General features: G+C 45.6%; 1 protein-coding gene across 1 annotated transcript; it reads left to right on the top strand.

Moving 5' to 3' along the window:
* Nucleotides 1-51,238: 51,238 nt before the first annotated feature.
* On the top strand, nt 51,239-53,157 carry LOC123150063 (3-ketoacyl-CoA synthase 6-like). The gene has a single exon (XM_044569851.1). The coding sequence runs from the start codon at nt 51,459-51,461 to the stop codon at nt 52,923-52,925; it is 1,467 nt and encodes a 488-aa protein (XP_044425786.1). The 5' UTR covers nt 51,239-51,458; the 3' UTR covers nt 52,926-53,157.
* Nucleotides 53,158-72,089: the final 18,932 nt, after the last annotated feature.

Below are 72,089 nucleotides of genomic sequence, written 5' to 3'. Positions count from 1 at the left end.
AAAATCTAGAGTGAAAACAAGGTCTTCAGAGCAGGCAATGGTACCTGTTGAAGCATATATCTCGATGGTTATAGGGAGCTCCTCAGAGGAGGATTCAGAGACAGATGACCAGTCCTATATACCACCTGAGGTGTATGCTCTAAGTTGCAATGTTTATATTTCTCATATGATGCATACGGTGTCTTGCATTGCTTAGTTTAGACATCATATGCACAATATTGAATTCTATCTGCTTAGTTTAGAGATCATACATGCGAGTCCCAGTTGCTTAGTATATGAATCAATTATATCATGCCATCCTGTATACTTAGACAACATGTATGTGAACTATTTCATCCCAACCTATTTTAGAAAGACATCATATAGTTTTGTCATGTCATCATGTTTAGGTACTCATCATATGTTGAATTATGCCATTATATCCTATTAAGTTATCCATCATACATCTGAAACGGTGTCATGCTATCCTGTTTAGTTAGGCATCATATATGTGAAATTGTGTCATGCTGTCCTGTTTGGTTAGACAACATATATGTGAATTACCACATCTGTCTATCATACAATGTCTGTACGTTCAATTTCTTTTCTTGTTTATCAGCCATTTGAATTGGAGGGGGTGATGGCAGTATCCAAGGGAGCAAAAACCCGTTCTTCACAAAAGACAGTGCTACCCGTCGATGCAGATAGAACCATGGTTGTACTGGCCCACAAACTAGCCCCACCACACATAATCGAGACTCTTCCAGATTGCACACTTACACCGTTGGGCAGAGAACCAGCTACAACCCATCTAACCGCAACCCCAGCGGATAGTAACTCACTTATAGTTGACAAAGCACCATGTCCACCACAGAGTACCCCCACACGAGCAGTTTGTAAAGCTCCTGCAGTGCCCAAAGCACGAAGACCACCACAGCTAACCCAAACTCCATGTTTAAAGCAGAAGAGCAACTGTTCTCAAGTCAGATTCCGTAGCTATGGTCCATACTCCTTTGTTGTTGCATCACTGTATTTACTCATACCAACTACTTTCGAATTTGAAGGATCCAATTGAAACTCCAATGGTGCAATAGGTATGTTTTAAACATATTTCTTTAACTGGATTGTTGTTCTAACTTCTTGCTCTATGTTTATTTCAGTTTAAGTTGTATAAACAGTTATGTTCTCATGTGATGCACATTACAAGTGCTGCCAATGCTGTGTAGTTTCTCACACTTATATTCTGTCTATGCTGTTGTGTCTTAAAAATATATGAGTTGAACTGTGTCTCTATCTTGATTAGGGAACATAAACTAGAATGATATGGACAATACAGTGACCATAGTACATAGATATATGTTTGTTTCATGATGTTATCTTGTCCACCTTACTATTGAACCGGTTTACCAAAATGAGTTTCATATACTACAAGCTAAACCTGTGATGTGTCTGCTTGTTTCTCCTGTAGTATGCAAACATAATATTGGAGAAGAGCACCCCACTATGCAATGGTAGAGAAAGTAATGCAGATAAGGTTCAAGATAGTGAGACAACCCTGTTGGTCTCCAAGAAAGGTGATAAAAACAATCTTGTAGAAAGTGAGAAAACCCCACAGTCCTGCGTTGATGTAGTGTTCGAGTTACTGGCCAGTACCACTGGCACAAGCTCTTCGACCTCGCTGCCTGAATCACTTCGGCTTCTTCAGTCTCAGCTACAAGCTGAAAGGCATCAGTCAACTGTGTTGTGGCAAGAAGCCGAAGGACTGAGGAAGTCCCTGCAGAATTCAGATGCGTACTTTCTTGTGCAACAGGAAGCGCTGGAGGATTTAAGCGCCAAACAAGAGAAAGTTAATAAGCTTGCTAAGCATCTTGCCAGCATTATGGTACCCAGGATATTGTTTCTCGAACTCTTCTGAAGTGGTTTCAGTTCTGGACTTGTTTTGCTGTGGCGTTTATATGCTACTTTGTTCCCTATATTTGCACTGGTGGCGAACTTTGATGCCAAGTGGATGTAATATGTGTAATAGCCGTGATAGCCTAGCATAAGTTGCTTGCTTATTTATTTCCTTGTAGTCTTGTTTATTTGTTTGCTTGTAGTCAGTGCAGTTCTTTTTCCGCGGTTTTCTAGTGGTTGCAATAACCTATTTTTTAAAACTAGGCCACAATAACCATGGGCTAATATTTACTGTAGTGACACTGGGCCTCCTACGGGCCGTAGAAACAGTGGGCCTTCTACGGGCCGTAGAAACAGTAGGCCTTCTATGGGTCGTAGAAACAATGGGCCTTCTACGGGCCGTATCATCAATGGGCCTTATACGGGCCATATGATCGATTGGCCAAACATGGGCCAATATCAGGCCACATTATGGCCGTAAACGGGCTAGAGTTGGAATCGTCCGTTCATGGGCCGACCATAACGGGCCATCGTTAATAGGCCGTATTTGATAACGCTATGAAAACGGCCCAACGTATTAACGGACCACAAATGGGCCGACTGTAACCACGGGCTGAATTTGGCCCACAAGCAGAAAATGACAGTAGCGGGCCATAAGTAAACAAATGCTGGAAATGAGCCAAGAATAAATGGGCTCTGAGAAGGCCGAAAGATAACATGGGCTGGAAATGGCCCAATGGAATAATGGGCCGTTAATGGGTATAAAGTGATACACTGTTCATTACGGGCCAGTTTCACCATGGGCCGTTAATGGGTGTAAAGTGATACACTATTCATTACGGGCCAGTTTCACCACGGGACGTTAATAGGCCAAGAGTTACATAGGGCCTCATATGGGCCGAAAGACGTCATGGGCCATACATGGGCCAGAAGTGAAAACGGGCTGGAATCATATTGGATGGCCCAGATGATGCTACTGGGCCTAATTCGGATAGGGCGTAATGGGCCTTGGGTTAGTGGGCTGTAAATGGGTTATATGCGAACATGCCGTTAACAGGCTTTCCATGGGCTAGCCCGCCACCTTTTGACCAAGTCAAACGGGCCGGCCTTTTCACAGGAATGGGCCTCTGTTGGGCCGTGCCATGTGTCAACGTATCATAGGCGCCTTCTGTCCAATGAGTGGATGACATCTGTCCCAACGATGAGCCGACACGTGTTTCCTCCAGCCAATGATGGTTTTACACGTGGAAAATCCCCATTGGTCAGGGCTGTTAACGGGTTATCGGATCCAAAACCCGACCCGATAGCTTAGCAGCGTGCGGTTACGATGGATGCCACGTGTCGGTCACCCTTGACGAAAGCACTTCTGTGATGCGTGATTTATCGTCATGGAAGTGCACACTTCCGTGATGATAATTTTGGTAATGTCATGGAAGACTTCTACGACAGCACAGGTATGACTATCTTGATTCTGTCATAAAATTGTCATGGATGTACATGCATGACAAAAAACGCGACCTACTATGACAAACACGTATCATCACGGAAGTGTATTTTTTTGTAGTGGCTCCACCCACGAAGGGTCCACGAAGAAGCAACCTTGTCTATCCCACCATGGCCATCGGCCACGAAGGACTTGCCTCACTAGGGTAGATCTTCACGAAGTAGGCAATCTCCTTGCCCGTACAAACTCCTTGGTTCAACTCCACAATCTTGACGGAGGCTCTCAAGTGATACCTAACCAATCTATGAGACACCACTCTCCAAGAGGTAACAAATGGTGTGTTGATGATGAACTCCTTGCTCTTGTGCTTCAAATGATAGTCTCCCCAACACTCAACTCTCTCTCATAGGATAGGATTTGGTGGAAAGATGGTTTGAGTGGAAAGCAACTTGGGGAAGGCTAGAGATCAAGATTTATGTGGTTGGAATGAAGTATCTTGACCTCAACACAAGTGTAGGTGGTTCTCTCTCAGAAAATGTATGTTGGAAGTGTAGGCATGTTCTGATGGCTCTCTCCCATCTCGATCAGACCGAGATCCCTATCGGTGGGACCGAAAAGACTAGGGTTTGTGGCAGTGGCTATGTCAAGTGAACTCGGTGGCGCCGGATAGATCAAATCGGTGGGGCCGAGTTTGACTTTTGGTTTGGGAAATATTTGGATATGAGAAAGTGGTTGAGGGTTGTGGAGCATATCACTAAGCACTTTGAGCAAGAACCTCATTAAGGAACACCTCACCCCCTCTTAATAGTATTGGCTTTTCCTATGGACTCAATGTGATCTTGGATCACTAAAAATGAAATGTAGAGTCTCGTGCTTTGAGATTGAGCCAATCCCTTTTTCCTTAGCATTTTGAGGGGTCCACTTTCTAATCCATGCCATGCCAATCATTGAGCTTTTCCTGAAATATTTATCTTCGAGTAGCATTAGCTCAATGAGCTATATGTTGTTAGGAATTACCAAAACAACCCAGGGATAGTTGCACTTTCACGTATCAACTCCCCCAAGCTTAAACCTTTGCTTGTACTCAAGCAATTTAGTTGATAAACTGAGAGTGATAAAGAAAAACTTTTACAAACTCTGTTTGCTCTTGTTGTGGTAAATATGTAAAGCCAGCATTCAAGTTTTCAACAAAGATTATGAACTAACCATATTCACAATAACATTTAGGTTTCATGTTTACTCATATCAATGGCATAATCAACTAGCGAGCAATAATAATAAATCTTGGATGACAACACTTTCTCAAAACAGTCATAATATGATATAACAAGATGGCATCTCGCTAGCCCTTTCTAAGACCGCAAAACATAAATGCAGATCACCTTTAAAGATCAAGGACTGACTAGACATTGTAATTCATGGTAAAAGAGATCCAGTCAAGTCATACTCAAAGTAAACTAATGATAATACATGCAAATGACGGCGGTGCTCTCCAACTGGTGCTTTTTAATAAGAGGATGATGACTCAACCTAAAAGTAAATGGATAGGCCCTTCGCAGAGGGAGGCAGGGATTTGTAGAGGTGCCAGAGCTCGATTTGGAAATAGAGATGAATAATATTTTGAGCAGTATACTTTCATTGTCAAGACAACAACCGATAGATCTCGATATCTTCCATGCTACACACATTATAGGAGGTTCCCAAGTAGAATGGTAAAGTTTATACTCCCCCACCACCAACAAGCATCAATCCAAGGCTTGCCCGAAACAACGGGTGCCTCCAACTAACAACAATCCTGGGGGAGTTTTGTTTGCAATTATTTTGATTTGATTTGAGCATGGGACTGGGCATCCCGGTGACCAGCCATTTTCTCGTGAGTGAGGAGCGGAGTCCACTCCTCTTGAGAATAACCCGCCTAGCATGGAGGATACAGACAACCCTAGTTGATACATGAGCTATTCGAGCATACAAAACCGAATGTTTATTTGAAGGTTTAGAGTTTGGCACATACAAATTTACTTGGAACACAAGGTAGATACCGTATATAGGAAGGTATGGTGGACTCATATGAAATAACTTTGGGGTTTATGGAGTTGGATGCACAAGCAGTATTCCCGCTTAGTACAAGTTAAGGCTAGAAAGAGACTGGGAAGCGACCAGCTAGAGAGCGACAACAGTCATGAACATGCATTAAACTTAATCAACACCGAATGCAAGCATGAGTAGGATATAATTCACCATGAACAAAAATATCATAGAGGCTATGTTGATTTTGTTTCAACTACATGCGTGAACATGTGCCAAGTCAAGCCACTCGAATCGTTCAAAGGAGGATACCACCCTATCATACCACATCACAACCATTTTAATAGCATGTTGGCACGCAAGGTAAACCATTATAAAATCCTAGCAAATTAAGCATGGCATAAGCAACTATAATCTCTAATTGTCATTGCAAACATGTTTCATTCATAATAGGCTGAATCAGGAACGATGGACTAATCATATTTACAAAAACAAGAGAGGTCGAGTTCATACCAGCTTTCCTCATCTCAATCAGTTCATCATATATCGCCATTATTGCCTTTCACTTCCACGACCGAATAGTGTGGATAATAATAATAGTGCACGTGCATTGGACTAAGCTAGAATCTGCAAGCATTCAATTCAAGGGAGAAGACAAGGTAATATGGGCTCTTTATTAGGTCAACAATAATACATATAAGAGACACTCAACATTTTCATCGTGGTCTTCTCCTCTCGACCCCCCAAAGAAAAGAGAGGAACAAAACTATTTACACGGGAAAGCTCCCAACAAGCAGAAGAAGAACGAGAAATCTTTTTGGGTTTTCTTTTTAATTACTACTACTACATGCATGAAAAGTAAACTAGCTAAAAGCTACAACTATTTTTTGGTTTTTATTAAGGTTTTTCAAATGCACAAGAAGAAAGCTTAAAAAGAAAATAAATTAGCATGGATGATACAATGAAAAAGTATGAGCACTGACAATTGGCATGAGTGTGTGAACATGAATGTAATGTCGGTGAGAGATACGTACTCCCCCAAGCTTAGGCCTTTGGCCTAAGTTGGTCTATGCCCATGGATGGCCTGGTGGATATCCGAAGTTGAAGCTGGGGTCGTACTGAGATGCATCAGCTACTGCCTCAAGAGCTGCAGCTTGGAGGCGAGCTTCCTTCGTCCTCCTCTCATACTCGTTTGCTTCCTCCCTGGTTATAACATATCTCCTTTTTGCCTAAAAGTCAAAGAAAGTAGGAGCAGGGAGAGCGACGTGATAGGTGCGTCGTCTGTCAAAGATTAGTCGGTACTGGAGGGACTGATCGTTCCTCTCAACAAACTGATGACGAACCATAGCATTATAATCTAAATAAGCAGGACGCAACTCAATATCATCTCCGCGTATGGGTATCTCGAGAAAATCAGCTAAACAGGTTGCATAAATTCCACCGAAGAAATCTCCATCAATACTATTATTATGCAACCTACGTGCAAAAATGGCACCGAAGTTATATTGTCTATCTCCTAATACAGCACTCTTGAGAACACTTAGGTTGGGAACACACATGCGACATGCTTCATCCTTACCATTAATGCATCTACCTATAAAGAGAGCAAAATAATGTATCGCAGGAAAATGAATGCTCCCTATGGTATCTTGTGTTATTTCTCTAGATTCCCCCACAGTGATACTAGCAAGAAAATCTTTATATTTAGATTTGCGAGGTTCACTAACATTACCCCACTGTGGGAGTTTACAAGCAATATTAAAATCTTCTAAGTCCATGGTATAAGATTTATCATAAAGATCAAACAGGACGGTTTGAGAATCGCGTGATGATGTAAATTTAAATTTTCTCACAAAGGAATCAGTGAGGTAGTAGTACTGAGGGCACTTATCTGCCACGAAGCCCTCAAGTTCAGAGTTACGCACATACGCTTCAAATTCCTCCTTAATTCCTGCCTGAACCATGAAATTTTCTGACGGCCACTCACAAGGCCGCACTTGAGCTTCTCTTGGTAGTTCATGGTCCGGCTCGCGTATCGCGGGTCTGGGTGCTCGCTTCCTTGAGGAACCACCTTGGTACATTTCCCTAAACATATTTCTTCCTTTGAAAAATTTCTGAAATTTTTAGTAACTTAAAATAAAAGTGAACCAAACTCAACAAGATTGATAGCAACTACTCCTACAAGTATCTAGAGGCTATATCATGCATTAAAACTACTTTTGACCACATAAATCTGACATGCAAGCTCAAGAATAGGGTCACCTAAGTAGTAGAAATTTGAAATAAGTAAAGCACTAGAACAAAAACTAATTGGACCATTGGAGGAGTTACATACCCAGGAACAATCCCCCAAAAGAAGTTTTGTGAATGGACCTTTGAGCAAGGAGATCGAAAATGGCAGCAAGATGAGCAAGAACTTGGGTTTGAGCTGGTGGATGATTTTTTCTGGAGCAAGACGAAGTGTGTGGGTGCAAGAATAAGTGGAGGAGACCCACGTGGGGTCCACAAGGCAGGGGACGCGCCCAGGGGGGTGGGCGCGCCCAGGGGGGTGGGCGCGCCCTCCACCCTCGTGGGCACATGGTGGGTCCCCTGGTGTGTTCTCAGTGCCAATAGTTGTTATATTCTGGAAAAAATCATATTAAATTTTTAGGACATTTGGAGAACTTTTTTTCGGGGTATTTTTTATTGCAAGGATAATTCAGAAAAACAGACAGAAAATACTATTTTTACTTTATTTAATTTAAATAACAGAAAGTAAAAGGAGGGTACAGAAAGTTGTGCTTTTTAACTTCATCCATCTCATGCTCATCAAAAGGAATCCACTAACAAGGTTGATCAAGTCTTGTTAACAAACTCATTCTGAATCACATGAAACTGGAGAAATTTCGAATAACACTAGGTTACCTCAATGGGGATATGCACATCCCCAACAATAAGAATATCATATTTCTTCTTGACAGTAGGAAGAGGAAATTCAAAACCTCCAATAGTGATTGTTGAAATTTTTCCAATAGAATTAATACTGTGAACTTGAGGTTGTTTCCTCGGAAAGTGTACCGTATGCTCATTACCATTAACATGAAAAGTGACATTGCCTTTGTTGCAATCAATATCGCTCGCCTGCAATATTCAAGAAGGGTCTTCCAAGGATAATCGACATACTATCATCCTCGGGAATATCAAGAATAACAAAGTTCGTTAAAATAGTAATGTTTGCAACCACAACACGCACATCCTCACAAATACCGACAAGTATAGCAGTTGATTTATCGGCAATTTGCAAATATATTTCAGTAGGTGTCAACTTATTCAAATCAAGTCTACGATATAAAGAGAGAGGCATAACACTAACACCAGCTCCAAGATCACATAAAGCGGTTTTAACATAGTTTCTTTTAATAGAGCATGGTATAGTTGGTACTCCGGGATCTCCTAGTTTCTTTGGTATTCCACCCTTAAAAGTGTAATTAGCAAGCATGGTGGAAATTTCAGCTTCCGGTATCTTTCTTTTATTTGTAACAATATCTTTCATGTATTTAGCATAAGGGTTCATTTTAAGCATATCAGTCAAACGCATACGCAAAAAGATATGTCTAATCATTTCAGCAAAGCGCTCAAAATCCTCCTCATCCTTTTTCTTGGATGGTTTAGGAGGAAAAGGCATGGGTTTCTGAACCCATGGTTCTCTTTCCTTACTGTGCTTCCTAGCAACAAAGTCTCTCTTATCATAACGTTGATTCTTTGATTGTGGGTTATCAAGATCAACAGCAGGTTCAATCTCTACATCATTATCATTTCTAGGTTGAGCATCAACATGAACATCATCATTAACATTATCACTAGGTTCATGTTCATTACCAGATTGTGTTTCAGCATCAAAAATAGAAATATCATTGGGACTCTCAGGTGTGTCAACAATAGGTTCACTAGAAGTATGCAAAGTCCTATCATTTTTCTTTTTCTTCCTTTTAGAAGGACTAGGTGCATCAACATTAGTTCCCTGAGAATCTTGCTCAATTCTCTTAGGGTGGCCCTCAGGATACAAAGGTTCCTGAGTCATTCTACCCCCTCTAGTCATAACTCTAACAGCATTATCATTTTTCTTATTATTTAGTACATTGAGCAAATCATTCTGAGCCTTAAGTACTTGTTCTACTTGAGTGGTAACAATAGAAGCATGTTTACTAATAAGTTTAAGTTAACCTTTAACTCTAGACATATAATCACTCAAGTGTTCAAGCATATGAGCATTGTGTTTCAATTGTCTACCAACATAAGCATTGATGTTTTCTTGTTTAACAATAAAATTATCAAACTCATCTAAGCATTGGCTAGCAGACATATAATGAGGAATATCACCCTCATCAAATCTATAGAGATAATTTACCTTTACTACATGTGTCGGGTTATCAAGACCATGTATTTCTTCAATAGGTGGTAAATTCTTAACATCGTCAGCTTTAATACCTTTTTCTTTCATAGATTTCTTTGCCTCTTGCATATCTTCAGGACTGAGAAATAGAATACCCCTTTTCTTCGGAGTTGGCTTAGGAGTTGGTTTAGGAAGTGTCCAATCATTTTCATTACTCAACATATTATTCAATAGCAATTTAGCTTGATCAACAATTCTTTCCTTGAAAACACAACCAGCACAACTATCCAGGTAATCTCTGGAAGCATCGGTTAGTCCATTATAAAAGATATCAAGTATTTAATTTTTCTTGAGAGGATGATCAAGCAAAGCAATAAGTAATTGGAGAAGCCTCCCCCAAGCTTGTGGGAGACTCTCTTCTTCAATTTGCACAAAATTATATATTTCCCTTAAGGCAGCTTGTTTCTTATGAGCGGGGAAATATTTAGCAGAGAAGTAATAAATCATATCCTAGGGACTACGCACACAACCAGGATCAAGAGAATTAAACCATGTTTTAGCATCACCCTTTAATGAGAACAGAAACAACTTAAGGATAAAGTAATAGCGAGTTTTCTCATCATGAGTAAACAGGGTGGCTATGTCATTTAATTTAGTAAGATGTACCATAACAGTTTTAGATTCATAGCCATAAAAAGGATCGGATTCAACCAAAGTAATTAACTCGGATCGACAGAGAAATCATAATCCTTATTAGTAATAAAGATAGGTGAAGTAGCAAAAGCAGGTTCCTATTTCATTCTAGTATTCAAAGATTTTTCTTCAAGCTTAGCTAATAATTTCTTAAGATCAGATCTATCATTGCAAGCAAGAAAGCCTCTAGCAGTTTCTTCATCCATAACATAACCCTCAGGCACAACAGGAAATTCATATCTAGGGAGAATCTTCATCATCACTTTCATCAATATTATCAGTTTCAATAATTTCATTCTCTCTAGCCCTAGCCAGTTGTTCATCAACAAATTCACCTAGTGGCACAGTATTATCAAGCATAGAAGTAGTTTCATCATAAGTATCATGCAAAGAAGAAGTGGCATCATCAATAACGTGCGACATATCAGAATGAATAGCATGTGTAGGTGTCACAAGTTTACTCAAAACAGAAGGTGAATCAAGTGCAGAGCTAGATGGCAGTTCCTTACCTCCCCTCGTAGTTGAGGGAAAAATCTTGGTTCTTTGATCTTTCAAGTTCTTCATAGTGACTAGCAGATATAAATCCCAAGTGACTCAAAGAATAGAGCTATGCTCCCCGGCAACGACGCCAGAAAATGGTCTTGATAACCCACAAGTATAGGGGATTGCAACAGTTTTCGAGGGTAGAGTATTCAACCCAAATTTATTGATTCGACACAAGGGGAGCCGAAGAATATTCTCAAGTATTAGCAGCTGGGTTGTCAATTCAACCACACATGGAAACTTAATATCTGCAGCAAAGTGTTTAGTAGCAAAGTAATATGATAGTAGTGGTAATGGTAGCAAAAGTAATATTTTTTTTGTTTTATAGTGATTGTAATAGTAGCAATGGAAACGTAAATAAGCGAAGAACAATATATGAAAAGATCATAGGCTATGGATCAGTGATGGATAATTATGTCGGATGCGATCAATCATGCAATAGTTATAACATAGGGTGACACAGAACTAGCTACAGTTCATCAATGTAATGTAGGCATGTATTCCGAAAATAGTCATACGTGCCTATGGAAAACAACTTGCATGACATATTTTGTCCTACCCTCCCGTGGCAGCGGGGTCCTATTGGAAACTAACGGATATTAAGGCCTCCTTTTAATAGAGTACCGGCCCAAAGCATTAACACATAGTGAATACATGAACTCCTCAAACTACGGTCATCACCGGGAGTGGACCCGATTATTGTCACTTCGGGGTTGCCGAATCATAACACATAGTAGGTGACTATAGACTTGCAATATAGCATCAAGAACTCAAATATATTCATGAAAACATAATAGGTTCAGGTCTGAAATCATGGCACTCGGGCCCTAGTGACAAGCATTAATCATAGCAAAGTTATAGCAACATCAATCTCAGAACATAGTGGATACTAGGGATCAAACCCTAACAAAACTAACTCGACTACAAGATAAATCTCATCCAACCTATCACCATCCAGCAAGCCTATGATGGAATTATTCACGCACGGTGGTGAGCATCATGAAATTGGTGATGGAGGAAGGTTGATGATGACGATGGCGACAGATTCCTCTCTCTGGAGCCCCGAACGGACTCCAGATCAGCCCTCCTGAGAGAGATTAGGGCTTGGTGGCGGCTTTGTATCGTAAAATGCGATGAATCCTTCTCTTTGATTTTTTTCTCCCCGAACACGAATATATAGAGTTGGAGTTGAGGTCGAAGGAGCACCAGGGGGCCCACGAGGTAGGGGGCGCGCCCAGTGGGTAGGCGCGCCCCCACCCTCGTGGACAGGGTGTGGGCCCCCTGTCCTTGATTCTTTCGCCACTATTTTTTATATATTCCAAAAATAATCTCCGTTGATTTCCAGGTCATTCCAAGAAATTTTATTTGTGCACAAAAATAACACCATGACAATTCTGCTGAGACCAGTGTCAGTCCGGATTTGTTCCATCCAAATCATGCAAGTTAGAGTCCAAAACAAGGGCAAAAGTGTTCGAGAAAGTAGATACGTTGGAGACATATCAGTAAGCCGCCAGGGCCCTTGTGTTTTTCTTTATGTGCAGGATCAAAATAATTTACATCTGCATAAGTCAAAGATTATCATAGAGAGAGTGGTCCTTTAAACCGGTGGATCAACAATGTTATGGAAAACAGAAAACATGCACGATGGCATGGCCGATTCAAGTTTTAACTACTCTGTTACATGGCTCCATGAGCCAACATAAGGTCAAGTGTTTTATCACAACTTAAAGTCTTTCAACCGCCTGGCGGTTCACTCTTCTTGATCTTGCTGACGGGAGGCCTCCGGATCATCCCTTGCCGGTTCTTCCTCCTCCTCCACCGTCTAGAAGTTTGGTTTGGACCAGTCAAAGCCACGCAAGGGGAAGAATTCAGCCTCGTCATCAATCAGATTGGACGGGTCAATATCAGGGGCGAAAGTGTGCTTACGAATCGGCGGAATTAAGTCCATCAATTTATATGCAGGCGTCTGCATCTTCTGATTATCCTCATCGTAAGCCGGCTGATATTTGGAAAGATTGGTTTCTTCAGCGATGACTGTTGCATGAGGACGAATCTCTTTGACACAGGCGGCAAAGTCTTGCTCATCGAAGGAGGTTCCATCTTCCTTTAAGCTAGGATACCCACTAGCTACATCTGTCGGGTCTAATTCTGGTACACATGCTTTGGCACGGCTCAAGGCTGTTACAGCTCCGGCTCTAGCACAAGACCGTTTGATTTCTTGAAGTCTGGTGGGCAAGATGGACAATTTCTTCAAAACATCATTTAACAGGTTTGGTCCTTGATTCGATGGGGCGACAGTAGCGAGAGTCCTCTGAGCTCCAGTATATAATTGCTCCACGAGAGTATAAACCGCCTTGAGCTTCACCAGTGTGTCTTGGCTAAGGTTGCTGCTCTTGGGACCTGAGTAAGTTATAGATTGGTTAAATGGCGGTTTACATTATGACGACAAATTCTCACTTTGGTTGAGTAACAAGGCGACTCACCGAAAATAGAAGAAACCATCTGAGACACACGGTGTTTTAAACTGGAGAGCTCAGTGGCCACCTCCTGACGAGCGGCTTCTGCCTTCTCAGCGCGCTGTATCAAGGAAGACTTTTCTTCATCCCAAGCCTTTTTATCCTCAGTAAAATTGGTCTTCAATTTTTCTGACTCAGACACACTAAACTGGAATTTTGACTCAGCTTTCCGGGTCTCATTTTCTTGAGCCGCCAGCCGGGTCTTGGCATCGTTCAGTTGAGACTCTATTTCAGCAGTAGCAGCCTGCATACAGCACAAATTTGTCAAACATATTTCATGGTGGATTACAACAATATAAGTCCCAAGTCCTTTGCAAGCAACAACACTTGGCACTTGGGGGCTAATGTCTATCAATGCAATTTTTCAACGGAAACAGCTTTATAACTAAAAGTCCCAAGCGCTTTGCAAGCAACAACACTTGGCACTTGGGGGCTAATGCATATTGCTTGTCTCTTCCTAAGGATGAGCCGGGCGTGCTATCAACAGTCTCAGCCGACTCATGGGGGCTATACAGTTAAATTCTGCTCTTTTACATAGTGATCAATAGGACCGGCTCATTCATACTGATTAAACCGGCCCTTGGGGACTACAAATGCAAAATTATGCTATTATCAGCATCCGGTTTAGTTTTAAATCAAACATGGAGGGAGTCTAGGACAAAAGCTTGTAAGTTTTTAAAGTCTACAGATTATTCAATCTTATCATAATCAAAAGACTTGGGGGCTGGCAGGATATATAACTTATGTAAGCCGGATGACATACCTCATACTTCTGGTGCATCTGTTTAACCATTTCAATTTCTAAGTCACAGCTGGAGTGTACTTAATTGAGATAACCAGATAATACTTCACTATTACTCAATTGAGCATAGTGGGAGACATCAAACCTCACTTTCTGTCTCTCCATAACCTCTTGTTTGGCAGAATGTCTAGCTAATACAGTTGGATTCCTCAGTTCAGTAAAGCCAGTGCTAGTGTTCTGAATGTCATCATCATGAGTCTCTGTCGCGTTAAGTGACCTTGACGGTTCAGTAGTTGACGGGTCAATGTTGGTTTCATCAATAGACAACTCAGGCATCTCAGTTTGAGTATTGGAAGCAGGATCTTCTGGTGCAGAGGCTCGTTGATCCGGTTCAACAACTTTAGGATCTTCGGCCGTTTTTGTCATCTTCGCCTTCTTGTTGGGTTTTGCTTGGCTGCTGAAAAGAATTTTGACAAGTCAGCATAATGGTGAAGATATAAAGGTATAGTAGAAAGATAATTAATTCTGACCCAGGGGCAGTCTTGAAAGCCGACAGCTGAGTCTGGGATGAATCACCAGAGGAAGAACGGGAAATCTCCTGCAAAATTGAATCAAAGGAATTGAATAGTTAACGAAAGAAACCCGCCAGTAAATAAAAAAGTTAAGGCCAAAAAGAACCTCATTTTGGCGTTTCCGAGGAGTGTTTGGTAAACTTGAGGATAAATCTTCACCTCTACTGGTCTGGGTCTGGCGGCGGCTCTCGTGTTGCTATCGTTTCAAAAGAAAGTGAGGATCTAAATAAGCGAAGGGGTGTGAAAACCTTACTTTCCGGGTTACTCGCCGAGGTTTCTGCCTTGGTAAAGGTTATGAGTCAGAGGAAATAATAGTTACCTCTTCTTCAACTGCTTGGCTGGCTCCCGTGTCATCCTAGCAATAGTCAGTGTCAATAAGGTGGTTGAAAAACAAGCCAAGAGAGTCAAGGGCTACCTCCAACTCAGAGGTATCGTCTAGCTTAAGCAGATTAGAGGCGCTTGATTTCTTCCTAGGTCTCTTGCTGGTCTTTTTGGTGGCTTTCGCGGTAGCCCTAGCCTTTTTGGTAGCCTCGTGGTCGTATTTTGCCTTCCATAAGTCAGATTTAGCGTGTGGAAGAGTAACATATTTGAGTTCATGTAATGTTTGGGTGATGAAGTAAAGTAAGGGAAATCAAGAGACTTAAGTCTGGCGGCGGATTAAGCTTGTAGAAAGGATTCATACCCACTTTGCTGCAGTCTTTGAATTTTCTATTTACAAGTGTTGTTGCCATTTCAATAATGCCTTATTCAGTCAGACGCACAGAGCTATGGCATAATGGATCGTCTGTTCCTCTGGTATAAGTACACATCAAGCCAGATCGGCGGCTTAAGGGTATGATCCGCCATGAGACCCAGCAGCGGATTAAATCGACTCCGGTTAAACCGTTTCCTAGCCAGGCTTGGACTTTTCTGATTGTAGGGACGAGTTTCTTGCGTTCGGCGGTGGTAAGTTTCTCAGGGAGTTGATAACTTGAGTCAAGACGTTCCACATGATAACCCGGCAATGGATTTTCATCAGACGGCGAGATATCTTTGCAGTAGAACCATGTTTGATTCCAGTCTTTGGGGTGACTCGGTAGAGCTCCTTGAGGGAAGATGTCATGTCTTCTGCGTTGAATTGAAATTCCACCAAGTTCCAATCTGGGCCCGTTTGTGAACTCATTTTGCCGGTTCAGATAGAAGTATTCCGTGAAAAGCTCAACACCAGGCTCTTCTTGAAGGTATAGTTCACAGAAAACTTGAAAGTTATAGATGTTTGACACGGAGTTGGGTCCAATGTCTTGCGGATGGAGTTTGAAGAAGTGCAGAACATCCCTAAAGAACTTAGAGCCGAGCGGCGAGAAGCCCTGGTTCATATGATCAGTGAATACAATGACTTCACCGTCCTTTGGTTGAGGTCTCTCTTCGCCCGGGTCAGGAGCACAGTAATGCATGACACTTTTCTATGGCAAATATCCAACCATGACAAAATCTTTTAAAGTACCCTCAGTGACGATGGGGGGACCCAGTTACATGTAGTAACTGTCCTTGGCGGCATGGTGAAAGGACAACCTAAAGAAAGGGAATAATTTGCAGGCTCAAATTAGTTGGTGATATCACAAGTTAACAATTGCAATGTATGATCAGAATGGCAGTTTAAGCAAGGGCTAATGATATATGAAATAACGATAAGCCGGCAAAGTAAACCGCCATGACTAAAGATATTCAAGATCTACCAAGAGCGAAATTTGCTAAGTATGGGGACGAACAGGTTCTACAGGTTAAAGCTATAAATTTGGATCTACAGCTGTTCAGAAAAAGTTAATAAATTCTAAATCTACAGAGGCGGCAGAAGAAAAGTGGAGGTGCCCCAGAAGAGATATATCGCAACGAGGATATGTTCTAATATCAAAAGCGGGTGCTAAGACTGCTACCGCACAGGACCTACATTATTTTTGGATAAAAGCTATGCGATCTAGCAAGAAGAAGGAGGAGCAGTGATGAACACCGACGAAAACCGAAACCCTAAAGAACAGATCCATGAAAAGGAAAAGGGAAGACTTATTAATGCTAGTTGACAGCGGAGAAGTGTCGCGGTGTTTCTGGACTGTTCAGGGCAATGCAGCGGCCGGAGTTGATGAAGGGGACAGAGGTCGACGGTGGTGGAGCTCGTGAGGGCTGGTGCATTGCGAGGAAGAAGAAGACGAGAAGGAGAAGAGAGGAGAATGAGAAAGGGGTGGTTTGACCCTAATTATAAGGAAAAGAGTAACAGGCAGGCGCGAAAAATGAGGAGGCCAAATGATGATTATCCAGCTAATTGAACGCCTCGATTCTCGGAAGGTCATTAAGGATAAAAGATCCGTTTAAGATGACATCGTGGTGGGTCTCCAAAATTTCCGAAGATGACGTCATGGAGGGTTACAATGCTTCACAACAGAGGAAGAAGGATTTTTTCTAAGTGTTGAAGATTGACCTGAATAAGTTCAAATCAACTTGGGGCCTAATGTTGGGGATATGACTATAAGGTATGACCCGCCCAGGAGGGGTCGGTCCAACCACAATGACAGTTCATCCTAGAAGGCCAAGAGAGTATACCCGACGGCGGTTCATAGATAGGCCGGTAAGAGGCCCAAGTCCAGAGACGTCTTAAGGCCCGTATGTAAACCGCCATGTATGAGTAGACTTCTAATATAAGGCATGTAAGATACGTCACCGAGCCGGACACGTTGTATGAGCCGGCCGGGACTCTGTAGGCCGTAGGGCGTCAACACATGTATATAAGGGAACGACCCGGCAATAGCTTAGGGCAAGAAACATCAAATCGAGAGCCAGGCAAAGCGTATTTGCTCCCGGGTAATCGAAACCCTAGCAATACCACCTCAACTGGAGTATGCCTTTACCTTCACCGCAAGGGGCCAAACCAGTATAAACTCTCTGTGTCCCTTGTCCCATTTAACCCCTTTAAGCTAACCTCGTCGCAATGGCTCCACAACTAAGTCCTTCCATGAGGACATCTGCCGTGACACTTCCACGACACTACGGGTTCAAGAACTATCTAGACATGACCGAGACACTTCTCCGGTCAATAACCAACAGCGGAACCTGGATGTTCATATTGGTTCCTACATATTCTACGAAGATCTTTGTCGGTCAAACCGTAATGACAACATATGTTATTCCTTTTGTCATTGGTATGTTACTTGCCCGAGATTCGATCGTAGGTATCTTCATACCTAGTGCAATATCGTTATCAGCAAGTCTCTTTACTCGTTCCGTAATGCATCATCCCGCAACTAACTCATTAGTCACATTGCTTGAAAGGCTTATTATGATGTGCATTACCGAGAGGGCCCAGAGATACCTCTCCGATACTCAAAGTGACAAATCGTAATCTCGATCTATGCCAACCCAACAACCACCTTCAGAGATATCTGTAGAGCATCTTTATAATCACCCAGTTATGTTGTGATGTTTGATAGCACACAAGGTATTCCTCCGGTATCCAGGAGTTGCATAATCTTATAGTCAAAGGAATATGTATATGGCATGAGGAATGCTATAGCAATAAAACAGAAGGATCAACATGCTAAGCTAATGGATGGGTCTTTTCCATCACATCATTCTCCTAATGATGTGATTACGTTCATCAAATGACAACACATGTCTATGGTTAGGAAACTTAACCATCTTTGATTAACGAGCTAGTCTAGTAGAGGCTTACTAGGGACACGGTGTTTTGTCTATGTATCCACACATGTATCAAGTTTCCGGTTAATAAAATTCTAGCATGAATAATAAACATTTATCATGATATAAGGAAATATAAAATAACAACTTTATTATTGCCTCTAGGGCATATTTCCTTCATACTTTTCTCGTCGAGCCACTTTGTCTGTCGACCTGGATCATAGCAAACTTGATGGCCCAGTTACAATTTTCGGCCAATATGATGAGAGGAAGCCTATGTCACTCTCGAGAGTAGCGGCCCAGAGACGTTGGCCCGGTCATGAGTGGCAAACGAAAACGGCCTTGGGGATGCAACAAGTGACCAGCAGATCTGGTGCGTTGTAGGCTTGATCCAACTGCCAGCGAACCAAAGCGCTGTGGTGGCTCGTAGCTCGGCCCGTTATACTGTTTCTTAATGGCTTTCAATGATGTGGGTGTTTGCCAGGTAGTGTCTTCATTGGGTGGCAGCCGCGGTAGCAATGTTGGGCATATAACCCCACGGTATGACCCGCCTAGTTGGGCCAGGTTATTCAATGGTGACTGATGAGTAAGACTCAAGATGGGCTGTGGCGTTCAAGACCTCAAGGCTTGCAGGGCGACTCATAGAATGGGCCAACTCGGGGCCCAGTACTTGAAGGTGGCGGGGTCGAGGGCTCCAGTTTGAAAGCTCCTCCCCACGAGTTGTGGCGGAGTGATAGCCCCCTCATGGCCCTATAGGGGTTTGTCCTCGTACGAGTCAGTTGCGTGTCGGCCTTTGGCCGCTACTGTGGTAGGGTGACACTGGATCTGGCCATTTCGGTCAGCCCCAGCTCACTGGCACGTGCTAATGGCAAGGTTTGTGAATTTGGGGTGGAGATGGCGCCGTTACCAAGCAGCAGATGTGCACGCTATCGAGTTGGTGGCATCTGGGTCACTATCTGCGTGGTGTGGAGGGGCGGGTTGCTTCGGGGGAGCACCTACCTGGATTTCTCAACACCAACTATGAGGCACTTGCAAATGTCACTTTCCTCGCTGGGTTTTCGTCCTGGAGCTCATTTTCTTCATCTACCCCAAGGTCATGTCTTTTAGGCGAAAGCCTAAGACACATGTCTTGGTCGAGCAGCGGCGGCTTCTCCTAGTCGCTGCCTCCTTTAGGGTGTGGCCTTGAAGGTCATCAATCTCGTTCATGCATTCCCGGAGCAACATGGTTTGGTAGACGACTTTCTGACATGTCCACATGTCTTTGGACTTTGTTCATTGCTTTGGAGTCGAAGTTGTTGTGGCTGGGTCCAGGCGGCGGAGATGAAGAGCGATGGGTGTCTAGTTGCGAGGATCCTTTCCAGTGTAACCCTTGCATACATTCCCTTTGTCCCTCGCATTCAGAATCAGAGTTGTCTTGCTGATGGGGCGTGTTGTCAGTTGTTTGGCATAGGCCGACGTGGACTTTGGGCGGTTGCTCTGGTGTCGACCTCGTAGATTGTTTGATGCAGCAGAGTTGGAGTCGGTTGTTCAGGAGAAGCGATGACAATGACTATTGCAGGCAACCACAACGGTGGTCATCCTCTCGGTAGTGTGTGGTGTGCATATGGGTAGCGAGAATGGCCGATGGTGCCTAGTATTTTGGGGCATGATTTATCTATTTTTGGTCTATTTTTTTGCTAATTAACCAAACAATTATTTTCTTCTCCGAATGAAAACCCATGCTCGTCTGTTCAGACTTAATGGTGGCGGCACTTTGCGCCGTTCCCCTACTGGGGGCATCGTCGTGGAGCTCAGGTGCATTCAATCGTGGCGTACCGTCGTCTTCGTGCTCTCCCGTGGTCATGCTCGGTAGCAAGGTCATGGAGTGCACTTGTGTGTTTCTTCTAGTGCGATTTCTGTTGTTTGATTTTCTTTGATCTACTACTAGTAAATGTGCACGTGCAACGCACGTTAATATTTAGGCAATATATTATTTACACGCGGATATTAGGTATGATATTATTTGTGTGTTAATTTCTATGATTATGTGATTAGTCAATGTGTACGTGCAACACAAATTAATTTAGAAGTATATTAAGTGTATGCGGATATTAAATAGGATATTATTTGTGTGTTATTATGTGATTAGCATTATATTTGGTATGAAATTAACTGCACACTAAACGTGCTGAGCGCTCGACATTGAAACAGTCTAGATCGTTGAATTGACGTTATTTGATGACCGAGATTAATTGGATCTGCCCCTTTGAATTTTTTATATATTAATATAGATATAAATGTAAAAGGGCTCTCTCATTATCTTATATCATTTGGCAGTGTGACTTTATCTAAAAAGCGGAAGAAAGCCTATTTCTTTTCTCATAGCAGTTTGGCAACCGTCTGGCTACCTTATACTCCCTCCTTCCATTTATATAGGGTCTAATGCGTTTTTCGAGGCTAACTTTGATCAAATACTAGAGCAATAATATATGACATGCAACTTACACAAAGCATATCTTTAAATTCGTGTGTGAAAGGAGCTTTCAATGATATAATTTTCAAATTATACATGTCATGTATTATTAATCTTGTCAATAGTCAAAAGCGGTCTTAAAAAACTCATTAGACTCTATATAGATGGAAGAAGGGAGTAGCAGTCATTGCCGCCAAACTCCGTGATCCACTGTCCGTACCGTCTGGCTACCCACGCTCTATGTGCCAGGGGCCCAGGGCGATCATGCACCGTCCTACCCATGAACAAATAGCCTCTGTCAACTTGGTACTGTTCGAGCCACATGCAGACAATTGCGGAGATTGTGAGGCCAGTCCGGACCCCGTAGGTGCGGCCATTACGCGATGGACATGAAGAGCATTCAAGCGCGTGGTAATGGCAGCGTCCTTTTCTGCTCGACCGTGCCCCGGACGTACGGTACTCTCTTTTAAGGCTTTCTTTCTTTATTTATTTTTTAAGATGTTATGGGTTTTTTTAAATAGTACAGACGCAAGCGCTCATATATACACACACACTCACCCCTATAAACATACACACCCTACTCATATGAGTATCTTCGAGAGATCGAGTCAGCGTATCATTTTCGAATTTACGAAGTCACAGTAGATGCTTCGTCGTGGTCGGAAATTCTAAAATAAATCCAGAAATAATGCGAGCACCAGAACTTGTGGGCTGGGGATACCACCGTCCCTCTAATCATCCAACCACAGATTGGTTCGCTGAGATGTTATGTCTCTCTTATTGTCTTTTCGTGCAAGGCGTGTCCTGTTTGTGTGCATAAGGGGGTTTTCACGGGGGCGTTGATAGGTGGGCTTGTTTTGTCAAGATGCCTCAGTACACCGAACCAATCTATGGTTGGATTGTTAGGTAACTAATGGTATCCTAGTCTACCAAGGTTCGAGTCTTGATATTTGTTTTTTTTTCTGAATTTATTTTAGTATTTTTGGTGATGTGTGTTTAGTGGGAGAAAACGTTTCTGTCGACTACGAGCAGCCTATGGTGACGTAAAATCTCAAGATGGTATATAGGCTTAGTCCCTCGAAGATGCTTATAGAAGTTGTGTGTGCGTATGTATTTATAGGGATTAATGTATATGCGTATATATAAGCGTTTGTGTCTATATTATGTAAAAAAAAGCCTCAGTACAATTAGTTCTTTTTCTTTTTTGAGTGGGGTCAGTGCAGTTAGGTAATAGTGGGCTAGTAATACGAAGAAATTGTTGACATAGTAGCAACAGTCACGTGCTTGAAAAGGAAAAAGTAGACATGGTACTTACGTCGCGTCAATATTTCACGGCGCACTAAAATGAAGAAGCAACAAACCACCATAGATCAGCTAGCTTTGGAGATTAAGCGCGCGTTTGGTTACCTGTTCTTTTTTGCCTCTTTGCATACATGTTCTAGTTGGATATGCATGATTGTGCAAATTCTGCATGTTAAATTGTTGATTTGTTGCTTGCATTCCTTTTAGTCCGCGGGCTTTTTTCAACATAAACACAACTTTGATTGTTTGGTTAAATCAAGGACAATTGTGTGGTAATCTTCTCTCCAATGTGGTGAGGTTATCATAGACACACATGAATAGTTAACAACAAAACTAGAGCAAACTAACTTAGGCATACATAAGTCTTAACCACGCATAGAAGTTTAACATAGTACGATAATTTTTAAACGAAGGCATCGTAATAATATAGTCTTAAACCAACAACCAACAAGGAACGGGCAACAAGAGCTTTCTAGGCAGTCACGTCGAAGGCGTCGTCGTGCTTCTTGAACTCTCCACGTTGTTGTCCTTGAAGACGATCAACTTCATGGTGTCGGGGGTCAGCAACTTGAAGGTCACCATGTATCTGATCATGATCTAGTGAACGGCAGCGAAGATGGCCCAACCCTGATCAAGGGTGACCCTGCCGCCGAGCACCCTGACCATGACCTGTTGTGTTCTATGGTAGAGTGCGTTGACTACAAATTAAAATTTTCCTACGCGTAGAACAATAGGAACATCCTACAGGAGATGGATCACATATCATTACCACTAGACGCGCAGTGCCGTGCAGCGGAAGAAGAGTTGGGGCAACGCGTCCGCGTGGATCGTCTCCTCCTCGTCCGATCTCCCTCGTACAGCCGGTCGTCGGTTCCCACATACAGGTTTGCCGGAGCGGCGCAAGTGCACTGCCTCTTACGATATCCGCGCGTGCAGGAGGAACTCGTGCGGCGGACTGCTAGGTCCGATCACATAACCGGCGGCGAGTGGAGGTGTCTATTTGCAACACATGCAAACCCTAGTGGCAGCGCCGAAGCGATCAACTGCATGAGTGTGCCGCACCCCCACTTCATATAGGCGTCCGTCGCGGGCTCAACACTTGGGCCTCGCACGGACCCTAAGGCCCATAAATCTACTCAGCCAGAATCCGAACATAGCTCGGATCACATCTGACCAGTGTCCTCGGATCCGACCTCGTAGGTTCCTTCCCTTAAGCGCGCAACCCCTTAGGTTCAAGCCGGCTTGGTTGCAGTTCGGGTCACCTCCGAACTGCACGGTTGGTAGCGGCCCCTAGCAAGGCATGCTGAACACCAAGTAGACTATGAAGCTGGTTAGGCGAACCAGTACATCATACTTCCATTCCTCTTACCACACGATATATGTTGTCGGGCTCAAGGCTAGTTTGTCATCCTTGTGCTAGCCCGGCCTCTTTTCTCGTTCTAGTGATGCCGACCACAAACCAGATTATCTCATAATCATTGTCGCATGGCCATGCTTATGATTTGAATTCGGATCGTATGCATATTAAGATCTCACATTAAACTTACGATCCGATCCACATTGTTCTACGGTAGGGTGCCTTGACTGCAAATTAAAATTTTCCTACGCGCAGAACAACAAGAACATGCTACGGGAGATGGATCACGGATCATTACCACTAGACGCGCAGTGCCGTGCAGCGGAAGAAGAGTTGGGGCAGCGCGTCCGCGTGGATCGTCTCCTCCTCGTCCGATCTCCCTCGTACAGCCGGTCGTTGGTTCCCATGTACAGGTTTTCTGGAGCGGCGCAAGTGCACCGCCTCTAACGGTATCCGCGTGTGCAGGAGGAACGTCATGCGGCGGACTGCTAGGTCAGATCACACAACCGGCAGCGAGTGGAGGTGTCTATTCACAACACATGCAAACCCTAGTAACAGCGCCGAAGCGATCAACCGCATGAGTGTGCCGCACCCCCAATTTATATAGGCGTCCATCGCGGGCTCAATACTTGGGCCTCGCAAGGACCCTAAAGCCCATAAGTCCACTTAGCCAGAATCCGAACACAGCTCGGATCACATCCGATCAGTGTCCTCGGATCCGACCTCGTAGGTTCCTTCCCTTAAGCGTGCGACCCCTTAGGTTCAAGCCGACTTGGTTGCAGTTCGGATCACCTCCGAACTGCACGGTTGGTAGCGGCTCCTATCAAGGCATGTCGAACACCAAGCAGACTATCAAGCTGGTTAGGCGAACCTGTGCATCATACTTCCATTCTTTTTGCCACATGATATATGTTGTCGGGCTCAAGGCGAGTCTATCATCCTTGTGCTAGCCCGACCTCTTTCTCGTTCCAGTGATGCCGACCACAAACCAGATTATCTCATAATCCTTATCGCATGGCCATGCTTATCCTGGTCGGATCACACGAGGGGCCCAGAGTATATCTCTCCTGATCGGGGGGCAAATCACATCTTGCTCAACCATGTCTCGCAGCATGGATCTGGACAAGCCCGAAACCGAACTTTGTAACTACCCAGTCACGGAGTAGCCTTTGGTTGGCCCAAAGCAAGTTTGTCACCATCCCGACTACATGCACCAGCTCAGGTCTTAGGACATAGAACGGATGCTGTACTAGAGACTCACAGATGACATATCGCTGCGTCTCATAGTTGGTCTGTCTGACTTGGACCTTATCTTAACTCGAATCCGACCAGGTCCTTACGAGTCCATATTATCTGGTTAGCATCCAATGCTCCATGGCTAGTGAGACCAAGCCATCGACTGTGTCATATACTAGTCTAGTCGGCTGCGCGTCCACACAACCCTTTTGACTAGGGACCTTTTAGGACAGTCATCATACAATGTATAGTCCCACAAACAAGTCACTTACTTGTTGATACACATCATTGATAATGTACAAGGACTACCTTTATTCATAAAGACATAGGAAATATCATCATACATGATTGTGTCTAGGGCATATCTCCAACATGACCCTCCACAGCCAGTGTTTGACTTGAGTTTGTACTCCTTAGGGACAGCGGGGAAGTGCTTCACGAACTCCAGAAGCAATGGGAGAATCTCCAGATTCGGAGCAAGGATAACCTTGTAGAAGTGGCTTGGTACTGACTCCTCATCACAGTATCCGTAGTTCGTCCTCTTGGCACTTGGGTGATCCTGCACCGGCATGTCGACTAATGGCGGCACGACCTCCTTGCCCTTGTCGGCCTGCATTATGAATAACACGCAGTTCAAAGGCCAACATTCATTCCTATCGGCCTAATGCTCCTATGTTAACCCACACTACTTGTTGGGGAACGTAGTAATTTCAAAAAAATTCCTACGCACACGCAAGATCATGGTGATGCATAGCAACGAGAGGGGAGAGTGTTGTCCACGTACCCTCGTGGACCGAAAGCAGAAGAGTTAGCACAATGCGGTTGATGTAGTCGTACGTCTTCACGATCCGACCGATCAAGTACCGAAATGCTCGGCACCTCCGAGTTCAGCACACGTTCAGCCTGATGACGTCCCTCGAACTCCGATCCAGCCGAGTGTCGAGGGAGAGTTTCGTCAGCACGACGGCGTGGTGACGATGATGATGTTCTACCGATGCAGGGCTTCGCCTAAGCACCGCTACAGTATTGTTGAGGTGGACTATGGTGGAGGGGGGCACCGCACACGGCTAAAAGATCAAACGATCAATTGTTGTGTCTCTAGGGTGCCCCCCTGCCCCCATATATAAAGGAGCAAGGGGGGAGGTGCGGCCGGCCAGGAGGGGCATGCCAGGAGGAGTCCTACTCCCACCGGGAGTAGGACTCCCTCCCTTTTCCTTGTTGGATTAGGAGTGGAGGGGGAAAGAGGAGGGAGAGAGGAAGGAAAGGGGGGCGCCGCCCCCTCTCCTTGTCCTATTCGGACTAGAAGGAGGGGGCGCGGCCCTACCCTGGCCGCCTCTCCTCTTCTCCACAAAGGCCCACTATGGCCCATTAAGCCCCCGGGGGGTTCCGGTAACCCCTCGGTACTTCGGTAAAATCCCGATTTCACCCGGAACACTTCCGATATCCAAATATAGGCTTCCAATATATCAATATTCATGTCTCAACCATTTTGAGACTCCTCGTCATGTTCGTGATCACATCCGGGACTCCGAACAGCCTTCGGTACATCAAAACTCATAATATAACTGTCATCAAAACTTTAAGCGTGCAGACCCTACGGGTTCGAAAACTATGTAGACATGACCGAGACACGTCTGCGGTCAATAACCAATAGTGGAACCTAGATACTCATATTGGCTCCCACATATTCTACGAAGATCTTTATCGGTCAGACCGCATAACAACATAAGTTGTTCCCTTTGTCATCAGTATGTTACTTGCCCGAGATTCGATCGTCGGTATCTCAATACCTATTTCAATATCGCTACCGGCAAGTCTCTTTACTCGTTCCGTAATACATCATCCTGCAAGTAACTCATTAGTTACAATGTTTGCAAGGCTTAAGTGATGTGCATTACCGAGAGGGCCGAGAATACCTCTCCGACAATCAGAGTGACAAATCCTAATCTCAAAATACGCCAACCCAACAAGTACCTTCGGAGACACCTGTAGAGCACCTTTATAATCACCCAGTTACGTTGTGACGTTTGGTAGCACACAAAGTGTTCCTTCGATAAACGGGAGTTGCATAATCTCATAGTCATAGGAACATGTATAATTCATGAAGAAAGCAAGAGCAACAAACTAAACGATCAAGTGCTAAGCTAACGGAATGGGTCATGTCAATCACATCATTCTCCTAATGATGTGATCCCGTTAATCAAATGATAACTCATGTCTATGGTTAGGAAACATAACCATCTTTGATTAACGAGCTAGTCAAGTAGAGGCATACTAGTGACACTCTGTTTGTTTATGTATTCACACATGTATCATGTTTCCGGTTAATTCAATTCTAGCATGAATAATAAACATTTATCATGATATAAGGAAATAAATAATAACTTTATTATTGCCTCTAGGGCATATTTCCTTCAGTCTCCCACTTGCACTAGAGTCAATAATCTAGATTACATAGTAATGGTTCTAACACCCATGGACTTAGTCAAGGGTCTGCAACATTCAGATTCGTATGTATCTTGCAAATTTCTATGTCTCCCACCTGGACTAGATCCCGGATGGAATTGAAGCGTCTCTTGATGTGATTGGTTCTCCGGTGAAATCTGGATTCCTTCGCCAAGGCAATTGCACCGGTATTTTCACAAAAGATTTCCATTGGACCTGATGCACTAGGTATGACACCTAGATCGGATATGAACTCTTTCATCCAGACTCCTTCATTTGCTGCTTCTGAAGCAGCTATGTACTCCGCTTCACACGTAGATCCCGCCACGACGCTTTGTTTAGAACTGCACCAACTGACAGCTCCACCGTTCAATGTAAATACGTATCCGGTTTGCGATTTAGAATCGTCCTGATCAGTGTTAAAGCTTGCATCGGCGTAACCATTTATGACTAGCTCTTTGTCACCTCCATAAACGAGAAACATATCGTTAGTCCTTTTCAGGTATTTCAGGATGTTCTTGACCGCTGTCCAGTGATCCACTCCTGGATTACTTTGGTACCTCCCTACTAGACTTATAGCAAGGCACACATCAGGTCTGGTGCACAGCATCACATACATGATAGAGCCTATGGCTGAACCATAGGGAACATCTTTCATCTTCTCTCTATCTTCTGCAGTGGTCGGGCATTGAGTCTTGCTCAACTTCACACCTTGTAACACAGGCAAGAACCCTTTCTTTGCTTGATCCATTTTGAACTTCTTCAAAACTTTGTCAAGGTATGTGCTTTATGAAAGTCCAATTAAGCGTCTTGATCTATAGATCTTGATGCCCAATATATAAGCAGCTTCACCGAGGTCTTTCATTAAAAAAACTTTTATTCAAGTATCCCTTTATGCTATCCAGAAATTCTATATCATTTCCAATCAACAATATGTCATCCACATATAATATCAGAAACGCTACAGAGCTCCCACTCACTTTCTTGTAAATACAGGCTTCTCCAAAAGTCTGTACAAAACCAAATGCTTTGATCACACTATCAAAGCATTTATTCCAACTCCGAGAGGCTTGCACCAGTCCATAAATGGATCGCTGGAGCTTGCACACTTTGTTAGCTCCCTTTGGATCGACAAAACCTTCTGGTTGCATCATATACAACTCTTCTTCCAGAAATCCATTCAAGAATGCAGTTTTGACATCCATTTGCCAAATTTCATAATCATAAAATGCGGCAATTTCTAACATGATTCGGACAGACTTAAGCATCTCTACGGGTGAGAAGGTCTCATCATAGTCAATCCCTTGAAGTTGTCGAAAACCTTTTGCAACAAGTCGAGCTTTATAGACAGTAACATTACCGTCAGCGTCAGTCTTCTTCTTGAAGATCCATTTATTCTCAATGTATTGCCGATCATTGGGCAATTCAACCAAAGTCCACACTTTGTTCTCATACATGGATCCCATCTCATATTTCATGGCCTCAAGCCATTTTGCGGAATCTGGGCTCACCATCGCTTCTTCATAGTTCGTAGGTTCGTCATGGTCTAGTAACATAACCTCCAGAACAGGATTACCGTACCACTCTGGTGCGGATCTTATTCTGGTTGACCTATGAGGTTCAGTAACAACTTGATCTAAAGTTCCATGATCATCATCATTAACTTCCTCACTAATTGGTGTTGGCGTCACAAGAACCGGTTTCTGTGATGTACTACTTTCCAATAAGGGCGCAGGTACAGTTATCTCATCAAGTTCTACTTTCCTCCCACTCACTTCTTTCGAGAGAAACTCCTTCTCTAGAAAGGATCCATTCTTAGCAACGAATGTCTTGCCTTCGGATCTGTGATAGAAGGTATACCCAACAGTCTCCTTTGGGTATCCTATGAAGACACATTTCTCCGATTTGGGTTCGAGCTTATCAGGTTGAAGCTTTTTCACATAGGCATCGCAGCCCCAAACTTTAAGAAATGACAACTTTGGTTTCTTGCCAAACCACAGTTCATAAGGCATCATCTCAACGGATTTCGATGGTGCCCTATTTAACGTGAATGCAGCCGTCTCTAAAGCATAACCCCAAAACGATAGCGGTAAATCAGTAAGAGACATCATAGATCGCACCATATCTAGTAAAGTACGATTACGATGTTCGGACACACCATTTCGCTGTGGTGTTCCGGGTGGCGTGAGTTGTGAAACTATTCCGCATTGTTTCAAATGTAGACCAAACTCGTAACTCAAATATTGTCCTCCACGATCAGATCGTAGAAATTTTATTTTCTTGTTGCGATGATTTTCAACTTCACTCTGGAATTCTTTGAACTTTTCAAATGTTTCAGACTTATGCTTCTTTAAGTAGATATACCCATATCTGCTCAAATCATCTGTGAAGGTGAGAAAATAACGATACCCGCCGTGAGCCTCAACATTCATCGGACCACATACATCTGTATGTATGATTTCTAACAAATCTGTTGCTCTCTCCATAGTACCGGAGAACGGCGTTTTAGTCATCTTGCCCATGAGGCACGGTTCGCAAGTACCAAGTGATTCATAATCAAGTGGTTCCAAAAGTCCATCAGTATGGAGTTTCTTCATGCGCTTTACACCGATATGACCTAAACGGCAGTGCCACAAATAAGTTGCACTATCATTATCAACTCTGCATCTTTTGGCTTCAACATTATGAATATGTGTATCACTACTATCGAGATTCATCAAAAATAGACCACTCTTTAAGGGTGCATGGCCATAAAAGATATTACTCATATAAATAGAACAACCATTATTCTCCGATTTAAATGAATAACCGTCTCGCATTAAACAAGATCCACATATAATGTTCATGCTCAACGCTGGCACCAAATAACAAAATTTTAGGTCTAATATTAATCCCGAAGGTAGATGTAGAGGTAGCGTGCCGACGGCGATCCCATCGACTTTCGAACCGTTTCACACGCGCATCGTCACCTCGTCCTTGGCCAGTGTTCGCTTAATCCGTAGTCCCTATTTAGAGTTGCAAATATTAGCAACAGAACCAATATGAAATACCCAGGTGCTATTGTAAGCTTTGCTAAGGTACACATCAATAACATGTATATCACATATACCTTTGTTCACCTTGCCATCCTTCTTATCCGCCAAATACTTGGGGCAGTTCCGCTTCCAGTGTCCAGTCTGCTTGCAGTAGAAGCACTCAGTTTCAGGCTTAGGTCCAGATTTGGGTTTCTTCTCCTGAGAAGCAACTTGTTTGCTGTTCTTCTTGAAGATCCCCTTCTTCTTCCCTTTGCCCTTTTTCTTGAAACTGGCGGTCTTGTTGACCATCAACACTTGATGCTCCTTCTTGATTTCTACCTCCGCGGCCTTTAGCATTGCGAAAAGCTCGGGAATTGTCTTATCCATCCCTTGCATGTTATAGTTCATCACGAAGCTCTTGTAGCTTGGTGGCAGTGATTGAAGAATTCTGTCAATGACACTATCAACAGGAAGATTAACTCCCAGTTGAGTCAAGTGATTATGATACCCAGACATTTTGAGTATATGTTCATTGACAGAACTATTCTCCTCCATCTTGCAGCTATAGAACTTATTGGAGACTTCATATCTCTCAATCCGGGCATTTGCTTGAAATATTAACTTCAACTCCTGGAACATCTCATATGCTCCATGACATTCAAAACGTCGTTGAAGTCCCGATTCTAAGCCGTAAAGCATGGCATACTGAACTATCGAGTAGTCATCAGCTTTGCTCTGCCAGACGTTCATAACATCTGGTGTTGCATCTGCAGCAGGCTTCGCACCCAGCGGTGCTTCCAGGACGTAATTCTTCTATCAAGCAATGAGGATAATCCTGAAGTTACGGACCCAGTCCGTGTAATTGCTACCATCATCTTTCAACTTTGCTTTCTCAAGGAACACATTAAAATTCAACGGAACAACAACACGGGCCATCTATCTACAATCAACATAGACAAGCAAGATACTATTAGGTACTAAGTTCATGATAAATTTAAGTTCAATTAATCATATTACTTAAGAACTCCCACTTAGACAGACATCCCTCTAATCCTCTAAGTGATCACGTGATCCAAATCAACTAAACCATAACCGATCATCACGTGAAATGGAGTAGCTTTCAATGGTGAACATCACTATGTTGATCATATCTTCTATATGATTCATGCTCGACCTTTCGGTCTCAGTGTTCCGAGGCCATATCTGCATATGCTAGGCTCGTCAAGTTTAACCTGAGTATTCTGCGTGTGCAAAACTGGCTTGCACCCGTTGTAGATGGACGTAGAGCTTATCACACCCGATCATCACGTGGTGTCTGGGCACGACGAACTTTGGCAATGGTGCATACTCAGGGAGAACACTTTTATCTTGAAATTTAGTGAGAGATCATCTTATAATGCTACCGTCAATCAAAGCAAGATAAGATGTTTAAAAGATAAACATCACATGCAATCAATATAAGTGATATGATATGGCCATCATCATCTCATGCTTGTGATCTCCATCTCCAAAGCACCGTCATGATCACCATCGTCACCGGCGCGACACCTTGATCTCCATTGTAGCATCGTTGTCGTCTCGCCAATCTTATGCTTCTATGACTATCGCTACCGCTTAGTGATAAAGTAAAGCATTACAGGGCGATTGCATTGCATACAATAAAGCGACAACCATATGGCTCCTGCTAGTTGCTGATAACTCGGTTACAAAACATGATCATCTCATACAATATCAAAACCACAACGAGAGTTTGTCAAGTTGGTGTTGTTTTAACCTTCGCAAGGACGGGGCATAGCCACACTCGGTTCAACTAAAGTTGGAGAAACTGACACCCGCCAGCCACCTGTGTGCAAAGCACGCCGGTAGAACCAGTCTCGCATAAGCGTACGCATAATGTCGGTCCGGGCCGCTTCATCCAACAATACCGCCGAACCAAAGTATGACATGCTGGTAAGCAGTATGACTTATATCGCCCACAACTCACTTGTGTTCTACTCGTGCATATGACATCTACGCATAAAACCAGGCTCGAATGCCACTGTTGGGGAACGTAGTAATTTCAAAAAAATTCCTATGCACACGCAAGATCATGGTGATGCATAGCAACGAGAGGGGAGAGTGTTGTCCACGTACCCTCGTAGACCGAAAGCGGAAGCGTTAGCACAACGCGGTTGATGTAGTCATACGTCTTCACGATCCGACCGATCAAGTACCGAATGCACGGCACCTCCGAGTTCAGCACACGTTCAGCCCGATGACGTCCCTCGAACTCCGATCCAGCCGAGCGTTAAGGGAGAGTTTCGTCAGCACGATGGTGTGGTGATGATGATGATGTTCCACCGACGCAGGGCTTTACCTAAGCACCGCAACAGTACTATTGAGGTGGACTATGGTGGTGTTGGAAATATGCACTAGAGGCAATAATAAAATTATTATTATATTTCCTTGTTCATGATAATTGTCTATTATTCATGCTATAATTGTATTATTCGGAAATCGTAATACATGTGTGAATACATAGACCACAATGTGTCCCTAGTGAGCCTCTAGTTGACTAGCTCGTTGATCAACAGATAGTCATGGTTTCCTGGCTATGGACATGGGGATGTCATTGATAACGGGATCACATCATTAGGAGAATGATGTGATGGACAAGACCCAAACCTAAGCATAGCACAAAGATCGTGTAAGTTCGTTTTGTGAGAGCTTTTCTAATGTCAAGTATCATTTCCTTAGACCATGAGATTGTGCAACTCCCAGATACCGTAGGAGTGCTTTGGGTGTATCAAATGTCACAACATAACTGGGTGGCTATAAAGGTGCACTACGGGTATCTCCGAAAGTGTCTGTTGGGTTGGCACGAATCGAGACTGGGATTTGTCACTCCGTATGACGGAGAGGTATCTCTGGGCCCACTCGGTAATGCATCATCATAATGAGCTCAATGTGACCAAAGGGTTGGTCATGGGATCATGCATTACGGTACGAGTAAAGTGACTTGTCGGTAATGAGATTGAACAAGGTATTGGGATACCGACGAGCGAGTCTCGGGCAAGTAACGTACCGATTGACAAAGGGATTGAATACGGGATTGATTAAGTCCTCGACATCGTGGTTCATCCGATGAGATCATCGAGGAGCATGTGGGAGCCAACATGGGTATCCAGATCCCGCTGTTGGTTATTGACCGGAGAAGTGTCTTGGTCATGTCTGTGTGTCTCCCGAACCCGTAGGGTCTACACACTTAAGGTTCAGTGACGCTAGGGTTGTAGAGATATTAGTATGCAGTAACCCGAAAGTTGTTCGGAGTCCCGGATGAGATCCCGAACATCAAGAGGAGTTCCGGAATGGTCCGGAGGTAAATATTTATATATAGGAAGTCCAGTTTCGGCCAGCGGGAAGGTTTCGGGGGTTACCGGTATTGTACCGGGACCACCGAAAGGGTCCCGGGGGTCCACCGGATGGGGCCACCTATCCCGGAGGGCCCCATGGGCTGAAGTGGCATGGGAAACAGCCCCTGATGGGCTGGTGCGCCCCACCCAAGGGCCCAAGGCGCCTAGGGTTGAAAACCCCAGGGGGCCGTTGCCCCCCGAGGGGGCATGCGCCCCTTGGTTGGAAACCCTAAGGGGGCCGTCGCCCCCAGGGGCCGCCCCCCCTTTTAGATGGGATCTCCAAGGGGGCATGCGCCCCCCTAGCCCCTATATATAGTGGAAGGGAGGGAGGGCAGCCGCACCTTGCTCTTGGCGCCTCCCTCTCCCTTCGTAACACCTCTCCTCCCCGCTTGTGCTTGGCGAAGCCCTGCCGGGATCCTGCTGCATCCACCACCACGCCGTCGTGTTGCTGGATCTTCATCAACCTCTCCTTCTCCCTTGCTGGATCAAGAAGGAGGAGACGTCTTCCCAACCGTATGTGTGTTGAACGTGGAGGTGTTGTCCGTTCGGCACTTGGTTATCGGTGATTTGGATCACGGCGAGTACGACTCCATCATCCCCGTTCACTTGAACGCTTCCGCTCGCGATCTACAAGGGTATGTAGATGCACTCCTATTCCCCTCATTGCTAGAATACTCCATAGATTGATCTTGGTGATGTGTAGAATTTTTTTAATTTCTGCTACGATCCCCAACAGTGGCATCATGAGCTAGGTCTATGCGTAGTTTCTATGCACGAGTAGAACACAAAATAGTTGTGGGCGTCGATATTGCCAATTATCTTGCCGTTACTAGTCTTATCTTGATTCGGCAGTATTGTGGGATGAAGCGGCCCGGACCAACCTTACACGTACGCTTACGTGAGACCGGTTCCACCGACTGACATGCACTAGTTGCATAAGGTGGCTAGCGGGTGTCTGTCTCTCCCAGTTTAGTCGGATCGGATTCGATGAACAGGGTCCTTATGAAGGGTAAATAGAAATTGGCAATTCACATTGTGGTTTTGGCGTAGGTAAGAAACGTTCTTGCTAGAAACCTATAGCAGCCACGTAAAAACTTGCAACAACAATTAGAGCACGTCTAACTTGTTTTTGCAGTAAGTGTTTTGTGATGTGATATGGCCAAAGGTTGTGATGAATGATGAATGATATATGTGATGTATGAGATTGATCATGTTCTTGTAATAGGAATCACGACTTGCATGTCAATGAGTATGACAATCGGCATGAGCCATAGGAGTTGTCTTTATTTATTTATGACCTGCGTGTCAACATAAACGTCATGTAATTACTTTACTTTATTGCTAAGGCATTAGCCATAGTAGTAGAAGTAATAGATGACGAGACAACTTCAAGAAGACACGATGATGTAGATCATGGTGTCATGCCGGTGACAACGATGATCATGGAGCCCCGAAGATGGAGATCAAAGGAGCAAATGATATTGGCCATATCATGTAACTATTTGATTGCATGTGATGTTTATCATGTTTTACATCTTATTTGCTTAGAACGACGGTAGCTTAAATAAGATGATCCCTTGTAATAATTTCAAGAAAGTGTTCCCCCTAACAGTGCACCATTGCGAAGGTTTGTTGTTTCGAAGCACCACGTGATGATCGGGTGTGATAGATTCTAACGTTCGAATACAACGGGTGTAAGACAGATTTACACATGCAATACACTTAGGTTGACTTGACGAGCCTAGCATGTACAGACATGGCCTCGGAACACAGAAGACTGAAAGGTCGAGCATGAGTCGTATAGAAGATACGATCAACATGAAGATGTTCACCGATGTTGACTAGTCCGTCTCATGTGATGATCGGACACGGCCTAGTTAACTCGGATCATGTTATACTTAGATGACTGGAGGGATGTCTATCTGAGTGGGAGTTCATTTAATAATTTGATTAGATGAACTTAATTATCATGAAATTAGTCTAAAATCTTTACAATATGTGTTGTAGATCAAATGGCCCACATTGTCCTCAACTTCAACGCGTTCCTAGAGAAAACCAAGCTGAAAGACGATGGCAGCAACTATACAGACTGGGTCCGGAACCTGAGGATCATCCTCATAGCTGCCAAGAAAGATTATGTCCTAGAAGCACCGCTAGGTGACGCACCCTCCCATAGAACCAAGACGTTATGAATGCTTGGCAGACACGTGCTGATGATTACTCCCTCGTTCAGTGCGGCATGCTTTACAGCTTAGAACCGGGGCTCCAAAAGCGTTTTGAGAGACACGGAGCATATCAGATGTTCGAAGAGCTGAAAATGGTTTTTCAAGCTCATGCCCGGGTCGAGAGATATGAAGTCTCAGACAAGTTCTTCAGCTGTAAGATGGAGGAAAATAGTTCTGTGAGCGAGCACATACTCAAAATGTCTAGGTTGCATAACCGCTTGACTCAGCTGGGAGTTAATCTCCCGGATGACGCGGTCATTAACAGAATCCTTCAGTCGCTTCCACCGAGCTACAAGAGCTTTGTGATGAACTTCAATATGCAGGGGATGGAAAAGACCATTCCTGAAGTATTTGCAATGCTGAAATCAGCAGAGGTAGAAGTCAAAAAGGAACATCAAGTGTTGATGGTGAATAAAACCACTAAGTTCAAGAAAGGCAAGGGTAAGAAGAACTTCAAGAAGGACGGCAAGGGAGTTGCCGCGCCCGGTAAGCAAGCTTCCGCGAAGAAGCCAAAGAATGGACCCAAGCCCGAGACTGAGTGTTTTTATTGCAAGGGAAGTGGTCACTGGAAGCGGAACTGCTCCAAATACTTAGCGGACAAGAAGTCCGGCATCATGAAAGGTATATGTGATATACATGTAATTGATGTGTACCTTAACAGTACTCGTAGTAGCTCCTGGGTATTTGATACCGGTGCGGTTGCTCACATTTGTAACACAAAGCAGGAGCTGCGGAATAAGCGGGGACTGGCAAAGGATGAGGTGACGATGCGCGTCGGGAATGGTTCCAAGGTCGATGTGATCGCCGTCGGCACGCTACCTCTACATTTACCTACGGGATTAGTTTTAAACCTCAATAATTGTTATTTAGTGCCAGCTTTGAGCATGAACATTGTATCAGGATCTCGTTTAATTCGAGATGGCTACTCATTTAAATCCGAGAATAATGGTTGTTCTATTTATATGAGAGATATGTTTTATGGTCATGCTCCGATGGTGAATGGTTTATTCTTAATGAATCTCGAGCGTAATGCTACACATATTCATAGTGTGAATACCAAAAGATGTAAGGTTGATAATGATAGTCCCACATACTTGTGGCACTGCCGCCTTGGTCACATAGGTGTCAAACGCATGAAGAAGCTCCATGCAGATGGACTTTTAGAGTCTCTTGATTACGAATCATTTGACACGTGCGAACCATGCCTCATGGGTAAAATGACCAAGACTCCGTTCTCAGGAACAATGGAGCGAGCAACCAACTTATTGGAAATCATACATACTGATGTGTGCGGTCCAATGAGTGTTGAGGCTCGCGGTGGCTATCGTTATGTTCTCACCCTCACTGATGACTTGAGTAGATATGGGTATGTCTACTTAATGAAACACAAGTCTGAGACCTTTGAAAAGTTCAAGGAATTTCAGAGTGAGGTTGAGAATCAACGTGACAGGAAAATCAAGTTCTTGCGATCAGATCGTGGGGGAGAATACTTGAGTCACGAATTTGGCACACACTTAAGAAAATGTGGAATAGTTTCACAACTCACGCCGCCTGGAACACCTCAGCGTAATGGTGTGTCCGAACGTCGTAATCGCACTCTATTAGATATGGTGCGATCTATGATGTCTCTTACCGATTTACCGCTATCATTTTGGGGCTATGCTTTAGAGACTGCCGCATTCACTTTAAATAGGGCTCCGTCGAAATCCGTTGAGACGACACCGTATGAATTATGGTTTGGGAAGAAACCTAAGCTGTCGTTTCTAAAAGTTTGGGGATGCGATGCTTATGTCAAGAAACTTCAACCTGAAATGCTCGAACCCAAGTCGGAAAAATGCGTCTTCATAGGATACCCTAAAGAAACTGTTGGGTATACTTTCTACCTCAGATCCGAAGGCAAGATCTTTGTTGCCAAGAATGGGTCCTTTCTAGAGAAAGAGTTTCTCTCGAAAGAAATAAGTGGGAGGAAGGTAGAACTTGATGAAGTATTACCTCTTGAACCGGTAAGTGGCGCAGCTCAAGAAAATATTCCTGAGGTGCCTGCACCGACTAGAGAGGAAGTTGATGATGATGATCATGAAACTTCAAATCAAGTTGCTACTGAACTTCATAGGTCCAAAAGGACACGTTCCGCACCAGAGTGGTACGGCGGCCCTGTCTTAGAAATCATGTTATTAGACAACGGCGAACCTTCGAACTATGAAGAAGCGATGGCGGGCCCGGATTCCAACAAATGGCTGGAAGCCATGAAATCCGAGATAGGATCCATGTATGAAAACGAAGTATGGACTTTGACTGACTTTCCTGAAGATCGGCGAGCCATAGAAAATAAATGGATCTTTAAGAAGAAGACAGACGTGGATGGTAATGTGACCATCTATAAGGCTCGACTTGTCGCTAAGGATTATCGACAAGTTCAAGGGGTTGACTACGATGAGACTTTCTCACCCGTAGCGAAGCTGAAGTCCGTCCGAATCATGTTAGCAATTGCCGCATTCTATGATTATGAGATATGGCAAATGGACGTCAAAATAGCATTCCTTAACGGCTTTCTTAAGGAAGAATTGTATATGATGCAGCCGGAAGGTTTTGTCGATCCTAAGAATGCTAACAAGGTGTGCAAGCTCCAACGCTCAATCTATGGGCTGGTGCAAGCATCTCGGAGTTGGAACATTCGCTTTGATGAGATGATCAAAGCGTTTGGGTTTATGCAGACTTATGGAGAAGCCTGCGTTTACAAGAAAGTGAGTGGGAGCTCTGTAGCATTTCTCATATTATATGTGGATGACATACTATTGATGGGAAATGATATAGAATTCTTGGAAAGCATAAAGGCCTATTTGAACAAGTGTTTTTCAATGAAGGACCTTGGAGAAGCTGCTTATATATTAGGCATCAAGATCTATAGAGATAGATCGAGACGCCTCATCGGTCTTTCACAAAGTACGTACCTTGACAAGATATTGAAGAAGTTCAATATGGATCAGTCCAAGAAGGGGTTCTTGCCTATATTGCAAGGTGTGCGATTGAGCACGGCTCAATGCCCGACCACGGCAGAAGATATAGAAGAGATGAGTGTCATCCCCTATGCCTCAGCCATAGGGTCTATTATGTATGCCATGTTGTGTACCAGACCTGATGTAAACCTTGCCGTAAGTTTGGTAGGTAGCTACCAAAGTAATCCCGGCAAGGAACACTGGACAGCGGTAAAAAACATCCTGAAGTACCTGAAAAGGACCAAGGATATGTTTCTCGTTTATGGAGGTGGCGAAGAGCTCGTCGTGAAGGGTTACGTCGACGCTAGCTTCGACACAGATCTGGATGACTCTAAGTCACAAACCGGATACGTGTATATTTTGAATGGTGGGGCAGTAAGCTGGTGTAGTTGCAAGCAAAGCGTCGTGGCGGGATCTACATGTGAAGCAGAATACATGGCAGCCTCGGAGGCAGCACAAGAAGCAATCTGGGTGAAGGAGTTCATCACCGACCTAGGAGTCATACCCAATGTGTCGGGGCCGATGAATCTCTTCTGTGACAACACTGGAGCTATTGCCCTTGCCAAGGAGCCCAGGTTTCACAGGAAGACCAGGCATATCAAGCGTCGCTTCAACTCCATTCGTGAAAGTGTTCAAAATGGAGACATAGAAATTTGTAAAGTACATACGGACCTGAATGTAGCAGATCCGTTGACTAAACCTCTCCCTAGAGCAAAACATGATCAACACCAGAATTCCATGGGTGTTCGATTCATCACAATGTAACTAGATGATTGACTCTAGTGCAAGTGGGAGACTATTGGAAATATGCCGTAGAGGCAATAATAAAATGATTATTATATTTCCTTGTTCATGATAATTGTCTATTATTCATGCTATAATTGTATTATCCGGAAATCGTAATACATGTGTGAATACATAGACCACAATGTGTCCCTAGTGAGACTCTAGTTGACTAGCTCGTTGATCAACAGATAGTCATGGTTTCCTGGCTATGGACATGGGGATGTCATTGATAATGGGATCACATCATTAGGAGAATGATGTGATGGACAAGACCCAAACCTAAGCATAGCACAAAGATCGTGTAAGTTCGTTTTGTGAGAGCTTTTCTAATGTCAAGTATCATTTCCTTAGACCATGAGATTGTGCAACTCCCGGATACCGTAGGAGTGCTTTGGGTGTATCAAACATCACAACGTAACTGGGTGGCTATAAAGGTGCACTACGGGTATCTACGAAAGTGTCTGTTGGGTTGGCACGAATCGAGACGGGGATTTGTCACTCCGTATGACGGAGAGGTATCTCTGGGCCCACTCGGTAATGTATCATCATAATGATATCAATGTGACCAAAGGGTTGGTCACGGGATCATGCATTACGGTACGAGTAAAGTGACTTGTCGGTAACGAGATTGAACAAGGTATTGGGATACCGACGATCGAGTCTCGGGCAAGTAACGTACCGATTGACAAAGGGAATTGAATACGGGATTGATTAAGTCCTCGACATCGTGGTTCATCCGATGAGATCATCGAGGAGCATGTGGGAGCCAACATGGGTATCCAGATCCCGCTGTTGGTTATTGACCGGAGAGGCGTCTCGGTCATGTCTGCGTGTCTCCCGAACCCGTAGGGTCTACACACTTAAGGTTCGGTGACGCTAGGGTTGTAGAGATATTAGTATGCAGTAACCTGAAAGTTGTTCGGAGTCCTGAATGAGATCCCGGACGTCACGACGAGTTTCGGAATGGTCCGGAGGTAAAGATTTATATATAGGAAGTCCGGTTTCGGCCAGCGGGAAGGTTTCGGGGGTTACCGGTATTGTACCGGGACCACCGGAAGGGTCCCGGGGGTCCACCGGATGGGGCCACCTATCCCGGAGGCCCCATGGGCTGAAGTGGCATGGGAACCAGCCCCTGATGGGATGGTGCACCCCACCCAAGGGCCCAAGGCGCCTAGGGTTGGAAACCCTAGGGGGCCATTGCCGCCCGAGGGGGCATGCGCCCCCTGGTTGGAAACCCTAAGGGGGCCGTTGCCCCCAGGGGCCGCCGCCCCCCCTTTAGATGGGATCTCCAAGGGGGCATGCGCCCCCCTATCCCCTATAGTGGAAGGGAGGGAGGGCAGCCGCACCTTGCTCTTGGCGCCTCCCTCTCCCTCCGTAACACCTCTCCTCCCCGCTTGTGCTTGGCGAAGCCCTGTCGGGATCCTGCTGCATCCACCACCACACCGTCATGCTGCTGGATCTTCATCAACCTCTCCTTCCCCCTTGCTGGATCAAGAAGGAGGAGACGTCTTCCCAACCGTACGTGTGTTGAACGCGGAGGTGTTGTCCGTTCGGCACTTGGTCATCGGTGATTTGGATCACGGCGAGTACGACTCCATCATCCCCATTCACTTGAACGCTTCCACTCGCGATCTACAAGGGTATGTAGATGCACTCCTATTCCCCTCATTGCTAGAATACTCCATAGATTGATCTTGGTGATGCGTAGAAATTTTTTAATTTCTGCTACGATCCCCAACAGGTGGAGGGGGGCACCGCACATGGCTAAAAGATCAAACGATCAATTGTTGTGTCTCTAGGGTGCCCCCTGCCCCGTATATAAAGGAGCAAGGGGGGAGGTGCGTCCGGCCAGGAGGGGCGCGTCAGGAGGAGTCCTACTCCCACCGGGAGTAGGACTCCCTCCCTTTTCCTTGTTGGATTAGGAGTGGAGGGGGAAAGAGGAGGGAGAGAGGAAGGAAAGGGGGGCGCCGCCCCCCTCTCCTTGTCCTATTCGGACTAGGGGGCAGGGGCGCACAGCCCTGCCCTGGCCGCCTCTCCTCTTCTCCACAAAGGCCCACTATGGCCCATTAAGCCCCCGGGGGGTTCCGGTAACCCCTCGGTACTCCGGTAAAATCCCGATTTCACCCGGAACACTTCCGATATCCAAATATAGGCTTCCAATATATCAATCTTCATGTCCCTCATTAGTTGCAATGCTTGCAAGGCTTAAGTGATGTGCATTACCGAGAGGGCCCAGAGATACCTCTCCGACAATCGGAGTGACAAATCCTAATCTCGAAATACGCGAAAGCAACAAGTACCTTCGGAGACACCTGTAGAGCACCTTTATAATCACCCAGTTACGTTGTGACATTTGGTAGCACACAAAGTGTTCCTCCGGTAAACGGGGGTTGCATAATCTCATAGTCATAGGAACATGTATAAGTCATGTAGAAAGCAATAGCAACAAACTAAACGATCAAGTGCTAAGCTAATGGAATGGGTCAAGTCAATCACATCATTGTACCTCTGGATGGCGTCCACGGGTACCGTTGGGTGCTTGTGCCCTTGCCGGCACAGGGTCGGTTGAGGACGCCTTAGTCGGAGGCGTGGGCCGCACGGCGCGAGGGAGGCCATGGCGGCAGGCTGTTGAGGAACGTAGTAATTTCAAAATTTTCCTACGCACACGCAAGATCATGGTGATGCATAGCAATGAGAGGGGAGAGTGTTGTCCACGTACCCTCGTAGACTGAAAGCGGAAGCGTTAGTACAACGCGGTTGATGTAGTCGTACGTCTTCACGATACGACCGATCCAAGTACCGAATGTACGGCACCTCCGAGTTCAGCACACGTTCAGCTCGATGACGTCCCGCGAACTCCGATCCAGCAGAGCTCCATGGGAGAGTTCCATCAGCACGACGGCGTGGTGACGGTGATGATGCTGCTACCGACGCAGGGCTTCGCCTAAGCACCGCTACAATATGACCGAGGTGGAATATGGTGGAGGAGGGCACCGCACACGGCTGGGAGAGATCAACTGATCAACTTGTGTGTCTAGAGGTGCCCCCTGCCCCTGTATATAAAGGAGCAAGGGGGAGGCCGGCCGGCCCTCTATGGGCGTGCCAGGAGGAGGAGTCCTCCTCCTAGTAGGAGTAGGACTCCCCTTTCCTACTCCTAGGAGGAGGAAAGGAAGGAGGAGAAGGAGAAGGAAGGAGAAGGAGGAAAAGGAGGAAAGGGGGCCGGCCCCCTAGTCCAATTAGGTTTGGCCTAGGGGGGCCGCGTGCCCTGCCTCCTCTCTTCCACCACTTGGCCCATGAGGCCCATTACTTCTTCCTCGTATTCCCGTAACTCCCCGGGACCCCCGAAAATACCCCAATCACTCGAAACCTTTCCGATGTCCGAATATAGTCGTCCAATATATCGATCTTTACGTCTCAACCATTTCGAGACTCCTCGTCATGTCCCCGATCTCATCCGGGACTCCGAACTACCTTCGGTACATCAAATCACATAAACTCATAATACAATCGTCACCGAAACTTTAAGCGTGCGGACTCTACGGGTTCGAGAACTATGTAGACATGACCGAGACATGTCTCCGGTCAATAACCAATAGCGTAACCTGGATGCTCATATTGGCTCCCACATATTCTACGAAGATCTTTATCGGTCAGACCGCATAACAACATACGTTGTTCCCTTTGTCATCGGTATGTTACTTGCCCGAGATTCGACCGTTGGTATCTCAATACCTAGTTCAATCTCGTTACCGGCAAGTCTCTTTACTCGTTCCGTAATACATCATCCCGCAACAAACTTATTAGTTGCAATGCTTGCAAGGCTTAAGTGATGTGCATTACCGAGAGGGCCCAGAGATACCTCTCCGACAATCGGAGTGACAAATCCTAATCTCGAAATACGCCAACCCAACAAGTACCTTCGGAGACACCTATAGAGCACCTTTATAATCACCCAGTTACATTGTGACGTTTGGTAGCACACAAAGTGTTCCTCCGGTAAACGGGAGTTGCATAATCTCATAGTCATAGGAACATGTATAAGTTATGAAGAAAGCAATAGAAACAAACTAAATGATCAAGTGCTAAGGTAATGGAATGGGTCAAGTCAATCACATCATTCTCCTAATGATGTGATCCCGTTAATCAAATGACAACTCATGTCTATGGTTAGGAAACATAACCATCTTTGATTAACGAGCTAGTCAAGTAGAGGCATACTAGTGCCACTCTGTTTGTTTATGTATTCACACATGTATCATGTTTTCGTTTAATACAATTCTAGCATGAATAATAAACATTTATCATGATATAAAGAAATAAATAATAACTTTATTATTGCCTCTAGGGCATATTTCCTTCACTACTTACCCAGCACCCCACTCTAACCCTCTCTGTTTCACCACCTCTCCCTCGCCATGAACTCCAACCCCAACCCTTTCCTCTAGGGCATTGGATGGAGGGCCTTCTTCTTAGGGTGCTCGCTCGGTGACCGCGCGAAGTTCAAGAACACCATGGAAGTGTGCTCGAACTTCAGCAGCATCAAAGACATGCACAAGGAGGTCGACGCTGTGATTAAGAAGTCTACGATGGGTAAACTGAAGACACTGATTCCTGACCCAAACAAGTGTGCAATGTTAGTGGACATCTGCGTTGGGACACGAATCAAGCAAACTCCAGTTACGCTGGACAGAGGGCAAGACGGGCCAAGTATAGGGAGTACAAGGTGCCAGAAGACCAGCGTGCCACATTGTATTGGACTAGGACATTGGTGTCGCCGGAGGGCAACAATGACGCGGTGCAGATGGTGGCCAGGGCGCCGGCGTTAGGCGACCATGCAAGACCCACCGTTCTTGACGAAGACGATGAGGATGAGACTACGGGTGCCACGATGGTGGAAGAAAAGAAGATGGCTATGCCCCAGCCGCTTGATATGACTCGAAGGTCGCCACGGCTAGGATTAGGTGCTTCTAAACAATTTTGTACCCCAATCCCCACCCAAATGTAATCAGAAGATGAACGTAAGAACCCTAGAAGCCATCGGTGCAGAACCGATGGACTAAAGGGTTCATCAGTAGTGTTTCCCCTAAACCAACCCCCCACCCCCGAGTGTGTTCCATCCCCTCCCTAAGGCTTCAACCCTATCCGCAAATCAAATCTACCACAACCCAGAAACAGTAAATCGAGTGACAGGGTAAGGGCTTACTGCCATGACTGATGTGTTGGTCAAATCGATGCTCGCCGCCGTCTTGGATCGTCTTGCAGTTGCTCCGATGGTCGCCCCCGCCGGTGTGAGTGGGGAAGAGGGGAGTGAGCGCTGAGGAAGGGGGTGCGGATAATTTATGATGCAGCTTCGGTAAACAACGCGACGTCTCGAGACCGCATCCACACGTGCAACCGCACACGTCGATGTGCCTAGGGTAGCATTGCTCAGGCCTGGCTCTAGTAAAATGGTCGATTTGAGCATTCCTCTGGATGTCCAGAGCTACTTCAAGTTTTGTGGGGGCAACTTTTAGATGCGAGCCGAGCAACCAAACAGGCCGAAAATTGCCTGCGCGGGCCTAGCCGGGCCTAATGTAGGTAACTAAATGCGTACTAAGGCCCTGATGGATGAGCAAGATTTTATTCCATGTAGCTTCATCATGAACAAAATAGAGTAGTAGATTGTTTGGTACTTCCTCCATCCCATAATGTAAGATGTTTTTTGATTATAGGATGGAGGGAGTAAGTTATAGGCACACTAAATATAACATTGTTGTTTCCCTACACCGAGGGCCTCATGTATCGAGGATCTCTTGCCTCTTGATTGTAACTCTTTCGTTTTGGAATAAAACTCCTACCCCACAAACACACACGCACGTGCGTGATATGTCTCCAACATATCGATAATTTATCAAGTATGTATGCCATGTTTACAATTTTTTTATGATGGTGCGCTTTTATATGATTTAAATGGAACTAACACGGACTGGCACTGTTTTCAGCAGAGTGATGTGGTGTTGTTTTGTGTAGAAATAAAAGTTCTCGGATTGGGCCGAAAATTTATGGTATTTTTTATGGACAAAAAGAGACCCCTAAAGCTTCGAGGAACGACCAGAAGAGCCACGAGGACACGACAAGCTCAAGGGGCGCGGTCCCCCCTAGGGCGCTCCTATCGAGCTTGTCGCTTCCTCGTGGACCCCCTTGACGTGAAACTGATGACAAAAATTCCTATAAATATAGAAAACTCCAGAAAGAAACCTAGAAAATTTTGCTCCGCCGCCGCAAGCCTCTGTTCCTAAGCGATCTCATCTAGACCCCTGTTTCGGCACCCTGTCGGAGGGGGAAATCATCATCGGATGTCATCTTCATCATCCCGGCGGTGTGTTTGTTCTCTTTCTTGGATCATATGGTGTTTTCTCCTCTCTTTCCTGTTGTGATGAATTGAGTCTTGCTCTCTGAGGTTTCATTATGTTGGATTAAATATTGGATTTGAGATCACTTGGTGTATGTCTTGCATGTGGAAACCCGTGGTGACAATGGGGTGTTCTATTGAGTTACTTGATGTATGCTTTTGTATTCAACTTGCGGATTCTCATGGTGACATTGGGATAATCTAGGCACATAGGTTGATACACATTTTCGTCCTATGTTCTCCGATAGAAACTTTGAAGTGATTCTTTGTCGCACGTTGAGGGATTGCTATATGATTCAATTATGTTACCCTGTTGAGAGATTGCACTAGTGAAAGTATGAACACTAGACCTTGTTTATAAGAATTGTAATACCCTTTGTGCTCCGTTTTATCACTTGCTACCTTGTTGTTTTTGTATTTTTAGATTACAAAAACATATATCTACTATCCATACTACACTTTTATCACCATCTCTTCGCCGAACTAGTGCACTTATACAATTTACCATTGTATTGGTTGTGTTGGGTACACAGGAGATTTATTTGATTGCAGGGTTGTTTGAGAGAGACCATCTTCATCCTATGCCTCGCAAAGATTGATAAACCTTAGGTCATACACTTGAGGGAAATTTGCTATTGCCCTACAAAATTCTACACTTGGAGGCCCAACAACGTCTATAAGAATAAAAATTTCCCTTCAGGCAGCCTAGCAAACAATGTTGATCGCTGCAACACATTGATGTCATTGTCAGACCCGGGCATGCCAAAGAGAACGTGTCAAATCCAAAGATCTGTGACGCAACTGCTTTAAGAATGATAGTGGGCTTCTTAACATGACCCTGATATTGCCTTTGTAGAGCTTTTGTGTAGTCCTTCCATCTCCAATGCATGCAGTCAAGAGATGCGAGCAAAGTTGGTCACCCTCTAGCTTTAGACATTGCCAAGATACTCTCGGTGTCTGTGACAGTTGATTCTCTCAGGTACCAAGGTCCAAATAAAGAGACCATGACAGTAGGAAATCTTATCATGACATCTTCGCATGTGCTCTAAGACATCCGTAGGTTTTCTTCCCACGAATCAGCGGTTGTGTCATATGTAAGCATCCGCAGTGCGGTCGTACACTTCTGGTATCCAGAAAACCCAATCCTTCCCACAACATCCTTCTTCAAGACAAAGTTGCCAACAAAGGATCGGAAGCCATGGTACTGACATCGAAGACATTTTTTCGCATCCGAAAGCGTTGGTGAAAATTGTCAGGGAATAGGGCATCAGGGGCAAAGTAGTTGTCATGTTGCGGTTGCGATTGAGCACTCGATGACCCTTGATCGATCTCTTGAAATTGAGAACATACTCTTCCGCACGCTACGCGTCTGCAAGGGCCACCTGCGTCATCGTTGTCTCATCCGTGTAGTCCTCGTCGGACAAGCCATTGGACGACTCAACATAGTGCTCGTATATGTACTCCATATCCGAATCCGTTGCTTTATAGAAGAAGGGACAAAAAATTTAGCACGGGCATTTCACCGAACACTTACCGGTCATGGTGAGTAACCTAGGGCGGATGGTACCTGTGCAGCGGACGGAGGAGAGGTGTGGAATGGCGGCAGAGAAAAAGCGATATGGAGCCCAGGTGTAGCATTTGAGAAGACGAAGTTGTCGAGTTCCGGCAAGGGTGTGGCGGGGTGGCCGGGGTGATGGAGCGGCGGTGGAGGCAAGAGAGAAAACGATATAGAGAAAGATGAGAGGATGGAGGCGCATGATCTGGAAGGACTTTTGGGTGGGTCGATGGTGTCAGAGTCCCGCGTGGTCGCTGTCTGGACTCCCGCAAAGACTCCCTCGCTTTGTTTCGACTTTGCGGGTAGAAAGAGCGTTTGGATTGGTCGGCGGACCAATATAAATCTGTGTTGGATGAATAATCAGGTTTGGACCATTCGAACCCGTCGGCGGACCGATACAAATCCGTGTTGGATGGCTAATCAGGTTCTGAGTGCAGTCCGGATGGTTGGTTGTGGGCAGTTTGAGGATGTGCTTTGTAGATGTCCTAAGTACTTAGCCAGTAGCGAGAATATTCAAAGGCTCAGGGCAGGAATCTCTACTCCTAATGGACGAGTTGGTGAATAGTCTCTGCGGGTTTTTTTCGCTGGTTTTTTTCCGTCTCTCCTCCCACCACCCCTCCCACCCTAGTCCATCGGTTTATTTTTCTCTCCACTCTTTATTACAACCAGAACTTTCCTAACGTATAACAAATCACGGATCTAACTTCCTAAAATAATGCAAATCAATCGATTCCTTTTATTGGTTCATTTTTTCTTAGGAAACAAATAATAGATTTTCAGGAAACAAATAATACATTTTAATCTAACTTTCCTAACTTATCTAAATCAATCGATTTCTCTTATTAGTGAAATTCTTTTTAGGAAACAAATAACAGACACGTCACAACTTTCCTCCCAATAAATCTCTACTCCTAATGGACGAGTCGGTGAATAGTCTCCGTGGTTTATTTTCGCTGGGTTTTTTTCGTCTCTCCTCCCACCACCCCCTCCCACCCCGGTCCATCGGTTTATTTTTCTCTCCACTCTTTATTACAACCAGAACTTTCATAACGTATAACAAATCATGGATCTAACTTCCTTAAATTATGCAAATCAATCGATTCTTTTTATTGGTTCAATTTGTCTTAGGAAACAAATAATAGATTTTCAGGAAACAAATAATACATTTTAATCTAACTTTCCTAACTTATCTAAATCAATCGATTTCTCTTATTAGTGAAATTTGTTTTAGGAAACAAATAACAGACACGTCACAACTTTCCTCCCAATAAATAGTTTCTTAATATTTGCAAACTTTCCTAATCAGACACGTCACAAACGAGCAGGTACCGATATCATGTTACCAAACAATAAAACCCCATTTGCATAGAAATCAGTTCAAAAATCCTAACTTTCCTAAATTTTTACCTTTCCTTGATAACAACCAATATTTCCTATGTTTTCCACCTATTGAAGAAAATCACCCCTCCATTGATATTAGCATTTTTTGGAATGAGATCTCCGGGTTATGATTTTTTTCGCGATTCTTTTCAATTGTGACCTCTCCTTCCAGTCCGGCTCCTTCTCGCATAAACACCTCCACCACAGCCAGGTGACACCACCCCAGACCTCCTGCCTCTCCACACCTTCTCCGCCACCTCCTTCTCGTACTCCATTAACAATCCCTCTGCCACATTTGTCCACGGCGGTGTCGAGGGCATGGCGCAGCAGCGTACCAGCGGTAGAGCAGCGCATAGCAGTAGGAAGCAGCACGCAGCAGGCGAGGCGAGCGACCGACAATGGAGGGCAGAGATGCGACCAACGTGGCTGAGGGGGCGGCCGACAGAAGATGGCCACGACTGGAGGCGGCGCGAGGCAGGGGCGCGACAGCGGAGCGAGCGAAGGGATAGGCGGCAGCAGACGGGGCGAGCGCATCCAGCGAGAGTGTGGCGCGCGGCCAGGGTGTGTGTCGCGCGGGGAACAGTGGTGCGGTGGCTGCGGCGAGCGTGACGGCAGCGGCGGGCGCGACCGACGCGGTGTAGCACGGGCGTGGGCATGGAGAGGGAGTGGCCCCGCGGGCCCGGAAGAAGAGCGGCAGGCTCGGGCATGGGCGTGCATAGGAGCGGGCATGTGCCACGGGGTCAATCTGAGGAGCTCAGTGGCTACCCCTGCAATGGCCATGGCGGACGGCGGTTCTTGGCCACGGCGAAATACCTAACGAGAGCAAACGAGAGGGGAAACAGGGGAAAGGCAAGAGAAGATCATGGCGGTGTCAATAGCGCCCTAGGGGAAGACATGGGAGCTCGGGGCGGTGCGGATCGAACGGCAATGTCGCGGTGGCCTAAGGTTGAGGAAGACGGCAGCGACGTCGATGCAGGGGTGCTGGACTTGATCTAAATATATCGGCTAAATAGGCTATGCTGATTGGCACTAAAGTTGAGCTAGCACCGCTTGATTATGTTACATATAATCGCGAAGATCTCGTCAGCGGCGTCATCTCTTTCATGTGCTTTATTGCATCACATATGTCGTGTCTCGACAGCAAAATTGTAGGAGTAACCGGTCCTGGTTGCACAACCTTTTGAATAAGAATAGGGCCAGGCAGATTAAGGAGTTCGCTGCCGTAAAGAGTTGGATTGTGTGATACCATCATTCAATTGCGCCATTCTTTTGTTTTTTAGGAGGAAACGACAGGAGAGGCTTCTACTGTATTTAATTAACAAAAGATATTAATGTTACATATTTACAAGAGGGGTGCCACTTGTTTGTTGTTTTGCCTCAGTTGCTCTTAACGCGTTCCTACCTTCTGTCATGCGATGCCAAAGGCGTTTCAGGAGGCGTTGCGCATGTTGGAACGTTGGTGAGTCACAGGTGCATCAGGTCATCATGGCCTCCAACAGTACCACATGGTACGTTGAGGTTCACGCATCATTAACAGGTTGAAGATGAAGTTGTGTGAGTCATAAATTTGAGTGGCTCATGATTCTGTATGTTAGCCCTTCCTTGTAGGTGCTTCTCAAGCTGGAGGACAACATATTAGTCAAGACATTAGGGATCCTCATTGATGTTTTATCTCTCGTCTGCACTTATTTTGTTTGCTCCAATTCTATATATTCTCACGAGTAGATGAGGTGTAAGCATGTGCAATGTAGTTCCTTTTTCTACATGTGATGATTGATTTCTTCTTTGGTAACCCAACTAACGGATGGTAATCAATCTTCAAATACCAAAACCAAACATACAAGACAACAATCAATTCACGTATCACAATCAGATTCTTCTTTAGTACCCAGCTTAACTCACGGATGGTAATCAATCTCCAAACAAAGGAAACAATCACCATCGTTTATCTCTCGCCAATGTTACATAAAAATAACGCTGAGAATTTAGATGTATTGTTTGTCATGGAGCTGTGGCTAGCCGATTACATGAAATTAGTTCCCTCAGTTGTGGTGGCAAATATAGTACACATAATTTATATTGTTATGCACTAGCGCGTGTGCGTGTGAAATAGATGTATTATGGTCCCGTATCCAATAAGATAGATATGTGTGTGTGTTAGAGAGAGAGGGAGGGAGAGGGAAAGGGAGAGAGAGAGTGAGGGAGAGCGTGTATGTATGAGAATTTGATGGTAAAAAAGATCGTCAATGTTACTTAATATGTATGAGAATATTAAATATAATATTAACATAATTGATATTGAACTCTTAAATTTAATATGAACCCGTTGCAACGCATGGGCGTTTTTCTACTTATCTGTAGCAGTCTATCTATATATATAACTCCGGCCCGCTGCCTTTCAATCAAACATACACTTCCTTCTCGACCCAAAGGATCGACAACAGCCATCACAATCGATCCGGCCTCCTAGGACTCCTCCACAATGGCGACTTCGCTCCCGCTCAGCTTCCTAGCGCCAGCATACAGCTTTGTCTCCAGCCACCGCCTCAGCCTCGCCGCCTTCCCCTTCTCAGCCACAGCCGCGCTGCGGTTCACCGCCTGGCTCAAACCCACTGTAAGCAGCGCCGTCCATCACTGCACCCCACTCTATGCCGGCCTCACTTTGCTCGCCGTCGTACTAGCCCTCTACATCAGGTCGACCAGGGTGCGCGCGGTGTACCTCGTGGACTACGCATGCTTCCGGCCGCCGGCCGCCCTCCGTGTGCCGCTCTCCAAGTACATCGAGCACAGCGTGCTCGCGCCGTGCTTTGACGACAAGAGCGTGGGCTTCCAGTCGCGCCTCATCGAGCGCTCGGGCTTCGGCGAGGAGACATGCCTCCCGCCGGCCTGCCACGTCATCCCTCCGGAGAAGACGCTCAAGGCGGCCCGCGCCGAGGCCGAGCAAGGGATATTCTCCGCCGTCGATGCCGTTCTCGCCAAGAGCGGCGTCCGCGCCGAGGACATCGGAGTAGTGGTGGTGAACTGCACCCTGTTCGCCCCAACGCCGTCCATGGCTGACATGGTGGTGCGCAGGTACGGGCTCCGCAGCGATGTCCGGTGCTTCAGCCTTTCCGGGATGGGGTGCAGCGCCGGGATAGCCGGCATCGGGCTCGCGCAGAACATCCTGCAGTGCGATAACAGGTGCAGGTACGCGCTCGTGGTGTCCACGGAGATTCTCACCTCGGATTACTACTCCGGCAACGAGCGCGCGATGCTGCTGCAGAACTGCCTCTTCCGGATGGGCGCGTCCGCGGTGGTGCTGTCCACGTCTTCCGCGCGGGCTCAGCACGCGCAGTACCGCCTCGCCCGGGTGGTGCGCACGCACGCGGGGCACGACGACCGCGCCTACGGGTGCGTGCAGCAGGAGGACGACGCGGCGGGCGAGCGCGGCATCGCGCTGTCCAAGGATGTCATGCCCGTGGCCGGCGACACGCTGAAGGCGCACATGACCGCGCTCGGGCCCCTCGTGCTCCCGGCGTCGGAGCTCCTTGCGTACGCGGTCTCGCTCGCGAGGCGCAGGCTGCTGCTCATGGCGGGGCAGAAGGACAGCAGCAAGCCGCGCGTCCCCGACTTCCGGATGGCGTTCGAGCACTTCTGCATCCACGCGGGCGGCCGTGCGGTGATCGACGAGCTGCAGCGCGGCCTCGGGCTGTCGGACAAGCAGGTGGAGGCGTCGCGCATGGCGCTGCACCGGTTCGGCAACACGTCGAGCAGCTCGACGTGGTACGAGCTGGCCTACCTGGAGGCCAAGTGCCGCGTGCGCAAGGGAGACCGTGTGTGGATGGTCGGGTTTGGGTCAGGGTTCAAGTGCAACAGCGCGGTGTGGGTGTGCATCCGGTCGCCGGTTCCTCTGGACAGCGGGCCATGGGAGGGCTGCATGCATCGTTACCCGGTGGCCGCGGCCCAGTGAGACTGATTTGCGGTGGTGGCCGTGTGCTTTGCTCCTCTGCTGTTTGAGAGACGATCCTTGCTGTTTGAGAGACGAGTAGAATTATTATTAAGATCCCACGAATATAGTATCGATTGAGATTTAGTAGTCCCTTTATTATTATTTTCAGTGTGAGAGACGAGTAGATGAACGGTATTTTTTTCTGCATGCACGCCATGATTTATGATGGGATTTAAAGTGAATTGACCAGCTATGTACGTCTTGTGCACATGACCATCTCCACTTTTCGGATGTCCTTTTCCTCTTTGCTTTCCACACCAAGGTGTTTTTTTTCCTTTCCCTTTTTTGCTTTCCACACTAAGGTTGGAATAAGTAATTTACGGACGTCCATTCCAACGAACGATATGCTAGTTCGGAGTTCCCCTTTCCCTTTTCGGTGCAACTTTTCATCCAACTAAATGATCCATTGCCCCAAATGATACAAAAGCAAAATGTGCTTAAAGCGAAGACAACTAAGGGCCTCTTTGATTCACAGGATTTTGAAAATGTAGGAATATGAAAAGTATAGGATTACAGTGGCATGTCAACTTGAATCCTATAAGATTAGCAAAGAGTGTTTGATGCCACATGAAAAACAAATAAAATGTAAAAAGAGGTTGAAGTGGATGTTAGTTTTTTATAAAATGTAGTACAAAAGATTCCATAGGATAAATTCCTATGGGATCCAATCCTATGAATCAAAGGGCCGACATAGGAAAAATTTCTAAGGATTTCAATCCTTCAAAAATCCTAAAGATATCCTTTGAATCAAAGGAGCCCTAAGTATATGCATCAGAACATATTTTATGTGCTTACGTGTTTTGTATATATGCGTCAGAACATATCTTAAAGTGAAGACAACTAAGTACTCCCTCCGTTCTAAATTACTTATCGCAGGTATGCATGTATCTAGATGTATTTTAATTCTAGATATATCCATTCCTGCGACGAGTAATTTGGAATGGAGGGAGTATATGCATCAGAACATATCATTTTGGGGGGACTATTTCGGACGAGATCCCTAGTTACATTTAAGTAATAAAGTGCCGGCATTTTTTTGCGGGGTAAAGGGAATTGTATTAAGTATAAGAAATGTTACAATCCCTAAGGATGCGGTCTAGAATAGACTGAGGACCTACTCCTAACCATACCACAGTACGACTCTCTTTAGGGCCAAATAAAGCGGCGGCATTGATTCTAAAAAAATAAATATATTTTGTTAGTGAAATAATATATTTTGTTAGTGAATTGGGTGTGAAACATTCCACCTAAGTGAAAAATGTGACCTATGAAATATTTAGAAAAGCGAAATAGAAATAGGTAATAAAATGAGTGAGATACTTATAATTCAAAAACATTTCAAAAAAGTGAAATATCTGTTTGATAAATATTTCAAATAAGCAAAGTTTGTGATTAGTGGAATATTTCAAAAGAAGCTAAATGGAAATAGGTATCAAACACATATTTTAATTATTTCACTTGATTCCAGAAATATTGAATACATATTTCAATTCATTTAATAAAAATATAATGGAAACCGTGATTTTTGTAAATATATCTGTCACATCCCTAGCTTCTGGCATTGCTCTAGGCTAGCTTCAGGTGTGCATCATGTCTATATTTTTGAAACTTGAATTGAGGAATATTGGAAGCCTCAAAACCCTAAATAAAAGAGGGGCAAAAACCCTAGAAATCTCATTCATTACTTCAAAAGGCTCTTCTTAAATGTTTGATAATTTTTGGTAAGGGTTCTGGTCCCAACCAAAATATTGAACATTTTTAAGGATTTATTTTTGGGACTTTGAATTTAAATCACTAGCTATTTGAATTTGAATTATATTCATATAATTAGAATATAATTTCAAATACCCCTGAAATATTTTATAAGCTTTTGGAAAAGTCCATCTAGCAATATAAAATCTTCAGAGGAGTTTTTGGCATTGTTTGAATTATTTTAAAATTCAAAACAGTGGCAAAATAAATTAATAAAACAAAACAGAACAGAAAAATATAAAACAGAACTTACCTGGACTTACCTGGCCTCACCCGTGCAGCCCACCAGAGCCGGCCCAGCTCCTGTGCTGGTCCAGCACTGTGCGGCCCAGCCCACCGTGGTCGCCACCGTCTTCAACCTCCTGCCAGTAGGCAGGAGGGCGTGTGCCCGACGCGCGCGCGCACGCTCCGGCCACCTCCTGCTTACCTGCTCGCCGCTGGAGGCACCCGAGGGAGCCACGCACCCCCCCTCGCCCCCTGCACCTCCCCTCTCTTCCCCTGGACCCCGTTCCCTCCTCTGCTTCCCTCCCGCGCACACCACCGAGCGGAGCTCGCCGTCATCGTCGCCGTACCCATGGCCACCGGCCACCCCTAGCCTCGCCGATGCACCCAGGAGCTCCGCCTCGACCCCCTCTTCCTTCCCACCGATCCACAGCCCTCCGGAAGCCCTGCATCGCCGCCATCGCCGTCGTCTTCTACCTCGGACCCGCCGGCCATCTTCGTCAAATTCGCCGGCTCCGGACCGTCCCCGACCTCGCCGAGCGTCCCCTCGTCATCGCCGTGAGTCACTGACCCTCTCCCCTAACTCAGCATGCTCCCCTCCATGCCGTAGCGCCGTTCCCCACGAGCACCGAAGCCACCGTCCGCCATTGCTGCTGCACGCATAGCCTCCGTGCTCCCCTGGCCCCACTGAGCTGCTCTTAGTGCTCCCCATGACTAGCAGGTGCTGCCCAGCCTCTCAGCTCGCTCGCTCGCCAAGCGTAGCCCCGTGCCCGTGCTGGCCCGAACTCCGGTCGCCGCCGCGGGCCCCGTTTCGGTGAGCTCGGGCCACCTCAGCCCCTGCCGTTTGCACAGATGGATGCGGGCGACTCCCAGCTACGCGTAGAGCCCCTCCTCCGTCCGTTTGGTCGTCGGAGCACGAAACCCGAAGGCCTCCGCCGCCTCGGCCTCGCCGGCGACTCACCGCCGGCGGGTTAGGCCCTCTTGACCAGGGGTTTGACCCCCCCCTGGGTCGATGACAGGTGGGGCCAGCCCCCCTTGTTAATTAGTTTAGTTTATTTTAACTAATTACCCCCCTTGCTGACACTGACATGCGGGCCCAGGCTCTAATTAAAATTAGGTTAGTTAGTTAGTCACTGACGTGTGGACCCCACACGTCAGGTTTGACCCTGACCGACCCCTGTTGACTTGCTGACGTCACGGTGACGCATTGCTGACGCAGTAAATGTTTTCTGGAATTTAAATAATTCTTAAATGATTTATTATTTCCAGAAAATAGCTAAAACTTCTAAAATTCATAAAAAATTAACCGTAACTCCAAATTAAATAATTTATATATGAAAAATTATCAGAAAAATTCAAGGAATCCATCTGTACAATTTTCATGCATGTTAGAACAACTTAGCACTACTGTTTAGCACAAATCATATAAAGGGCATTTAATTAATCACATATGGAGTTTGAATTTGAATTTTAGATTCAAACCAACTTCATTTAATCTGGTTTTAGGTGCATTAGCCCAAAACACATTCATATTGCCATGTCATAGCATGCATCATATTGTGCATTGCATTGATCGTGTTTTTCTGTATTTGCCGGTATTTGTCCCCTCTCGATAGACGTGATACCGATGATGTGATCGTTGACACTAATGAAGACTCAATGTTATCTTCAGAAGTGCCAGGCAAGCAAAACCCCCTTGTTCATTCCGATAAGATCCCACTCTCTCGCCCCTGCTCTCTTTTACTGCATTAGGACAACAACGACATATTTGATACTTGCTGCGGTAGCTGAACCCTTTATCCTTTGCATGACCTGTCATTGCCACAGTAAATAGATGAAACCCACTAGCATGAGTAGGAGTTGTTTGAGCCCTGATGTGCCTACTCATTCATGCTTGTTTGTCATGCCTGCTACTGCTTAGAGTTGAGTCAGGTCTGATTCATCGGGGATGAATCAGAGGCGTGTGAACATGTCCTACTGTGTGTGAGCTAAGTGTGTGAACACGATTTGGTAAAGGTAGCGGTGAGAGGCCATGTAGGAGTACATGGTGGGTTGTCTCATTGCAGCCGTCCTCAGGAACTGAGTTCTGTGTTTGTGATCCATGATCAGTTACTACCACACATTGGGCTCCGGGCGCTCCAAGCTCTCTCGACTTATTAATCAACATGATCTCTGTCCAGGAGTTGCAACTAGTTTCTGGTGTTTGTAGGTAGTGTTAGTAGTCTACCAAGTGGCACCCGGTACAGGTGGGCTTGGGACAGACTAGGCACAGTGGCCCGGTGTACCAAGTGGCACCCGGTTGGTGGGCTTGGGAACCCTGCACACATCGTTTGGGGCCGTAAGCGACACCCCGGCCGGATCTCCTTGCGGATGGAACCCGAATAGGCGATAAACCTGGACTAGAGACTTGTTCGGTTAGTCAGGTCGTGGCCGACTCCCTCGCCCGGCTTCCGCTTGAAGGTTGCCGAGGTACATGACGTGTACAGGGCGATAAGTGGCGAAAGCGTGTGTGAAGAAGTACACCCCTGCAGGGTTAACATCATCTATTCGAATAGCCGGATTCCTCGGATATGGAAACTTGGACCCCATTGCATAGTTCATAGACAAGTGAAAGTGGATACTCTAAAATACGCAAGATAAGCGTGAGTGCTATGGATGGCGTTCTCGTAGGGAGACGGGAGCGGATCCATAGTGGTGTATTGATATGGTGAATATGTGGACTCGTGTGCGCCACCTCAAAAGAGTTACTTGCAGTCGTAGTTCAGGATAGCCACCGAGTCAAAGCTGGCTTGCTGCAGTTAAACTCCACCAACCCCTTGTTGATAATGATGCATATGTAGATAGATCTGATGTAAGTCTTGCTGGGTACATTTGTACTCACGTTTGCCTATTTTATGTTTTTGCAGAGAGACTTCAGTCTCACTAGTAGTTCCGCTTGGACTTCGACGTTTAGCTTGTTACCTCAGCTACGATCTTGTGCCCTCGGCAAGATCTGATAGATAGTCAGGCTTCTCAGCCTTTTTCATTTATAGATGTCTGTACTCAGACATGATAGCTTCCGCTTGTGTTTTGACTTGTATGCTCTGATTGTTGGGTCATGAGACCCATGTTTGTAATGTCTCGCTCCTCGGAGCCTATTGAATAATTACTTGAGTCGTAGAGTCATGTTGTGATGCCATGTTGTATTTGCACATATCGAGCATATTGTGTGTATGTTATTGAAATGCTTGGTATGTGTGGGATCTGGCCATCTAGTTGTTTATCCTTAGTAGCCTCTCTTACCGGGAAATGTCTCCTAGTGTTTCCACCGAGCCATGGTAGCTTGCTACTGCTCCGGAACACTTAGGCTGGCCGGCATGTGTCCTTCTTTGTTCCTGTGTCTGTCCCTTCGGGGAAATGTCACGCGATGAATACCGGAGTCCTGTTAGCCTGCTACAGCCCGGTTCACCGGAGTCCTGCTAGCCCAGTGCTACAGCCTGGATTCACTCGCTGATGACCGACACGTTCGATGCTGGGTCATGGATGCCTGTCCCTGTAAGTCTGTGCCACTTTGGGTTTACGACTAGTCATGTCAGCCCGGGCTCCTTATCATATGGATGCTAGCGACACTATCATATACGTGAGTCAAAAGGCGCAAACGGTCCCGGGCAAAGGTAAGGCGACACCCGTGGGGATACCATGCGTGAGGCCGCAAAGTGATATGAGGTGTTACCGGCTAGATCGATGTGACATCGAGTCGGGGTCCTGACAGCGTTGGTATCAGAGCTTGACTGCCTGTAGGATTACCAAGCCAAACTGGTCGAAGTTGAGTCTAGAAATTCTTTAGTTATATAAGGGAATTGATTGTGGGATGGAACGTAAGGCTCTTTTTACTCCTTATACCTCATGGCCTTCTGATCTGAGTCATCATCTTCTCTTCTACGGGGATTAAGAACTAGGCTTTCTCTTCTTTCTATCTGGATCACGTGTTACTAATCCGTAGACTTATAAGATTGTTGGATTTAAGCTTGAGTTCAGTCTCTACTACTTCTGTATGTTAATTGTTGATCTCGAAACCTTGATATCGTGCTTCCGAGTGGTTATGCCACCATTTTTGTGAATGTCTCAAATCCTTTCTGAGCATTTACAGCCGTTATGCTGTCCGAGTCATCCCAGGTTTCTAAGTAGTCTGATGCATTTGCAAATCCTTTCTTCCCGTTTCAATGTTCCCATGGGCCAGATTAACCACACTAATCAGTGAGTTGAGGTACTCCGTTACCTTGACATATATGTTGGAGATATTATTATGACCCTAGGTGTCTTAGGGGATCATCTAGTAATTTAGCCATGATTTGTGTTCCCAGTGTGATGATTCTGGCCATCATTCTCGAAAGCATCCCTTGATGCCACTTAGTTAGTAGGTATTCCATTCCAGGGTTCTTGAACCCGAGATTCACTCTACCTACTTCATGTTGATAGTAATTGCTAGCGCCTTTAGGATATTAGTAACCTTTGTGATAGTCCTTGAAGTCCGTGGTATCTTCTTCTTCCAAATACCATGAACTACTTATGGTAGAAGTTCCTCGTTGAACTGAAATATCACAACAGGATTATTCTTGAGGAGTTCTCCATTCATAAATCGTGACTCTGCCAGTTCTACCTTGCTGCATGGATTATCCGGAAGAATTATGTTGAACTTGGTTCGACATACTAATTTATGCATCCACAACTCAGAAAGTTATATGTTCCTTTGAATTGACCCTCTTTAGTTGTTTTCTGACCCTTGTCTATCAATTGATAGTCAAGAGTATGCATGCATTCGTTATCGATGCCTATTACTCTTGTGGTCCGTCAAGCCATTCTGTCCTGAATGACTTGGAGAAACAAACTCCAGTACCTCATCCATATCTAGGATTGGGTCAAATCAGTTGTATTCCGCAGATCAAATGCCAATCCAGCTTTTGGTTCTGTTCTACCTTGGAGTATTACCCCCTTTATGTCAGAATTGTCATGAGAACTGCACCAACTCTCATGAATTTTGACGTAGTGATACTTCTCACCATCATTAGTCATTCCTCGGCCCTCGTGTTGATGCAACCGGAATACCGACAAGTGAATCGTGATGTGTGAAATCAATACTCCTAGGACCCTCGTTGCTTGGTAGTAAAAGGGCAATAATTTCATTCTTAGCGTGTTGGTTCTTGAATCACCATTCTAAGATTGATCGTGCTACCTTGTCCATCTTTCCGATGCACCCTTCGATCAATGAGTTAGGATTGTGCCAATCCCTCGCTCTGTTGATCATATCGTCTTGCCCTGAAAAGCAAGATTGTTCCTGAGCTTAATAGCATATCGGTGGTTGTGATTTTCCGATTATCTTCTCGGAAGTATCACCGGGTCGTCACCCGACCGCTATGTTGAGCTCGTAATCAAGTTGGTTTATCCTTGTAAACCACCCCTTCTCCGAGAGTCTGTGTTGGATACCCCTGAGCTAGATGGTTAAGCTGAACAGCAACTTGGAGAGTTGGAAGATAAAAGCTTGCCTAACTTAGTTCGTTCCAAAGGGATATTCTTGTGTAGTGTGTGTTGAAGAAAGGTGATATCTTCATCGATTGGTCCCTGTGATCAGTTGCTGGATCTATTATCTTATCCAATCTTTGATTTGAGTATGGGCTATCGTCAAATCAAATCAGAACCAACGATATTCGTAATGTTGTCTTACTCATGGTTTTCCTCGAGCATACACCATTATATTCTTATGGGTCTGACCAATGCTATCACCGTGTTCACACGATGGTGGAAGTCCAGTGATATTGGAATTCCGATGAGTTGTTGTTGAGCTCATCGACAACATCCTTATCTTCTCCATGATTCTGTTGGACATTAAGCTAGTGTTGGAAACTTTGTAAACAATGCCTTCGAGTTCCGTCTCTGAGGTATATGTTTGGATGAAAGAAGTGACTTCCTTTGATTCACGTGCATTTGATGTAAGTTGCCGCCGTGAATTCGAGAAAGCATGTTTTTACCTCCTCTGGAACCATCCCAAGTCAGTTATGCACGTGCGAAGTATTCTGTGGTTTGATAGACTGATCATCTTCATTCCATATGTGTATCCTAGCACACCAAGCCACTGACTGATTTGTTCAAGGAGAAAGAGTATCTTCATAAGAGCTAATCCGGACTTATGAAAGAACTTCGATATCCTCGCTGATGGTTCCCAACCAGAACTCGGTAGTGTTTTATTGTAAGACTACCATGTGATCATGTTTTGTCTGGGACAACGTGTTCACACGTGTGTAGCAGAACCAGCTCATGTTTTGGAGCTTGCTATCGTAGTTCATTTCCCGAGAATCTCGCAACGTCATCTCGTCGAATTGTGTTGCAAACTTTCGTTTTCTTCCTAGACTCAATGCGTCTGGAATATTCTGACACCAACCAGTTCTGAATCTCAGGCAGATATGATGGTTGGAGCATTTCCCAAGAACTATGATATTGGTCCCTCGATAACTGGTGAAGCGGATGTCGTGGCCAGCACCACCCAGCCGAAAGACCTGTTATTGTAGTATCTTGATTGAGGAAGTTGGCCACCTCCCCATAAGGATTTCGTAGGATTTACCTCCGTAACTGTTTCTTATGGATTCTATTGCTCCCGAAGTCCGACCTTTACTTGATGTTCTAGATATCAAACCATATCTATGAATGGGTTATCCTAGCACATCAAGGAGAACATTAGAAGCGGAGTGCTAAATGTCTCTCGGTCGATCATCCAGATTTTTATTTCCTTGGCCTCGCTAAGATGAAATCTGAGAAAGTGTTATCTTCCTTTGCATCTGCATCCTCCATCACCATTCATCATGGTAGCAAGTTGTGTTGCCAGAATCCTTGACACGGATATTGGTGGAATCTTGATGATTGTGGAAATGCTCAAGTTCTTGAGAGCACGCACAAGCACTACGTGTTATCATCGGCACTAGCTAGGTCTGCTCTCAGTTCCCTCGTCAATGCTATGACCTTTTCAAACAGTGAATTCACTCTCTATTGTTGGGTTCTTCCCCAGTTACTAGAATCATTCCCAGTATTTGCATTTTTTTCCCAGCTTGCACCGCCAATGTGCCTTTCTACCATGGGTCTCTTCCATCTCCGGTGATAAGGAAACTCATCCATTACGTTGTCTTCAACAAGGTAATCCACATCATCCAAGTCCGAGTATGCCATTCTACCGACCCCGCCAATCGATTGCTGTGATTTGCCTTAGGCTGATATAGAGAGTCTCAATGATCTCTATATCAAAGGTAATTCTTTTTGCCACTTAAGCTAATAATCTACGAATCACCCTCCTCCAGGATGTTTCGTCGTGGTTTCATAGCAATTCAACTCCTCGCTACGTTGACAACCGTTTACCACCTTCTTAGGTGTGGAATTATTGTCTACCTAGTGAACCTCGTCACTTGCTCCACTCCATCCCTCTAGAGGTATGCTTCGTCTCTCAGCCCGAGAGATGATCCTATGTCTTATTCCGTGAGTTGTTCGATCTTCGAGAAGATCGACCCTTCTAGAGTCTCCTTCTTCTCCCCAGGTCATGTTGGCAGGATTTCTCAGAGCAAGACTTCAAGATAATAATGGTGAATGAATCAACGTTCAACTGAAGTGCACCCTGGATCGTGAAGATTATACTAGTTGCGTTTACCTTTCACCTTACCCTACGCTTGAATCTCGAGACGAGATTCTTGTTTAGTGGGGGTGAGTTGTCACATCCCTAGCTTCTGGCATTGCTCTAGGCTAGCTTCAGGTGTGCATCATGTCTATATTTTTGAAACTTGAATTGAGGAATATTGGAAGCCTCAAAACCCTAAATAAAAGAGGGGCAAAAACCCTAGAAATCTCATTCATTACTCCAAAAGGCTCTTCTTAAATGTTTGATAATTTTTGGTAAGGGTTCTGGTCCCAACCAAAATATTGAACATTTTTAAGGATTTATTTTTGGGACTTTGAATTTAAATCACTAGCTATTTGAATTTGAATTATATTCATATAATTAGAATATAATTTCAAATACCCCTGAAATATTTTATAAGCTTTTGGAAAAGTCCATCTAGCAATATAAAATCTTCAGAGGAGTTTTTGGCATTGTTTGAATTATTTTAAAATTCAAAACAGTGGCAAAATAAATTAATAAAACAAAACAGAACAGAAAAATATAAAACAGAACTTACCTGGACTTACCTGGACTCACCCGTGCAGCCCACCAGAGCCGGCCCAGCTCCTGTGCTGGTCCAGCACTGTGCGGCCCAGCCCACCGTGGTCGCCACCGTCTTCAACCTCCTGCCAGTAGGCAGGAGGGCGTGTGCCCGACGCGCGCGCGCACGCTCTGGCCACCTCCTGCTTACCTGCTCGCCGCTGGAGGCACCCGAGGGAGCCACGCACCCCCCCCCCCTCGCCCCCTGCACCTCCCCTCTCTTCCCCTGGACCCCGTTCCCTCCTCTGCTTCCCTCCCGCGCACACCACCGAGCGGAGCTCGCCGTCATCGTCGCCGTACCCATGGCCACCGGCCACCCCTAGCCTCGCCGATGCACCCAGGAGCTCCGCCTCGACCCCCTCTTCCTTCCCACCGATCCACAGCCCTCCGGAAGCCCTGCATCGCCGCCATCGCCGGCGTCTTCTACCTTGGACCCGCCGGCCATCTTCGTCAAATTCGCTGGCTCCGGACCGTCCCCGACCTCGCCGAGCGTCCCCTCGTCATCGCCGTGAGTCACTGACCCTCTCCCCTAACTCAGCATGCTCCCCTCCATGCCGTAGCGCCGTTCCCCACGAGCACCGAAGCCACCGTCCGCCATTGCTGCTGCACGCATAGCCTCCGTGCTCCCCTGGCCCCACTGAGCTGCTCTTAGTGCTCCCCATGACTAGCAGGTGCTGCCCAGCCTCTCAGCTCGCTCGCTCGCCAAGCGTAGCCCCGTGCCCGTGCTGGCCCGAACTCCGGTCGCCGCCGCGGGCCCCGTTCCGGTGAGCTCGGGCCACCTCAGCCCCTGCCATTTGCACAGATGGATGCGGGCGACTCCCAGCTACGCGTAGAGCCCCTCCTCCGTCCGTTTGGTCGTCGGAGCACGAAACCCGAAGGCCTCCGCCGCCTCGGCCTCGCCGGCGACTCACCGCCGGCGGGTTAGGCCCTGTTGACCAGGGGTTTGACCCCCCCTGGGTCGATGACAGGTGGGGCCAGCCCCCCCTGTTAATTAGTTTAGTTTATTTTAACTAATTACCCCCCCTGCTGACACTGACATGCGGGCCCAGGCTCTAATTAAAATTAGGTTAGTTAGTTAGTCACTGACGTGTGGACCCCACACGTCAGGTTTGACCCTGACCGACCCCTGTTGACTTGCTGACGTCACGGTGACGCATTGCTGACGCAGTAAATGTTTTCTGGAATTTAAATAATTCTTAAATGATTTATTATTTCCAGAAAATAGCTAAAACTTCTAAAATTCATAAAAAATTAACCGTAACTCCAAATTAAATAATTTATATATGAAAAATTATCAGAAAAATTCAAGGAATCCATCTGTACCATTTTCATGCATGTTAGAACAACTTATCACTACTGTTTAGCAGAAATCATATAAAGGGCATTTAATTAATCACATATGGAGTTTGAATTTGAATTTTAGATTCAAACCAACTTCATTTAATCTGGTTTTAGGTGCATTAGCCCAAAACACATTCATATTGCCATGTCATAGCATGCATCATATTGTGCATTGCATTGATCGTGTTTTCTGTATTTGCCGGTATTTGTCCCCTCTCGATAGACGTGATACCGATGATGTGATCGTTGACACTAATGAAGACTCAATGTTATCTTCAGAAGTGCCAGGCAAGCAAAACCCCCTTGTTCATTCCGATAAGATCCCACTCTCTCGCTCCTGCTCTCTTTTACTGCATTAGGACAACAACGACATATTTGATACTTGCTGCGGTAGCTGAACCCTTTATCCTTTGCATGACCTGTCATTGCCACAGTAAATAGATGAAACCCACTAGCATGAGTAGGAGTTGTTTGAGCCCTGATGTGCCTACTCATTCATGCTTGTTTGTCATGCCTGCTACTGCTTAGAGTTGAGTCAGGTCTGATTCATCGGGGATGAATCAGAGGCGTGTGAACATGTCCTACTGTGTGTGAGCTAAGTGTGTGAACACGATTTGGTAAAGGTAGCGGTGAGAGGCCATGTAGGAGTACATGGTGGGTTGTCTCATTGCAGCCGTCCTCAGGAACTGAGTTCTGTGTTTGTGATCCATGATCAGTTACTACCACACATTGGGCTCCGGGCGCTCCAAGCTCTCTCGACTTATTAATCAACATGATCTCTGTCCAGGAGTTGCAACTAGTTTCTGGTGTTTGTAGGTAGTGTTAGTAGTCTACCAAGTGGCACCCGGTACAGGTGGGCTTGGGACAGACTAGGCACAGTGGCCCGGTGTACCAAGTGGCACCCGGTTGGTGGGCTTGGGAACCCTGCACACATCGTTTGGGGCCGTAAGCGACACCCCGGCCGGATCTCCTTGCGGATGGAACCCGAATAGGCGATAAACCTGGACTAGAGACTTGTTCGGTTAGTCAGGTCGTGGCCGACTCCCTCGCCCGGCTTCCGCTTGAAGGTTGCCGAGGTACATGACGTGTACAGGGCGATAAGTGGCGAAAGAGTGTGCGAAGAAGTACACCCCTGCAGGGTTAACATCATCTATTCGAATAGCCGGATTCCTCGGATATGGAAACTTGGACCCCATTGCATAGTTCATAGACAAGTGAAAGTGGATACTCTAAAATATGCAAGATAAGCATGAGTGCTATGGATGGCGTTCTCGTAGGGAGACGGGAGCGGATCCATAGTGGTGTATTGATATGGTGAATATGTGGACTCGTGTGCGCCACCTCAAAAGAGTTACTTGCAGTCGTAGTTCAGGATAGCCACCGAGTCAAAGCTGGCTTGCTGCAGTTAAACTCCACCACCCCCTTGTTGATAATGATGCATATGTAGATAGATCTGATGTAAGTCTTGCTGGGTACATTTGTACTCACGTTTGCCTATTTTATGTTTTTGCAGAGAGACTTCAGTCTCACTAGTAGTTCCGCTTGGACTTCGACGTTTAGCTTGTTACCTCAGCTACGATCTTGTGCCCTCGGCAAGATCTGATAGATAGTCAGGCTTCTCAGCCTTTTTCATTTATAGATGTCTGTACTCAGACATGATAGCTTCCGCTTGTGTTTTGACTTGTATGCTCTGATTGTTGGGTCATGAGACCCATGTTTGTAATGTCTCGCTCCTCGGAGCCTATTGAATAATTTACTTGAGTCGTAGAGTCATGTTGTGATGCCATGTTGTATTTGCACATATCGAGCATATTGTGTGTATGTTATTGAAATGCTTGGTATGTGTGGGATCTGGCCATCTAGTTGTTTATCCTTAGTAGCCTCTCTTACCGGGAAATGTCTCCTAGTGTTTCCACCGAGCCATGGTAGCTTGCTACTGCTCCGGAACACTTAGGCTGGCCGGCATGTGTCCTTCTTCGTTCCTGTGTCTGTCCCTTCGGGGAAATGTCACGCGATGAATACCGGAGTCCTGTTAGCCTGCTACAGCCCGGTTCACCGGAGTCCTGCTAGCCCAGTGCTACAGCCTGGATTCACTCGCTGATGACCGACACGTTCGATGCTGGGTCATGGATGCATGTCCCTGTAAGTCTGTGCCACTTTGGGTTTACGACTAGTCATGTCAGCCCGGGCTCCTTATCATATGGATGCTAGCGACACTATCATATACGTGAGTCAAAAGGCGCAAACGGTCCCGGGCAAAGGTAAGGCGACACCCGTGGGGATACCGTGCGTGAGGCCGCAAAGTGATATGAGGTGTTACCGGCTAGATCGATGTGACATCGAGTCGGGGTCCTGACAATATCCAAGATTAGTATTGCTCTAAAGATCTTGTCACTAGGATTACAAATATATATAACTTTTGAAAACAAATTTATAGCGGGTGGGGGCTTTGCGGGAGTCCAGGCCGTCGCGACGTAGGAATTTGACACCTTTGGCCCACTCAAATCCTCTTCCCGGTCCCTTTCTTCCACCCGCCTCTGCTCCCCCTTGTACTACGTCACTGTCCACACGGGATCCGTCCACGGCCAGGTACCTCCTCCCCCAGTCGACGACGTCCATGGCGGACACCACGTCCGGCAGGTGTTTGGTCAAATTCCATTGAGTTTATTTTTGAACTTCAAGTCATTTTTTAGAGAAAGGAAGATGGCGGGGTATGCGACCATGAAGGATGAGTTGTTGTGCAATGCGTGGTTGGCCTTATCTCCGAACTTCATTGGAAGGAGCAGAAGGGGGCCCTTTTGACAGCGCGTGCATGGTACATTTCACGCGCGAAAGCACATGGCACCCTACGACATGCACACCACTCATGAATGCAATATGAAGTTGTTAGTGTATCGTTGGTACACCATCCAGAACTCTATCACAAAGTTTTGTAGCGAGGTTGATCGGCTAGAGGCAATGTGGCCATTGCACGTGGCAACCATGGAGATCGCAAGTCTTGCCTCTTCTTGCTCAACTTGTTGATTGCTTTATTCATTCACTCAATATTGCCTACACGTTATGTAGCATGTACGCGTTGTTGTGATGTACCACAGGCTAGGGGACAGGTCATTCACGAAGACACATTGGTGGATGAAGTTTAACGGGCAGTATGTGTGGGACAACATGATCCATCCATGAAAAACTTGTCGAACATCCGGTTAATCTCGTTGAATTTGAACTATTTCTCGCTGAATTTAAACTATTGTTATACTGGACTTATTTGCATGCTATGTCTGTATGATTTATGCCATTTTCTGAACTTTTATGAATTCCTTCATGTTTGATGAAATTCGTTCCGTTAGTTGAAACCCAATTTGAAATGTATGCAGATAGCTTTGGATAGTCGCCTCCCTCATCCATATCCGCAAACTGCCCCCTGTCTGCAGACAAATGCGCCATTCGGTTTGTTGACCATCTCCCAGCATTGCACCCAGGGTCCTTCCGCGGACTAGTCTACCCTGCCACGATATCATGACTGTGGTGGATGCATGGCCGTACCCAGTGCGTGACCCGCATGATGGCGGGAGAACCTCAGAATTCTCCGAAGGTGGAGAGCTCAAATGTGGAGGACATGATGATGGAGTAGGCGGAGGAGGGGCAGACGCTTGTGGAGGCTGCCAGGTTCACCCTATAGCTGGCCCAGGAGCACTACAATGTCGTCATGGTAGATGCACAGCTGGAGGAGCTGGCGCCGTCGATCTCCATGTCTGCCGGATGCTACCCGAGGAGCAGTGGTACAATGTGCATCTCCCTAATTGCTGGCTTGCATAGAACTAGATCGTCAGCGAGCAAGAAAACAAGCGGGCCGTTGCGGCCATGCTCACGGAGAATCTGGACTTTGTGGATGAGCAGTTGGCGTTGTACGAATCCATGCTAGAGCCAGTGCCATCCACCGCTTGTGGTGTCAGCTTTGCTTCAATGTGGTGGAGCACAACCGTATGTTTGATGGATCGCGGTAGTGGCGGACGGGACCACTGGCAAGGTCCGTAGCTCCATTACGTTCTCTGGGCCAAAACAACTACATGGTAGAACCGTCTCGCAAGAGCGAAACCAAGATTTGAACATAAGAGTGCGAAGGAGACAACTATCACACCTAAAAAATGTGTAACGCCCCGAGTCCGACGCGCCAGGTGTCTTCCAGTTATTCTCCGTCATTGCCATGTTATTTGCTTGCGTGTTGCACTTTGCCATGTCATCATGTGCATCTCATTTGCATTCATGTTCATCTCTTGCATCCAGTCTTTTTCTCCATTGTCCGTTTCGAAATCCGACACTCTCACATGCACCCGTTGCGCCTCTCAGATCTTGTTTCGTGAGCGGGAGAAAAAACGTTCTCGGAATGGTCTTGGTATATCACCGGTAGACCGCATGTCAAATTTCATTCCATTTGGAGGTCGTTTGATGCCCCAACGGTTAACTGTGTAACCGTGAAGCCCTCCTCTTTGCAGCCCAGCACCCCTCCATAACAGCCCACTAACCCATCTACACCCCCTCCATGCTATCCGTCGTTGGATCACGATCGTGTGGTTCAAAACCGCACCTCTATAGCCCTATCATAGCTCCCTCTACCTATAAATAGGTCCTCCCCGTCCAAATCGCAGTCCAAATCCTAGTCTCCTCGCGCCGCCGGACACATCCGCCCGCGGCCGGACTTGTCCGCCATCGCCCCGAGTCCAATCGGAGTGTGCCACATAGCCCCACCACCGTCTCCCACCATGCCCCGCGGCCGTGGCCCATCGAGCCCGAGCGCACCCACCGCCGCGCCCCGCGAGCCCGAGCGCACCGCCGCTGCCGCTCGAGCTTCGCCGCCCGTCCTCCGGCTCGACCCCGCCTCCGTCCAGCCCCTTCGCCGGAGCGCCGACCCCGCTGGTCGGTCGCCAGAGGAGTCGCCGCCCCGCGCCCCCGCTCCCAGCGCCGCCCGCTGCCGCCAAGATCTGCATCAAAGCGCCGCCCATACCCTGATCCGGCCTCCCCGCACCGCTGCTCCAACTCCGGCCGTCGGATCCGTCCATCCCGCCCTCCGACGCGCCTTCCTGTGCCGCACCGCCGCAAGCCCCAGTCGTCGCCGCCGCCATATCTCGGGATCGAGCAGGAGGTCGTCCTGCTCGCTTCGCTCGCCCGGCCGCATGGCCCGGCCTGTTGCCCGTGGGCCACGCCGGGCCCAGTGCCGCCGGCCACGTGGGCCGCCTCATGACCCAGGCCCGCTGCAGCATTCCCGCTGGCCTGCCCGATCTCCTCCTCAAGTGGGCCGAGCCCATGGGTGAGCAGCCGTATTCCCCGCTCTGTGCACAATATAGCTATCTGACGCTCAGTGCTGATTTCTACTAAGTCTTTCTGAAATCATATCATGTGTGCATTTTGCAATGATCATAACTATGTGCATGTGGCTCCGTTTTGCGTGTATGATATGTCAAATTGTTCATCTCTGAATGCTTCAGATGCTAGTGTCATTTGCATGCATGTTACTGTCCATCTTGATGTCTCAATCATCGTTTCAAGAGTGGTAAGTATTATAAACTGCTAAAGTTTGTCATAACTTGTTGTTTTGTCTTTTTCATAGCATTTTGTGTGTTTATCTTTTGAGCATCATGTCAACATGTTTTAGGAGCATCTTCATGCCATCTTTACAATGGTGCAATGCATGTATTTATATGTGCCTTGTGGTGACTAGCACAAGCTTGCAAAGTGTGCTACTTGATGTTTGCTGTTTTCTGAGACTTAATGATTTTTGCCAAGCCTGTAACTGTTACATTGTGATGCCATGTTAGTTTGATTCTACCATCTATTCCGTGCATAATCTGGAGATGCCTAGTTGACATGTTTTGATTTCCATATTATGATCTATCATGTCATGCCTTTTGATGCCTCATATATGTCCTGTAGCATATGCTTTCATTGCCATGAACATGCCTAAATGATATTCCGTGTTTTCTGTTGACTTCATGATGCCATGTTGTGAGCTTGTTATTGATTAATTTATGCCTCTTTTGGATATGCTCCAATTACATGATCTGAAGTATGCTATGAGTAATTTGTCCACATGCTAAGTTTGTTAATTTTGGACTTCATATGACTCTGTTCCAAGCTTGCAAACATGCTATGATGATGTTGCTATTTTACACTTGCTGAAACGGTTACAACATTCAAACTTGTCTTGATGGTTCCCACTAGTCCATGAGTCAAATGTATATGATGCCTTCAGGTTATTTGCTTCTTGTTATGTGTACTTTGATGCCATGCCCTTGGTTTCCATATAAGTTGCTGTAGTTTGTCTCTTTCTTGCACTCGAGTTACCATCATGCTAAATCTGTCAACCCGTTAACATTATGTTCCTTTTTGCAAGTATCATAGTAATTACTCCATGCATCATATGAATTTCTGCCTTTGGACTAAGTTGAAGCATATCATGTCTACTACATGCCCATGTCTTTTGCATCATTACTAAAGTTTCTATGGTTGCTGTTATGTGCCTCCAAAGTCAGCATCATAATGTATTGTTTTGCATTCCCAGATTTCCTCTAAGTGTGAGAATCATCTTTTATCATATTGAGTCTTGTCTTATTGATTTCCATTGATCTAGGGGTTATATGGAGATGCTTAGTAATCAAGTTTTGCCATGTTTAAACTATACTTTAATGCCATGCTTTTGTTTCCCATGATCTTGCACTATATCATCTTTGTTTCATGCCTCCAACATGTTAACATGTTATTTCAGCTCACATGTATGCCCTGTTTTTTCACTAAGTTATAATCTGTGTTATTAAGTTGCTTTTTGCATTGATCAAGTTGGATTAATCCTGATGCCTATAAACTTGAACCTTAATGTTATTTGGATCGTGTTGTCTGTACTTTAAGTACATGTCAAGTTTATGTCCATATGTTTCCTGTAGCATGTTGTTTCCTTGAATGCAAAGTGCTTAGTTGCTGTTTTGGGCAGATTGAGTTTGAAACTTGTATGGAGTGTATGTGTGGAACCGTGGCTCCGTTTGAAGCATGCTCTACATGAAACTTGCTTGGTTTTGCATGTAGTTTCATGTTACCTTATTGCATCAATGTTTTGGAGTGTTTAACTTGTTTTGCTCATATCTTCTAGGCCGTAGGTCCGAATTATACGAACTTTATATGTAACTTGACTAGAAAACATGTGTAGATCATCTTGGTGCACTTTAACTTGATGTTTAACAACTTTAAAATAATGTTTTGTTCAGATCAGGACCAATTTCGAAAATTGCATATGAGGACTTACCAGAATTGTTATATGTTATTTCCGTCCTCATTAAAACTTGCTTTGTTGTTCTTGTATGCATCATCTCTTGCTATGAGTAGCATCATATAGCCTTGTCATGCATCATACTTGGTTGAGCATCATGTCTTGTTCATGCTTGTGTGTTTACCATGTTGTTTGCTTCTTTCCAGTTGTGCTCCTTCTCGATAGTTCATGTTTCGTTGCGATTGTGAGGATTCGTTCGTCTACGTGGGATCATCTTCTTCATGGACTTGTTCTTCTTCCTAGCGGGATTTCAGGCAAGATGATCGTGACCCTGGATCTCACT

The sequence above is a fragment of the Triticum aestivum genome, chromosome 7A (assembly GCF_018294505.1).
Source record: "Triticum aestivum cultivar Chinese Spring chromosome 7A, IWGSC CS RefSeq v2.1, whole genome shotgun sequence".
In the NCBI taxonomy this organism is placed as follows: Eukaryota; Viridiplantae; Streptophyta; class Magnoliopsida; order Poales; family Poaceae; genus Triticum; species Triticum aestivum.
Note: the sequence above shows the minus strand (reverse complement) of the source record. Positions and strands in the feature narration are given on the sequence as shown.

What these genes read in the sequence shown, in the direction of transcription:
- LOC123150063 (XM_044569851.1), top strand. Translation starts at nt 51,459, where the DNA reads ATGGCGACTTCGCTCCCGCTCAGCTTCCTAGCGCCAGCATACAGCTTT.